General features: G+C 34.9%; 1 protein-coding gene and 1 pseudogene across 2 annotated transcripts in view; both read left to right on the top strand.

Moving 5' to 3' along the window:
• The first annotated feature begins 30,370 nt into the window (after positions 1–30,370).
• On the top strand, positions 30,371–48,482 carry LOC131144115 (disease resistance protein RPV1-like; annotated as a pseudogene).
• Positions 48,483–65,409: 16,927 nt separating this feature from the next.
• The window catches only part of LOC131144113 (disease resistance protein RPV1-like), a 21,498-nt gene continuing 14,818 nt past the window's right edge, over positions 65,410–72,089 (top strand). The window contains exon 1 of one of the 2 annotated variants that reach the window (XM_058092509.1): positions 65,410–66,072. In XM_058092509.1, the coding sequence (XP_057948492.1) occupies positions 65,600–66,072 (473 nt within the window). In that variant the 5' untranslated portion in view covers positions 65,410–65,599. The remainder of the gene's footprint in view (positions 66,073–72,089) is intronic. The other variant, XM_058092508.1, reaches the window with a different exon arrangement.

Below are 72,089 nucleotides of genomic sequence, written 5' to 3'. Positions count from 1 at the left end.
TTTATTAACTATTTATCATTTACCTGAGTTCCTGAAGACACCCACTAAATTCCTTAGTCTGCCTGCGACATATACACCAACCCAGAATTTTACAAAATCCCAATTTCTCAATTTAACCTCAGAAATACATTCACATCTACCCTTATTTCTTTAATAAATTAATAATCTAACTATAAACACCTAATTAACACTCTTACATCAGTTTTGGGATGGTGCCCCAAAACCCCAAACTAAAATTCTGCTCCACCTACGTTGTAGAGAATCTTCCCAAGAGCCCTGTGGTGGTTTTTGATCCTTGAAATGAGACTTAACGGAGCGTAATTTGTAAAGAGAAGGGAGAGGGGTCGTGGGTTTCTAATGTGTGTGTGTGTGTGTGAAAGAGAGAGAGAGAGAGAGAGAGAGAGAGAGAGAGAGTAATTTAACTTGGTTTTAACAAAATGAAGCTCTTGAATCTTTATAACTTTCAGCACTGGCCAAAAAATTGTTGCCGGTTTTCTATGCTTCCCAGAAAACCATCACTAATTTTCTATTAACTAGCTCCAAAATTACCGTCTTACCTTTACACGACCGCAGTTAAAACCCAAAATCGTCATTGGTTTTATGATTCCTTCAGAAAACCATCACCAGTTTTCTCTTGCCTTAACCCAAAAATCCTTTTTTCCAATTTCTTTCATCATTTTATTTTCCGGGTCTGTACACTGGTCTGTAGGACTAACGTCGTCATGCCATCACATACACATGCGATATGCTTCCCCCCATGATGGGTTGTGCGGTCCGAAGGTTGGATCTAGCAAATAGTCGGACAACTAATGCTAAGTCAAACATAAAGTAGTATGATGGTGCCTGCTCAATATGTACCCGAAGGCCGCTCGAAGGCTAAGTCATCCAAGATTACTGCATCGGATGGAGCCCTAGAAAACCTTTGGGGTGTACTTTACCTAGGTCACCAATCGCCTTTCCCATCCATACTCTCGGTATGTGGATTGCACCTCTACATACATTTAGCTACGGTACCGTGCTTTAACATGAGAACATAATATTAGGGATCTACTATCATATATGACAATTTACATCGTATAAAACTGTATTCATAATTCATTTCATATAACTGTACATATCTTTGCTACATATCTGCTGGATAATGACTTGGTAAAAACCGACATATCATATTATATCGTATCATTTCTCATATCTCATATATCGTATCTCGGCATATAGCCGGTACATTTCAGAATTTCACAAAACCTGCTCATTTAATGCCAATTAAAAACTATACTCATGCCACACAATATTTTTTATCAGTTAATTCATAAATAAATCATCTACTTGGTAAAGTAAATTTTGCTACTAAAACTGGGGTATAAATATCTCCAAGTTGTTATTTTATTAAATATAGATATATAGCTAAATACAGGAAAAATGGAGAAAATCAACCCTACCACTTTGGTTAATTTTAAAATAAGCTTATGGCTTAAAATAACGATTTTCGAACTAATGACAACGTTCATAAAGACCCATACTATACTTTTTTAAAATATCATACTTAAATTTAAATGGTTGGTTTTGAAAAAAAAAGTCGATTAACCGAACCCTAGGCCCGAAAACCCTCGAAAAGCTATAACTAAATATATAGAAATCATTTTAACATTTCATTTAGTTAAAACTCTTAAACATAATTGACATAATATAATCCCCTTACTTGATTCCTAGAAACGACCCGAGACGCCCAAAAATCGCACCCGAACTTTTTCCCGAGTTCTACAATCTACTCCGTTACACTCGTAGAGATTTACCCCCTGATCCTCGTGGTAACTTCTGATCGTCAAAACGGGCGACAAACAACGAACGATCAAAGAAAGAGAGAGAGTGGGCGTGGGTTCTAGAGAGAGAGAGAGAGAGAGATTTAGATTTCTTAATGAAGAAGCAAACAAAAATTCTATTTATAGCCCCTTGACCCAGTCAAATTTGTCGACGAAATGACACCTTCGTCAACAAACCACAAAAGGCTGTTCGTCGATGAAAGAAGGGCTTCGTCAACGAACCCTAAACTTGATATTTTATGACGTTCTAGATCTCTTCATCGACGAGCCTCTGAATTTTGATGACGAAACACAAAAGGACCTTCGTCGACGAGAACATTGACTTCGTTGATGAAGCCTAGTGTTCCATGTTGAAATTTTCCTTTCTTTCTTTCTTATTTTATTTCTGGGTTCGGGTCTCTACAGGGTGTGGAAGCCATGGTGGTGGAAATTAACAGGAGAGAGAGCATGAGATGAGTAAGGGAGAGGTGAGAGAGAGAGGGAGCAGAGAAAGAGAGGGAGGGGTCCAAAGAGTTTGGGATAATAGAAAGGAAAGAAAAGAGAAAAATAAAAAAGAGAAAATATATATAATATATTTATCTTTCAAAAATAAAAATTCAAAGTGGGACATGTGTTACCGTCCTATGGTGACACATAACACCATCGTGTTTGCGGAATCTAGGTGACATGGCATAATCTGTTTCCGATTTCCATTTCCCTTTCTTTTATTATTTAAATACCATTATTCTTCGGGTTGTTACAAGAGTAGAAATTTAGCTTATCCCAAGAGATACGCTTACACCGCTCCTACAACCAATCTGCTCCTATAGAAATGACAGCGGCGAAAAATGGAGTCCTACAGTATTTCCTGATTTTCAATTGGGCGAAAATCAACCAAGAAATTGAAGAGAGAGAGAGAGAGAGAGAGAGAGAGAGAGAGAGAGAGAGAGAGAGAGAGAGAGAGGAGACGAGAGAGATTCAAAGAGGGGGGGCACTGCCTTCAGCTTCACTGAAATTCTCCAAAAGCAGAAGCTTCAGGAGATGATATATATATATATATATATATATATATATATTATAATAATATATATTTTATTAATAAAAATAAAAATAAATATTAGTTATTATTTTTTTCTTTTTTAATTTTATTATTATTATTATTATTATTATTATTATTATTTTTGGAATCACCCCACTAATCTTGTATAACCATTTTTGGGGTTATTACAGTCAAATCTGATAGAAAAATTATAGAAAAATTTTGGAACCATTTTTACTTGGTTGTCATCACTTTTAGTTATTTCCATTGCATACTTTATCTATGGTGTGCCTTGCTTGTTGTATGATTGCATGTGTTGCCTTTACGATTATGTGTAAGTGTGTCTGCATGATTGCATGTGTCTATATACCCCATAAGGAGGAATATGATGAATTGGGGTTATGTAATCCCTAGTTATTGTCTAAGGGGCGAGGATTTTAACAGAATCACTTTAGGTTCGCATGACAATGATTCTATTAGACCCTTTGATTTATGTGCATTGTTTTGCATACCTTATGACTTACATGCTTTTGAATAAATGTTTCCTTTTATGGAGTGCATGTGTCATTGAAATGAATTTCCCTAATAAAGTTTCTTCTAAACTTAGGGGCTGTGTCTTTGCATGCCCTTGAAGAATCGGAGGCATGCTGGGTGGTTCTTGTCTTTCGCAAGGACGCTCGATATTTAAAGGTCAGGTAAACGAAACGCCTAACTAGGAATGAACTAAATAAGTGATTAATCCTCATTGGAATTGTTGGTGGTTGTGTCTTTGCACACCTTCGAGGATCCTAGGGTGAGAGTAGTCTCTGTCTTTCTTAGGACTGCCCAATACATTATGGACTGGTAGTTGAAATAAAAAAGAAGAATGTAAACTTTGAACGGTTAATTTTGAAGGTGATGCTAGGCTACTCAGGTACCGTCCTTTAGACGGGTGTAAACGGGTGCTAATACCTTCCCTTTATATAACTGTACTGTTGAATTTAACCCGGTAACGTAGACTATAGACTATCGATTCCCTTGGACCTATGAACAATCTAGAGGATCAATGAACTAGTAGCATATTAAATAGGTGTTCAAATCTTACTTGGAGTTAAATAGGTTAGTGGCCACTCCCTTAGACCATATCTTGACCTATTTCTCACCACCTGCATTGCCCCTTTATATAAATCTCAAGCTCACCATTCGGTCGAGGTGACACGGAGATTCGACCCTCATGCTTTGGGAGTGTTGACCCCCCTGGGACGTCGCAACAACAACAATATGTAGTGGTGATAGATTTAGGATCTTTTGAGTGGACACTACAAGAAAAATGAGATTTTGCAACAAAGAATTTCTTTGCAAAAGTCAATTCTTTGTCAGTAAGGATCTTTTTATGATAAAAAAATATCATTGCACATCACGTTGCTAAAAACCCCATTGTTAATTAGTTTGTGATAGCACCTCACAAACATTTCGGGGACAGTAATGTTGTTGCCAAATCTATCATTGATTTTGTCACTAATGTAGTTGTCTTTTCAGTCACTAAATTATATTTAACAACTTAAATATTTTAATTTGCGACAGCACTACAGTAAACATTTTAATGACAGTAATATTGTCACTGAATCTGTCATTGAATACATTATTAAAGTAATTGTCTTTTTAGCCACTAAATTATATTTAATGATGAAATTTTTTTTGTTGATTCATTATAACCTCGTCGTATATACAATAAATTATCATCACCAGGAAATACATTTTGCAATTAGTAACAACATTATTCTTTCACTGTTTGATGAATATCCATCGCTAAACATATTATATTTTTTTTTCCTAAAATCACGATTATTTGTGATAATATGTTATTTGTTTGCAATGGATTGGACCATCGCTAATTTGAATACATACCCTACATGATTTCTTGGAAATTGTTGTAGGCAATTATTCTCTTGTACTTTTCACTAATTTATATCTATAATCATCATAACAATATCAATCATTGAATGTAATAAAATTTTAAAATTGATATTTATAATAGAATATATAAATAAAAAGTATCACATCATAGTTAAACAACTACATAAGCTCGAGGTCTTATAAGTCTAATAATTCACTGTCATACATCCTAAGTAATGTCATAAACCACTAAAGTTGATTTGAGGTTGTTGGTCATCTCATTCTCGTGAGAAGCATTCTCATCATCATTCGTATCTGCATAGGTAGATCCTTGATTAGTAGTTGGTAAATCTTCTCTTGAACAAAGGTGATGAATGTATCCCATTTCTAAATAACAACTTCAATATCATCTTGACATCTAAAATTGCCCATGTGCACATGGTTAAGTAAAGTTGCAAGAGTTGTACTAGTACCAATAGACTTGGGTTTCACGTCGCAACTACAACTACTGGGTTGATACATTTCTACTTTTTTGAAAAAAATATTCTTAATTTTCCCTTTAATTTAAACACCAATATTCATAATTAAAATTTCTTTTTCTTTATTCATCATATTTTAAATAACCCCTTTAATCCACCTTTAAAAAAAGAAACAATTTTTTTAAATAAAAATAAAAAGGGTTTTGGCAATTGGGAGCAAACAACATTTATGCACACTTATGTTTTGAAATATAAAAGAGAAGGATGATAAAGAGAAGGAAAGATAAAGTTTCCTAGGAGCTAGCTAACCCCCTACATACCTTAAAAAACACAAAACATAAAAAGATGTTGGGGGATGGGGGGAAGTTTAATTTGAAAAACTATATTTTAAAAAGAATGAGCCTAAATATTTTTTGAAAAAACAATTCCCAATAATTTGATCCTAAGATATTTGTGTTAAAAAAGTTCTACATTTAAATTTTAAAAATAAAAAATAATGGTCTTTGAATTAGAAAGTTGAAAAAGGAAGACAAGAAAAATAAGATAATTTGATAGAAGACGAAGCCGGAGACAATTCTGCTAATTAAGATTTTGAAAATTTATTTATATAATTTGTTCCTAATTTAGTAATTGAAGTTAAATGAAATTTGAAATTGTCTATTAATGATGAACTTATTTCTTTTTTTTCTTTTTTTTTTATTACATAGGAACTCCAGCCACCAACGAGCCCTTCAGACGAATCATATCTAAAATATGTAGAGTGCATTTGGTCAATTTAGGGCTAAAAGATTTTCTAATAATTGAATCTCTTTAAAATATTCTACAAATCAAATCAAAGTATAAACAAAAAAAAATGAAACAATTCAAATAGTTTAATTAGTCCACAAGTTTTATGTTTCTAAATATATACTGATGCTGCATTTGGGAGAATGGACAAACCTTGGATTTGGATTTAGACAATTTTCAATATAATTTTATATTACATCTTATTCAAATCCAATACAAATCCAAATTAAAAATCTTTCCAAACATAAGCAAGTATAATTATTTTAATTTAAAAATTCTACTAAATTGCGTTTTACTCTCTAAAATTTAAATCATGATAGTTTGATACTTGAAATTTCATATTCAAATAATAAATCCCTAAAATTCTACAGAATTGCATTCCACTCCATAAAATTTAAATAACAATAGTTTGATACTTGAAATTTCATATTCAAATGATAAATCCCTAAAATTTTACTAAATTGCATTTCAAATCATAATAATTTGATACTTGAATTTTCATATTCGAATGATTAATACAAGTTGCTATTATCATATCTAAAATTAAAACTTTAAGAATCAATTTGCTACAATTAAAACTTTAGGAACAAAATACAGTTCAATGAAATTTTAGAAACTTGTAATGTCCAATTTTTTACTCATTAGTTTAAAATCATTATTTAAAAAAAAAAAATTATAATCTAGCTAACTAGCTCGATTGTAAATTTTCATAAGTGAACACGACAAAACTAAGCAAAAATTTTCAAATTGAATTATGAAATTATGGATGTGATTAATTAATTTAACTTTAATGGAATAAAGCACATTCTTTTTTTTTTTGGATTACGCACCGGGTTTCCACGTGTCCGTTTTACGGTATACGTGACTAATCCCGCGCCCCTTGAAGCCAACCCCATAACTTCAAAGGGAGGTAAATTTCAGAAATTCAGGGGCGAAAACGAATCGGGAAGGGTTTGAATACCTGACCTCGTGAGAGGCATTCCCGCAGCCCGTACTATCACCTGAGCCACACCCTGGGGGTGAATAAAGCACATTCTGAAGCACATTCTTAAGCTTAGGTGAAATTGATGGAATTGATTACAAATACGGTTCTATATATTCCTTTATACTCATCATGCACATGTCGCAGCTAGCTAGTACGTTTATTTTATATATATAGCTAACTACAAAAAGGCATTGCATTCATAATTAATTAGATTTCATTCTCCCATATCTTTGAGGATCTCTGCCCTTTTCTTTCAAGAGAAAAGGAAAAGAAAGAAAGAAGCTTCCCATATAGGAGTTTGCTAGCTGTTGGACCCAATGCCATGATCTTGTTCAAAAATGATTAGACAATTCATCAAATGACACAAATATTGGGAAAAGAGCTCTCAAATTATGCCTTCAATATACAAATATATATTTATTTGTAGAGGATTATTCCTCAACTTTTCCACCATCAAGGTCTTGGCATGATAGTGTGCTTATGACATGCCCTAGGATTTCGATCCGAGCTTGGATTTTGGAACTTTCAATGTAAGTAAAAAGAAATTTTAATTTCAATATTTTTTTTATAATAATTATTATTTAGCGATACTCGATGACAGAAATCCATTAATAAATAGACTGTCTCAATTTATTTTTTTTTATAAAGAATGTGTTCAATTAGATATAAGTTAAATTAAAAGTTTCGCCTTACGTAATTTGAACGTTGTAAGGAATTCATATGCACACGTGCGTATAGATGGAAGGCGTAACTATGTGGGACCAACAAACGGACAAGGCAAGCTCTAAATCTAGCTTATAGCATATAGGTTGGTCCGTCCTAAAGAGATCAAATAATTATGTGTATGTGCATGCATACAGACACGTACATTGTACAAGAGTAATTTTGGGGAATGGGCTTGGAATACTATATTAAAATTTTACTTTTATTTTTAAAGAAAAATAAAAAATTTTGCCATTGAGGTCTTAGCTAGTTTCAAACTCATGGGGTCAAAGATTAAAATCATATTTGCACTTTCCAAGGATAGAGGCAAGGGTTGCATAAATCTTGTCCCTCCTAAGTCTATGGCGGATGACAATAACCTTGTGCACTGACTGTGATTTTAGCGTAAAATTTATGACTTGTTGGATCAAAACTTCATCCTAAAGTCAATAAGCTTACCAAATTAAATAATGATTGTCATATATATATATATATATATATATATATATATATATTTAAAAAAGGGTAAATTAATTAAAGGAGTGACAAGCAACCAACTTGAATCCACTAAAGTAGAAAAAAAAAAAAAACAGAGAGAGGAGAAGTGAATGAGATCACCCTCCCAAATTAATCAGAGCAAATACAGTAAAACTCTTCCCAGTCCAAATAAAAGAAAGAGGAATTAGACCTAATCCAAAGGTACAACTTTGATAAACAATTATTATACATATTTACAGCTGTGGAATAATTCTCCCCGAAGATTCTTTCGTTTCTCTTCTTCCAAATTTCCCAGTAGATGACTACTGGGATAGTTGCTTTCATCCTTTTAAGAAACCCTTTAAGTTTCGAGAAGTTCCATGCCAAAAACATTGATTTCAAAGAATTTGGCATGACTATGTGATTACACATCCTCTAGAATTCGAGTGCCCAAATCTGCATACTGTAATGACAGTGGAAGAAAAAGCGATCGATTCCTTCACTTTCCTTCTTGCACAAGACACATATAGAAGCCAACCTCCATCCTCTTTTTTCAGTTTATTTGTGGCTAGAATTCTATTGTAAATTGCTAGCCAACAAAAAACACTCACCTTTGAGGGAATGAAAGTGTTCCACAACTGGTTGTATGGAATGCTGAGGTTATTATGAATATTCCTGTGAGCGAGCTAATTGTAAAGGCTAGTCATCATGAAGATCTAAGTTGTGGTGAGAACCCATGATCAGGAGTCTTTTTTCCCCTTTAATAGTAGCATTGTATAACAAATTGAACAACTCTATAACTTTGTTAACCTCCTTGCCTTAGACATGTCTGTTAAAGGATATATATATATCCTAAAAAGGTATGTTGTTGGGGAAGCTCAATAATACTACCACTTTAGCATCCTTTCGTCTGGCCACCATGAAAAGGTTCGGAAAAAGATCTTGAAAGGTGGCTTTTGTGACCCATTTATCCAACCAAAAATTTGTTTTGCTCCGTCTCCAAATTTAATTTTCATCTGTTCCCAACTGGTTGACCTGAGTTTGTTAATATTTTTCCAAAGGCTCCAAAATGTGCATCTCTAATTTGAAGATGGGTACCAGTCTGCAATGTTGTATCTATGCTTTATGCAAATCACTGATTTCCAGAAACCTTCATCTTCCTTGTTGAACCTCCATAATATATTTCCCCATATATAAGAGCCTTGTTCGTAGTCTCTAAGTGTTTGATTTCCAATCTGCCTTGTTTTTTTTTGTTTGAGTGACTGATTGAGCTCCATTTGTCAGGGGAGTATTTGAATTTTTCCTCTGTTCCCCTCCAGAGGAAATTTATTTTTAGTCTTTCAAGAGTTTGCGCCATTTTATTAGGTATGGGAAACATAGATATATAATATATGGGTTGATAGGAAAGCACGGAGTTTACAAGGGTTAATCTATTAAGAAAATTTTTCAAGAATCCTAACAGTTGAAGATTTGCGAATGTTTGATTATATGTGGCGATCTGGGATTCTTCAGATTGTATTACTTGAATATCTATTTATATTTGATAGTCTAGATTCTAGAAACACCTTGATTTAGTATTTAAATACTTTTGAATTTGTATTTGAATTTGTAACAAACTATACCTTATAGAAGTCCTATGTGTAGGACATCTCTACATCAATGAAAGTGTAAGAACCCGACCCGTGAGATATGGAATAAATAAATAAGAAAAAGGTAAAACAGTAATTTGAGTAAGCTTCGTCAACGAAGCCAATGTTTTCATCGACAAAGGCCCGTTTATTGTTTAGCGACGAAATGCAAAGATTCATCGACGAGGAGAAGTCGAGAGATTTTGGGAAATTCAGAAATCTTAGGCTCGTCGACGAGGCCACCGCGACGCCGATGAGGTTAGCCGGGTCAAAGGCTCTATAAATATCCATTTCCTTTGCTTCTTGGCTAAGTTATCCAAAATTCTCTCTCTCTCTCTCTCTCTCTCTCTCTCTCTCTCTCTAGAACTTGAAGCTCCACTCTCTCTCTCTCTAGATTTCTTCGCCGTTCATTGTTAGAATCAATGATCCAACATTACTGTAAGGATTAGGGAAGGAATCTCTATGTGTTTTGTGGAATAGATCTTCATTTTGAGCTCTTCAGGTTTTGATCCAAAAATTGAGGTAAGACTTGATATTCATTTCCGTTTCGATAGATCTGTAGAGAGTAAGATTGTAAGTAATTATCGTATTATGATTTATAGGTTTTGGGAACTCGGTTCGCTGTTTAGGAGCCATAGAGTTTGTGTTTGGATTTTTGGGGAAAGGTAAGAGGATTCTATTTATATCGGTTATTTTTGAAATCGGATTCGGTAGAACTGTGGTTCATGATCCTGTGTGTGTGTTTGGCTACTTATTTGGGGAAATCTAATGGGTAAAATTACAAGGTTTTCACGTTACAGTTTTAGGGAAAAAGGGGGTGTCAGGTTGCATCTCTGGTTTTGTTAGAAAATCGTGGATATATTGTTGAGTATATTGTGTTATGGAGATGGACATGCCTTGACTTGTTTTAAACTGTATTCTGAAAATCATGATTTTGTGATTACCAAATAAGTGTGGAATGAATTATTATATGAATATGCATTGAGTTGTGATATACTGAAATGGGACATAGGAACGTGTGTTCCAAATTGTTCCAGATTGTGAAAGATCGTCCGGCTTTATATCCGAGGGTGTGAAATACCACCTGCCAGTGGCAAGAGTGTCCAACTCTATATTCGAGGGCGTGAAATATCGCCTCGTACCGGCTAATCACTGAAGAGTGTAGATCCACTAGATATACCGATATGATGCCATAGGAGCTTGGGGCTACGCCGTATGCCGGGGATGCCGTGTAATGCGGGTCGGCTTCGTACCGAAGAGTGTGATAACACTGGGTTGATTGATCATGTGTGCGTTGAGAACTATATTGGAACTGTATTGTGGAAATACTGGAACTGAACTATGTATGTTTTATGTCATGATAACACTCATATGTCACATACCAATATAACCTGAATCTGCCTTACTGAGATGTGTCTCACCCCTATCGTACATACATGTTTTCAGGTCCTTTGAGTAACCGGAACTAGAGTCCTAATGTTGGGAGCGTGGTGGTTGGTTTACTGTGTAGAGTACTTGTGTAAGTACTTGGACTATAACAGGGTTGTTGTTTTGGGTATTGCTGGCACCTTGGGTTATGTTTTGTAATATGGAGCTTAGACTCTATTTGTATAGACTCTGGTATGGTACAATATGTGTATGGAATGAACTTTTTCGCTGTGTATATGTCGTGTAAGTGAATGTGTATATAGGGTGTACGGAAACCCCATAGGGTCGGACCCTCATTCATTATAGTGTCATGTGTGTGTTGTATTATACAGGAACAGGTTAGGTTACTACATCACACCCTGGGTCCCATTGCCGGGATCAGGGCGTGATAGAAAGTGTCATGTATTTTCTATATGGTATTAGAGCTTTTTTCTTCTTCTTTTTTCCTTCTCTTCCCTAATGGCCGTTTCTTCTAAAACCGTTGTTGTCACCACCCTAGACACTCCTAGCAATGGCAACTCTTCTCTTATTGCCATCAATGCGAAACTTGCCCCTTCCAATTTCCTTTCTTGGCGTGCCCAATTGACATCCTTGCTAATTGGTTATGACCTTCAGGGCTATCTTGACAATACAACCATTTGTCCATTATGAACCATTTCTCCCAACACCTCCTTTGTCAGTTCATCTTCTGCAGGTGTCTTTAATCCAATTTTCTATCATTGGCTTCGACAAGATAAGCTGATCCTCAACGCCATCCTTGCATTTGTCTTTGAGTCGGCTATGCTGCTCATTGCCACTTACATCAATGAAAGTGACTTGCATTTTCTATATATTAAGGAAATTTGCTGAGAATCCTAGCTAGTAGTTGAAGATTTGTGAATATCTGATTGTATTCAGCGATCTGGGATTCTTCAGATTGTATTACTTAAATATTTGTTTGTATTTGATAGTCTAGAATCTCCTTGATTTAGTGTTTAAATACTTGAATTTGTATTTGAATTTGTTGGTCTAAAATCTCTTTGATTTAGTATATATATACATATGTATATAGCTATGAGTCATATGACGAAACTATGGGAAAGGGTAGTTGAACAAAGATTAAGGTTAGAAACGAAGGTCTCAGAAAATAAATTTGGTTTATGCCTGAGAGATCTACCACATAAGTTATTTATATTTTAAGAAGATTAATGGAAAAGTTTAGGGAAAAGAAAAGGGACTTGCATATGATATTTATTGACCTTAAGAAAGCATATGATAGGATACTTAGGGAAATTTTATAGTGGGTTTTAGAAAAAAAAGGGTGTATGTAGTAGGTATACCAATGTCATTAAGGATATATACGATGGAGTAATAAGTAGTGTAAGGACTATAGATGGAAAAACTAGAGAATTTCCAATCATCATAAGTGTACATCAAGGATCTGCTTTGAATCCTTATCTTTTTACTTTAGTGATGGACCAATTGACTAAAAGTATTCAAAAGGAGGTTCCATGGTATATGTTGTTTGTAGATATTGTATTAATTGACAAAATTAGGGACGGAGTAGAGACTGAGTTAGAATTATGGAGAGAAGCTTTGGAATTTAAAGACTTTAGGATAAGTAGAAATAAGGCAAAATATATGAAATGTAATTTTAGTAATGATAGGAGGAATATTGGAGATAAAGTTAAACTTGAAGATGAAGAAATAAATAGCACTTGTAGATTTTAATACCTTAGATCTATTATACAAGTTGAAGGAGAAATTGAAAATGATGTAATGCATAGAGTTAAAGCAGGTTGGGTAAAATAGAGAAGTGCTTCGAGCGTGCTCTATGATTGTAGAATACCCTTAACATTGCAAGGAAAGTTTTATAGGACAGCTATAAGACCAGCTATGTTATATGGAACGGAATGTTGGGGGATGAAGAAACATAATATCCAAAAAGTAAAAGTTGTCGAGATAAGAATGCTTAGATGGATGAGTAATATAACATTGAAAGATAAATTAAGGAATGAATACATTCGTGGTAAGTTAGGTATAGTTCCTATAGAAGATAAGATAAGGGAGGGACGACTCAGATGGTATGGACACCTGCTACAACGTAGGTCACCTAATGCGCCTGTGAGGAAAAGTGAGTTACTGTGAAGGGCAGTAGAAGGGGTAGGGGTAGACCTAAAATAACTTGGGAGGAGATAGTGAGTAAAGATTTAATATCCTTGAATCTATCAAAAGAAATGGTCCATGATCGCATAAATTGGCGAAAAATGATTTATATAACCGACCCCCACCTAGTGGGATTAAGACTTGGTTTTGTTGTTATTATTGTTGTTGTTGTTGTTGTTGTTGTATACATATGTATATAACATGGAATACTGCAGTTGTGCTAGTGTGTGGTTTTTTCATATTAAATTTAATATATATAAATAATTTCAAAATACAAATCATGATCTTAATTAAACAAAGCATATTTTAGGTCGGCTGCTGAAGTGTCTCCTACCATTGACTCTCCTAATGCAAATATATTTTTAATATTATAAGTAAAGATATACGAAATAAAAAAGTAAAGGGACTTTCTAATTGTTGCGACTTTCACATGCAAAATGCTACATCTATGACTCCTACAGTATAATATAACGACTCATTTTTTAGGGTTTTATTTATTTTTTGCCCTTTTAATAACTACAATGACTATATGTTCATTATTTTGAGAACCAAGTTTTCTTACATTTAATGCAAATGTACAACATAATGATGGACCCAAAAGGCATATGGGCTAGTTACAGCCTATTAATTAAGTTGAACTGGTTTCTCTTTAGTTAACACAGAATCCAGTTGCCCATGATAGGCATATATACACATGCTTAGCCTCCAAATTAAAGAATCAAATTGTGCTTTTGGAGTTTTGGGGTGGTGGCCCTCTACTTTGCCCCCCTCCAACAAAAAAAAAAAACCCTAAAAAATGTCATCATCTTTAGGGATATCGTACACAACAAGTTTGGGCGTATGAATGATTTGATATGATGATAATTAATTTAAGGGCAGGGGCATTTCTTTCAGAGAAAACTCAAAAAGCTCCCTTAGCTACTTATTCGAAAGTCATGCATATATGTTCATTCGTGATTCGATGGCATAGAAGGCAATGGATTTTTTTTAAGGGCAAAGCAAAAAGGGTGTACGTGCGTGAGCAGCCGCAATTAATGCTTTTATGCTTCTTGGTCACTCTCGTTGGCCCTCATTGAGTTAGAAGCAGAATCCTAAGCTGCCCCTGTCTGCCTGTGGGGTCATTAATTATTTTTCTCGACAATTTTTCTCATACAAGCTTCCATTGTCTGCTCTTGTCCAGAGAGAGGGAGAGAGGATGGCTTGGGGGCTTTTAACACGAGCAGTTAGCCATGCATGTGTTGGGAATTGGATATATGAGCAACAATTACACACGAGCAAAATATTAACAACCCAAAAATAGAGCATCAAATTTACATGATTCGATCGATTCGACTTACGTCTGCGGAGCACACACAATTTCACTATAACTGAAAAAATAATACAAGGAGTAGGAACCATACCGCTTAACTTAACTCTCTCTCTCTCTCTCTCTCTCTTATCACAACTCTCTATTCCTCACTCTTTTCACACTTTGTGCGCAACACACCACACAACACTCTCTGCACACAAGAACTCTCTGTTCTTGCCACCCACACACACAACCACACAAAATTCTACATCTTACCGCACTCACAGTACAATTCCTGCAGACACTCTATTCTACACACACACATAACTCTCTGCTGCACACACACACATAACCACGCCCAATTCTACATCTTGCCCCACTCTACACTTACACACACACATCTCCTTTATATAGCCTTTAAAGGGGGGTTTAATTCAAACGAGGTGGACAGGGTTGGTGGCTGCATTTCAACCATGATAGGCAAGGTTGGTGGAGGGCTGCTAGTCTCCTCTACAAAATCAACATAAGCTGCTGGGGTTGGTGGCTTCCGTCTCCTTCTATGGCGCATAGCCCAACAGCATGCGACTTGAAATATATGCCAATCAAGTAACTTTTGAAAAAATATATGCCAATTGAGTTATTAATGTAGAATTATGCATGCTTAGCTAGCCTAAGAGATCACCCCATGTGCATGCATGGCAGAGGGAAAATAGTGCGTCGTGCAGTTGCTCAGGATCATCAATTAGGGGTGGAAGTAAGTCAAGTGTATTCATGAGATACTTTGAGCTAGTTTCTTCTTTTAATTCAATTCGTATCATTTCCTAACTCAATTCAAATCGATTCTATTCGAGTTCAAGCTAGCTACTCAAGTATTCTAATTAATGAGCTAACTTCCAGCTTAGTAATAGTACTTGAGTCGAGTTTGGAGTCTAATTGAGTTTTTTATTTAATTATTTTAAGATTATATATATCATATAATATATATTTTAGAAATATATTTAATATTATATATATATTATTTATATATATTTAATATTAATTTATAATTGAGTTGAGCTCTATTTTTAAGAACTAGCTTGTAGCCCAGTGAGTTCAAGTTTAACAATTATTAAGTCGATCAAGTTTGAGTTGAATTTTGAGTTTAATATTTTTAAGCCTACTCAAGTCGAATATTTTATTGTGTCGACTAGATTAGACTCAAATACACCCCTAGGATTAATTATACATGCACTTCATTAGTGAAGACCACGTGCTATGCATGATGTATATTTGAAAAATAGGTCATATAAATTATTAAATTCTAAGTCCAGATAAAATATAAAATTCTAATTTTATGTATTAAAATTATAAAATTTAACCATGTAAATAAATATACATCTCAAAATTTTGGCAATATTTTTATATATTTTCAACATTTTCCTTGAATCCATCTTTAGTAAAAACCTTAAGGTTCCATAATCATTGCTAATAAATTAATTAACTTGTAAAACAATATATAAAAATTATCTTTATATAAAATGATTAGTATTTTGAAACCTCTCAATAAATTTATAATTTAATTTTTGTAACCTCTAATAAAAATTAGATTAATAGTTTTCTCACTACTAATAATAATGAATTTATTGATTTATTTTTTATTTACTAATGTTATTTATATATTATTAGATTTTTTTAGTTTTTAATTTCTTAAGAATTGTTTTTAGGAAGTAATCTAGTGACAAGAGTTTTTATGAAGTTATATGCATAAAAATGGTCTCTATTAATAAATGAATTAATAATTTCACAACCACTAATAATTGAATTAAATATTTTAATTGCTATTGGTAATTAACATACGAATAACATTTGAATTAATGATTTTTATAATCATTGTTAATAAATAAATTAATTTATGAAATAATAAGTTAATGTTTTGAAACCTCCAATGAATTAATAATTTAATTTTTATAACATCTAATAATAATTAAATTAATATTTTTTGTAATCACTAATAATATTTAAATTTATTAATTTATACATCGATGCTATTTAATGTCATTAAATATTACTATTATTGTTAGTAATTTCCTATTTAAATAGTATACCCAATGTTAAGAAGTGCGTTTTCTATGTAGTTTATGTTTCACATTCATTTTATGACTTTTTTTTTTATTAGGAAATGAAATATTAATCAAAATATGAAATATGAATGAGATGATCCATTTCATATAGAGTCCAAAATGTAATGCCTCAACCTAAGTCTGTCAGGGAACACTGCATTTCTCCTCCTCCCCCTGGACCAGACAATAGTGGGCGGGCCTTAGCGGACTAATGACTGACTCCACAGACCATCACGTGTCTTTTTTAATGTATTTTGTTCTCACTCACACACTTCCTTAGAAAACTTCTTAGAAGGTCACCCATCCCAAGATTACTCCAAGTCAAGCATGCTTAACCGTGGAGTTTTTATGGGAAGACTCTTGAAAAGAAATGTGCACTTTGTTGATATGGGTAGTAACATCTAATCCTTTTAAGTCTTTCTTCCACGTGGTATCACATTCTCCCCCACTTATAGAACACAACGTCCTCGTTGCGAACCCACATTTCCAAACTCAGGCGATGTGAATCTCATCACACTTCCAGCTGGGTAATTGCTCTGATACCATTTTGTAATGCCCCAACCTGGGACTGTCAGGGAGCACTGTGTCTCTCCTCCTCCACTTATACCAAACAACAGGGGGCGGATTTTATCGAACTAATAACTAGCCCCACAGACCAACATGTGTATTTTTTAGTGTATTTTATCCTCACTCACACACTTCTTGAGAAAACTTCTCAGAAGGTCACCCATCTCAAGATTACTCCAAGTCAAGCACGCTTAACCGTGGAGTTCTTATGGGAAGACTCCCAAAAAGAAATGTGCACCTTATTGATATGAGTAGTAACATCTAATCCTTTTAAACCTTTCTTCCACGAAATATCACACAAAATATGAATGTCAGTTGGGCATGCGCCATGAAGGAAAGTTGGAAGGGGTCAACTTTAGAGGAAGCTGGGAGCCGACATTGATGGCAACAATATGAGTGTTACCACTGCCAGTAAGCTCGAAATTATTGACAATCATAGACTCAAAGGATGCAGCCATGAGGGGGAAAAAATAACTCTTAAGAAAAATAAGCTCTAATACCATATAGAAATTGTAGAAGTTACTTTCATTGATATGAAGATGTCCTATATATAGGGATTGTACGGAGTATGATAGTTACAAATTCAAAAATATTCAAATTACATAACAAGAAGATCCTATGCTATCGGATATCAACAAATATTCAAATAATGTAACAAGAAGATCTTAGGCTAAAGCAATGGACAAAACTGTTGATGGTTTCATCAAACCATTGGCGGTTTCCTTCTACATTAGTTTTTGTCTGAAATTGTTGATGTAACCGTCTATGGTCTATGCTAAACCTTAGACGATTTTTAAATAATCTAGTACCACTATATGATTTCCTTTGTAATTTATTCATCGATGCTATTTAGTGTCATTAATTATTACTTTTTTTTTTTTAAATTTCCTATTTTGAAGATTGTATCCAATGTTAAGAAGTGCGTTTTCTATGTAGTTTATGTTTCAAAATAATTTTGAATTTTTTATTAGTAAAATGAAAAATTAATCCAAATATGAAATATGAAAGAGATGATCCATTTTACATAGGCTCCAAAGTAAAACTAATTTGCATAAGTTAATGCAAAACAAGTAAAACAAGTGAAAGTATGCACATATCATAGTTGACATTGAGCTAATGGAGAGCGGGGAGAAAGATTAAAGATTAACAGATCGAGAATTTGACAAAAAATAAGAAAGCAATGCATGCCTATGATAAGATTGGAGGCATAAAGGAAGGATAATTTTAATGTAGGAGTTAAATGGAATATAAACATAAATAAAATTTTATTAGCAGAAAAAATTGGACATACATCTATAAAATATATATATATATATATATAAAAATCAAAATTATAAAAAAATCAAGAAAGAAAGGTTAGCTTATTGTTAAGAATTTCACTTGTGAGTTTGTCCCACATTAGAAAAAAGTAAGTAGATGATGAGTGCTTAATGCTTATACACATGGTTGGGACCAAGACAAAATAGGCTTACACTTTTGGGTCAAGTTGGTGTTCACTCATATGTATCAAGCAAATCTATAGACTCCTCTGATACTAACAAATGGTATTAGAGCCAACGATTCATAACTCTGGGTGTGGGAGTATGTGACCGAGGCTAATAAGGATCATCTAAGCTGTCAAGATGGATCCAAATAGGGTCAAGACGAGAGAGGTAGGATTGGTTTAGAGGCCCACTTGGAATACAATCTGAGACACGTAAGACGTAGTGGTAAGACCCACTTGAGCAAATTGTTGGAGAATTAGTCCCATAAAGGAGAAGCTGCTACAAAAGTTTTTTGGGTGCAAAGTATACTTGAAAATTTGGGAGTTGTTCAAAAGCACATTGTTGTGTTCTATGATAGCCAAATTGCTATTCATTTGGCAAAGAACCAAGTCTACCATGCACGAATGAAGCACATCGACGCTCGGTGTCACTTTATATGAGATATAATTAATACAGGCAAAATACTTTTTCAGAAGATTGCTACAACTGAAAATCCTGCAGATATGTTAACCAAGATTATGACAACAATCAAGTTCAAACATTAATTGGACTTGATCAATATCCTACAAGTCTGAATATTTTTTAGAATTCCACTTGTGAGTTTGTCCCGCATTAGAAGAAAAGTGAGTAGATGATGTGTGCTTATATACATGGTTGAGCCCAAGACCCAATAAGTTTAAGCTTTTAGGTCAAGTTGGTACTCACCTGTAGTAGCCTGAAATTTTATCAGATGTGTTCTTATAGCTCTAATACCAACTGTAGTAACCCGAACCTGCAATTAATTTTATACAGCGGAAGACCTCAAATTCATTATACCAGAGTGCTAAATAACCTTATTATAACAAAATCTCCAATATCAAATTTAATACATCCTTAAAAATTCTAAAATATACCAAAAATAACAAATTTAAAATTAAATCTAAATCGCTCTTTCTAATCCCACCTACGCTTCTGCTACGTTACTCTGATTTACAGTGATGCTCCTCAGATGAAATGTATAATAATAATTGGGTGAGACACCTCTTAGTAAGGACCACATTTTTATCAATATGTGGCCGACATGAGCTTCACAATATAAAAATATATTTAATAATTTTGCTTTAATAAAAATTGCATTTGTAAACTATAAGTCACATATATAAATAAATATCCGTACTTTTATCCAAAGCACCATTTAGGCTTATTAAATGGCCATAATCACTTAAATATATGAACATGTACAAAGGAACTCCTTTTTGGCCGATGCATGTCATGATTAACCCCTATGACCGGATTGTGCAGTTCGAAAAATGAACTTAACTTGATTGGTCGACTAAAGCTAAATCAAAATATTATATCTGTAAGATCAATTTGCTTATCACGTCCTGATCCAGAACAGGTGTGTACACCCCTACTCAGGCCAAATCGACTATCTACCGCCAACACTTCCACAATAGTGTAACTGCACTAATATTCCTCTATAGCTATGGTACCGAACATTCACCACATCCGGTGCATCAGGGTTCTTAAAACATATAATTGCAATTTATGTAATTAAAATAATATAATAATTTCATCAATATTTGTAAAAAAATCACATATAAAACATGCACCGCAAAAATCCCCAAACTTACTCAGTTATGCGATAAAATAAAATAAACTCATGTCACACGATTTGTTTAATAATTATACTTATATAAATTTCCTGAGAACTCCTTATAAATATATATTCGGCAGATTTAAATAAAAGTGCAAGTATGATCAATTTCACATATTTAATTTAACTTCAATATATTTAAATAAAATCGATATAATTAAATCTCCACGATTTAATTTAACTCAACTATATTTAAATAAAAACGGACATGATCAAACCTACGTATTTTAATTTGCTCAAGCATAAATTTAAATAAAATAAATATCTCCATATTCACATACTCAATTTAATCAGGTAATTTATAAAATAAAATCTAACATGATATCACCATATTTATATACTCAAATTTAATTGATTAAATTTTAAAATAAAAACTAACATAATGTAGTCCACTTACCCTAACTCTAGAGTGGTGCCTACAGCGTGCAAAAGAAGAAATTTCTCCAGTTAAATCTTTGAAAAGTAGAGTTGGGACCCGAAAATGATTTTCGTTCTTCAATTTTTGCAAATTTTGCAGAGAAAATTGTGAGAGAGAGAGAGAGAGAGAGAGAGAGAGAGAGAGAGAGAGAGAGAGAACGTGTAACGACCCTCAATAAAATATAACATAATAAATCAAAAGTCAACCCGAACCCGTGGGTAACGGGGACACCTGTCAAACACAGCGAAAATCTACGCAGCAGTAAACATAAAATCCAAACATTCATCCATAAAGCATAATACCAGAGCTTTCTATAACATTATAAACTGTACTTCTATACATCCTTTTATACATTAAAATATCTCTAGGGTCAAACACAAAATGACACTGACCCTATTACAAAATCTTACCCTCCTCATAGGGTAATCTCACTAGCTCAACGATGGCCTTGACCTGCCGATCTCTCAGGGGCTCCTGAAAAATTAATTAAGTTTGGGGGTGAGACACTTCTCATTAAAGGAAAATAAACTAAATACAGTTGTGTGGCAACATAAACATTTAAGGCATTTATACATATGCTGTGCATTTCATATTTTCATAAAAAAAAATTCACCATATCATACTGAATATTCACATGCTTTCATATCTTCTAATAAGTCATATCATACATAAAACATATGTTATAGCTGAATAGTACTGAAAATATACTCAGGATGAATAGCTAACTGGTGTCATGTATTACCCCCCATGACAAGTTGTGCAGCTCGAAGGCAGGACACGACAATGGCTAGCCGACCACTACCGAGTCAAATATGTTTGTAAGTACGATGGGCCCGCCACACCCTGGTCCGGACTGCTAGGTGGACGTCCACACTCTACTGAAAGCCATATCGACTATCCATCTCCCATTCCCTCGTGGGATGGTTAGCACTAATCTGACGTAGATATCTGATTTACACATATAGTTACGATACCGAGCTCCTGAACTGAACTAAACTAACATCCGGGTTCTGATAACATATAGTAAATAATTTCGTAAATATGGTCTCGTACCGAAATCATAGTAAATACGGCCTCGCGCCGAAAACATAATAAATACGGCCTCGTGCCGAAATCGTAAATACGGCCTCTCGCCAAAAACATAATAAATACGGTCTCGTGCCGAAATCATAAATACGGCCTCGCACCGATAACATAAGTATGGCCTCGCGCCAGAATCGTTTCAGGTATTTACATTGTGAAAATAACTCATTTATCATATATTCATCAAACTCAATATAGCATAACTCGTCTTTTCAAAATACCTGAAAATATGCTTTACTCGTAAAATCATTCATATCATGATTCACTTCACATAAAAATAATGTTCATGCCACACATGTGCCGTTTAAAGTCATACCTCATATTCTAAAATCATCATTTCTAGCATCTTATACATACATATACTTTTAAATCATAATAGCAGTATTTTCTAAACATACATTTTATATGTGATAAACAAACATAGCATATGCTTTTCTGAAAATAAATGTACTCATAATTAATAATAACTTGCATGGAAAATAACTGCTTTAGTTTATTCCTTTACCTGGCTACTGAGAAAGCCCCCAAAATATCCTAGGCTAACACCTGTGTGATTTCCTGATCGATACCCTGAAACTCAAAACTCTCAGTATTAAACATCAGTATTTTCATGCGTACATCAATTTCTATAACTACCATAAAGTCTAATTGGACTTAAAAAGCCTTACCTCAACCCAGGAGTGATTTCCAACTTCGTTTTCCCAACGATCCGCTCTAGCAAACTTGTAGAAAACTTTACCAGGAACATCGTGGTAGCCTCAAATCTTCGATCCGGCGACTGGCGGGGCCAAAATCGAAGAGAGAGAGTGAGAGGGCCGAAGAGGAGAGAGAGAGAGTGGAGAGGAAGCTTGGAAATGAAATAAAAATTGGATTTTTACATATATATATATATATGGTCAGATTCGTCGACGAGACACGTCACCTCGTCAACGAGTCCTTCATTAAATTCGTTGACGAGACCCTGTATTTGTCAACGAAATTCAGGCTGCCTCAAAATCCCTCTCGGTATTTTCTCGTTGACGAGGCCTTGTATTTGTCGACGAATTTTCTTCTGCACTTGTCGACGAACCCCTGTATTTGTCGACGAACGTAGGCAATCTCTTGGAATCATTTTTATCCCCCAAATTCAATGCCGTCGACGAACGCTGACGAAGTTTACGGCCTCCTTCTGTTTCTGTTTCTATTTCTCTCCCTTTTAATTATTCAAATTCAATTTTATTCGGGTTGTCACATAACGTGAGGAAGGGGGTCCTTCTTGCAGCCTTAGGAAGTCTCTTGAGGCTTTCTTATATATATATATATATTATTTAATTAATAATTAATGAATTTTTTTTTTTTAGGATTATTACACTAATCCTGTATAAATATTTTTGGGGTCGTCATATCACCCATGTGTACCAAGCACACCTATGGATTCCTCCGATGCTAACAAGTGGAATTCCATTGCTAATAAAATTATGAAATAGAACATGAAAAACTCAAAACTTTGTTTAAATTATCACAAACGAAATTCATTAATATGCCTAAAATGGTTTAAAAATCAATTACACTACAAAAAAAAAAAAATTGAACCTTTTAAATGAAAATTATAAAATTAATTTAATTTCTCAAAATTAACTCCAAAAATTAGATAACCATCCTCATTTGAGAAGAAGTTTATCGATATCTTCACATTGCTCGTCTCGACACCCTTCTACAATTGGGTGGCCTGACTAAGTTTCAAAGGTGATGAATTGAAGCATCAAATAGTATCAAGATTTGCTTGCCTTGTTAGGTTTGACTATGATTCTGACAAGCGACAAGTTACTTTGAGGCTACCATTATCTTTACCTTTGCCTCGTCTTCCTCCTCCTCCACTTCTATTGTTATCTATAAAAAATCAACAATTAATTTACATAAATCAATCTTAATATCATAAGAACAAGTAAAAAAATGATATTTTTAGCTTACTTCTATTAACAATGACTGAAATAGGGAAATTATGAGTTGAATTATTATTAAGACCAAAAAACTAATATAAATCAAAATCCTTATTTCTAGTAATAAATCAATGATAGATTATGAATATTAGAAAGAAGATTTTGAATTTATTTGTAGAGACTCGAAAAATTTATTTATGGAAAACAATAAAGGAATGAAGAAAGGGAAAATTTTAAAAAAGAAAATAGTAGGTTTCGTCGACGAAGGTTCTTCAGTGATTCATCGACGAAGTTCACACATCGTCGACGAAGAGATCCCGAACGAGAGAAATTTCAGGATTAGGGTTCGTCGACGAAGATTTCATTTTGTCGACAAGGTTGACTGAGTCAACGGCCTATAAATAGAATTTCTCATTCTTCTTCATTAAGAAACCTAAGATTTCTTTCTTTCTCTCTCTAAAAATGACACTTCTCACTATCTTTCTACGATTTCTCGTTGCTCGTCGCCTGATTCGATGATCAGAAGCCACTACGAGGATATAGGAGAAATTCTCTACAAGTCTAATAGAGTGGATTCTTGAACGGGGTCTTTCCAGGCATTATCCCAAAGTTGAGGTAATGGTAGAAATGGGTTGTTTGTCTAGTATATGATTATTTAAAAGGGGTGTATGGGTTTGAGGATATTGTTTAATAGTTATTGATTTGGAGTTTGAGTTAATAAACTAGAGTTTTGAATCAGGGTTCGAGTGAGCGCCGTAGGCATTGTTTTGAGGTCCCTGCTAGCGTAGTTCAAGAAACTAGTTAAAGGGAATAGATTAAGCCACTAGATTTGTAAATTTCACTAGTTAAAATGAAAATTATTTGTGTATTTATATGATTATCCTACGAGTATTGAAAACCAACCGTTTAAACTGAGATTTTTGAGCCTAGGGTTGTGTTATTAGTTATTATTTGCAAAAAATGGAATGATTGAAGTAACGATGGGTATTTCAGTTAAACAGAGGATGAACATGGGCTGGCTTATTATTTTTGATGATATAATTATGTATATTATTTAAAATGTGTGGCATGAGTAAAATGAATATACTGAGTTGAGCTGTGATATAGGTATTGGGTTTATACTGCATGTGAATTATTTAATCAGAGCAAAATGTGAATGTTAAATTGCAATGTATGATTTGAGAATTCCGGTAGACCATAGTAGGCATAGTATTATTGCGTGTGATTTCTGAAGAGGTTAGTGCACTCACACGTCTTAGAGAGAATGTGGAGATGAGATGGTCGATTGAGCTGAGAAGGGTAGAGTCCCCTTGGAGTCTAGATCAGTATGGGAACAACCAATCTGACTTACAGACTGAAGAGGTTGTTACTAATTTAACTCTGGTGGGCTGACTAGGGTTAAGTCTAATCTATGAGTCGCATAACCCGTCATGGGGGGAAGCATGACAATGACTATCCATTTGGTAGTGAGTTCTAAATGCATAATTGCTAATTTAACTAATGTATAACATGAGAACAGCGTAGGTAAAAATATCTATGAATACTGTGTATGTGAAGACAAGAGATGTGAAATGTGAAATGTGAAATGAATTTATGTAATGTGAAATACTGAGAAATGTGGGAACTGAGATAATGAAGAGATGAGTATTATAGAGATATTAGATTCAGAGTAAAGTATAAATGTATTATATATTGTAGTATTATATTTATTTGGGGTGAGGTAAACTCTCCGCCTGAGGGCTTGTTGAGAAAGATGAGTATCTTGATAAGTATCAGATGTAGCCATACTAGGTTGCATAACGTATTAGGGCAGAGGGAAACTACTTGTATAGCGGGGTAATCTTCCCTATTCTTGGGAACCTTCACTGATAAATAATTGTGTGAATGTGTGTGAATACGAGACAAACTATCCATCTGAGGGATTACTGAGTAAGGTAAGTGGTCTGATGAGCATCAGTTGTAGTCATAATCGGTTGCATAAGGTATCAGTGCAATTGGGTGCTACTTGTATGAGCGGCTAATCACCCCAATCCTTCGGAAACTCTCGTTAATAAAATATGCTGCATGTGTGTGAGTAGGGATAGAGAATAATTTCATAATTGTGGATTAATTTATAAATGATGATTATATTTTGTACACAAACCTCATGATAGTCACACACTGGTATTAATCTATTTTGTCTTACTGAGATGTGTCTCACCCGATATGAATTTTATCTTTTTCAAGACCTCCGCGTGATCGAGCTCAGTGAGCTCGGGGCTGGCCTAGCAGTTTAGAGAGAGAGAGAGAGAGAGAGAGAGAGAGAGAGAGAGAGAGAGAGAGAGAGAGAGAGAGAGAAAGGGTATAACTTTGGATATATTTTTGGACTGTGTTATATTTATGATTTATGAGTTGTATATTTGTGAATACTGGATGTTGGAGAATACTTTTTGGGATATATAGATAGAACTCTGGTATGTTCTAAAGGATGTTAGTTTATTTTTCCACTACGCAATTGATGTTAAAGTATCAGATACAGGTAAATGGAACATGTGGCACCTGGGGCCTACTTGGCGGGTTCGGGGCGTCACATTATTATCAAAATCTAGAAATTGTTTTTTAGAAAAACACAGAAAGCATCTAACGAAATCATGGTAAGAACTCTTCTTTATGGAGTTTGCTTCATGATAGTTACACCATAAGAACAAAAAATTATGAAAAAGATTGATAAAATGAAGGAAGAAAATTCACTTTCATGAATACATTCACGAGGTTTCATAGATTAGAGTGAGAGATCATTGTGAACCATGTGCATTTTATGCTTTTGATGGCTTATATTTATAATGAAACAATTGAAAGAGAGAGTCAGCCATTAGATGGAAGAAATTAATTAATTGTATAATGAGTTATTAATGGGAGTCTAGGAGTTAAAAAAGGATTTGGATATTTGAAGCATACGAGGGCACACCGATCTTTTTTAATATTATAGTATATATATATATATATATATATATATATATATAGAGAGAGAGAGAGAGAGAGAGAGAGAGAGAGAGAGAGAGAGAGAGAGAGAGAGAGAGAGAGAGGAAGATAAGTAGAAGACTTGATGAAGATATATATAATTAATCTGTGGGCAGATTTTTTCAGAGCTAAATATTACAGAAACGATCATCTACTAATAAGGAAGGGGAGACCAAATGACTCTCGATTTTGGAAATCAATTATGGCCACCATTCCAGAAGTTATGGATAATGTTAAAATTTTGGTGAGAGGTGGGAACTCTTCTTTTTGGTTCGACAGGTGGCTGTCATCAGGCCTGTTATCTGTGAGCACTGAGAATATTTTTTACAAGAAACTGTGTATTAAGGATTGCTGGCTAAATAATAATTGGAACTCTGATTTAGTATGGGAATTGGTTGGTGCTAATAAAACAAGGGAAATTTTGCATCAGGTGCTGGTGGGTAAAAGTGGGCAGGATATTTTTGTCTGGAAGCCTACCCCGGATGGTAATTTTTTTACGAAAAAGGCTTGGGAGGTAGTGAGGAGCAGAAGTGATATTTTTTTTATGGAATGACTGGTTTTTGCATTCTTTATTACCCAGAAGAATCTCAATGTGTTTATGGAGAGTCTGGTTTATATGCTTGACTATAGATGATAGAATTCAGACCAAAGGAATATTGATGGCTTCGGCTGGTGATTGCTGCGTTTAGAGAAGCCAAGAAAACATTGATCATATTCTTTCTTTAGGAGAGGTGGCTTTAGAGGTTTGGCGTTGGGCTAGTGTGGCTTTGGGGATTCCTTTCCAACGATCTCTTCCTTGGAAAAATAAAATGGAAAATTGGTTCAATGCCACTATGCAAAAAAATTTGTCTATTAAAGGTATTTTAATCGGGCTGATTCCATGTTTGATTACATGGTGCCTCTGGAATCGAAGATGTAAAGCGAGAATGGAAGGAGTTTATCAAAGTGTAGATCAGATGTGGAGAAGTGTTTGATTCTGGGTTAGTTTTATTGCTGAGAGCACCATTTCTTTTCAAAAATTGAAGAAGTCGGACATTAAGATTTTGAATGAGTTTCAAACTAAGCATCAGGGGGTTTGCGATAGGCCTGAAAAAATTATTTCATGGGTTAAACCTCCAATAGGGTGGATAAAACTTAATTGTGATGGGAGTTGTAGGGGCAATCCGAGTACTTCAGGAGGTGGAATTATTCGGGATTGTCATGACATAGTAAAAGCGATTTTTTAAAGTTATTTTGGCAATGACACGAATAATAGTGTGGAATTAAAAACAATTAGGGAGGAAATTCGTTTGTGTAAATGTTTGCATTATGTTAATGTGATTATTGAAAGTAACACGCGAATTGTAGTTGATTGGCTTTGGAAAGGTAGATGTACTTTGTGGTATCTTTGGGAATTTTGGGAAGAGCTCGTGGCAGAATTAGAAGGAGTGAATGTCATGGTGATGCATCAATATAGGGAAGGCAACAGTGCTGCTGATTTTCTTACTAAAGAAGGAGAAAGAGGAAACAATGTAATCTACGAAGAACAACACCTTCTACCACGTTATCTGAAAGGTATCTTTCGGATGAATATGTGGGGTCTTGTTTCCGTTCGTCGTTAGGTCATCTCTAGAGTTTCATTTGGTATATTTTGTTTTGTTTTTTGGTTGTTTTTATGTTTTTTTTTTCTCCTTTATTAGTTATGATTAATTTTGTTTGTCTTAATTTGGTTGGTTGGTGTTAATTGTAACCACGGTATTCCTCCACCAAAAGTGAGGGTTTATTAATAAATAATTGGAGGTACCGCCCTCTTTTACCAATATATATATATATATATATATATATATATATATATATATATATAAGCTTGAATTGATGATAAAAAAATGTTCTAACGATAAAGAGGAGAAAGTAATAGTCAAAGAAAATAAGGTAAAACAAAAAAATTAAGTACTTTGAGCATGTCATATATGTCATGTTAAAATTCTCTTAAAATTAAAAGAAAAGTTTTAGGATTGTTACAAGATCATTTATTTTATAGATTAAGATAATTAATAAAGGTTAGGCAAATTAAAAAAAATGATATATATTCAAAAAGTAAGGATTGTAACAATAAAAATGACCGATGCATGTATGCTTTAAAAAATAACATGTAGAAAGAATGAATCCATCGATAATAACTTAATCATAACATTAGTTGGTACAAAGATAAGGTAAATAGAGAAGTAAAGATGATTTATAAGGTTATGATACAAACTAAACAATTATTGATGGAGGCTGTAGGCAGTGGAGAACATAATTCAGTTAAAATTAAATTAATCGAGTAAATTCGGTTGATTCGGTTTGGTTCGGTTAAAATTTATTCCGTTCAGTTTGACTTTCATTTTTCGTTGAATTTTGATTTTTTTGATTTTCGGTTCGATTAATAATAAATAATTATATACATATTATATTAAAATATTTTATATATTATATATATGCTAAAAATTTATTTATTTTTATATGTTATATATTTTTAAATTTTATATATATATATTAAAATATTAAATTAGTTAAAATTGGTTAACTGATTTAATCGAAATTCAATTCTATCGGTTTTGAGTTTGGTTAAATTTGGAATTTCGGTCAGTTCGGTTAATAAGGTTTTTTAACAGAATTTTTTTCAGTTAATTCGACTATTTAACCGAATTTACCGAACCAACCGAATGCTCACCCCTAACTGTAGGAGAAGAATAATTAGATGTAGAATAATAGTTTCAAATATTATCATAATTCATACAACTGATATCTGAGGAGGGGCACGGATTAGATGAGGGAGTATCATAAGCACAATATGATCCTTCCTCTTTAAGCTTTTTCTTTATTTATAATCTACTTTTAATTGCATTAGTTTTTATCACTCTTGTTGATCTTTTATTCGTAATTAATATCAAAGTTTATAGTTTTTACATCATCGAGTATGCACACAATTAAATATTTAAAGTAAAAAATATGCTTTGATAGGCTTTAGCACTAAAGGTGTGCCTCTTCCAATAGGTGAAAATATTTATAAAAAGAAAAAAAAACAAATTACTTTTATGTTTTTTAATTGTTAAACTAACTACTTTTTTTAAAAACTATTATACCCTCTTTCAAATAGTTATATGAAAAATGAAAAGCTTACATAACTATTAATTATTTATGAATTAAATTGGTTTGAAAACTATTCATAATTACATAACTATTAATTATTTATGAATTAAATTGGTTTGAAAACTATTCATAATTTTGAATTGAATATAGTCTTATTTTTAAAATCCTTTCACTCTCATGTACAATTTTTAAATGCTATTTTTTTCGTACACAGTAAATTATAAAAATGGTTATATTTTTGTTCAAATTTATATCATATAAATTTATATTAATTTATTTTCAAAAAATTAAATCTTAAAAACTAAATTTGAGCGCAAAATGTTTTACCCACAAACTCATGCTATTTAAAAATTTATTTAAAGTTGCTGATTATCTGTAAGAAATTCCAAATTAAAAAGAATAAAAATTCAATGCGAGTTCCTAAAAAAGAGAGGAAAAAAAAAAGAAAAGAAAAGAAGATAATGTTTCTTCCCAGCAGATTGAGAGCGTGCAGGCTAATAGTCAAGGGGCAGCGGTACCCAAATGCGCACAATAGCATCATCCATGGCCAAAATAAGCAAGGACGACGACGACCCTCGTTAGCTTGATGCCAAAAACAGTGTCTCCGATCCAAAATACGCAAAGAGCTCAAGAAAATGAGCCATGCCCAGAGATATGAAGAAAGTATCTTTGCTAGATTAGGTATTTTCTGGGCCATCTATTTTCTTCATTATGTGATAGCGATACTCTCTTTATGGTAGTAAGTGGGTTCGTACTTATCAAATGCATCTAGTTGTGGAGCATAAATTTCCGGCCTTGGATTTGAGATTAGGTGGATTTGAACAAGATTTAATAAAATTTCTGTATTGAATTTTATCCAAATCTACGTAAACTTTCTCAATATAGGATTAATTAATTTAAGGTAGTGTTTGGGAATATGGATTTTATGACTTGAATTTGAATTTGTGTGAATTTGAAAGGAATTCAATTCAATTTTTTACTATCTTCTCACCCAAATCCACGAAATTTTAAGTTGAAAATCTAAATTTCATCCTCCCAAACGCAGGGTTAGCGTTAGGTTCTGAATTGGTTTCAGAATGCATACATGTGGCAAATTACAGACATTTGAACTTGATATCTTGATGGGTAATGACAGATTTAAGTGAGTCAATTTGAAATGATATTATGCAAATTTAATTTTTAATACCGTCTGAATGCTCGGTGTGATTATTCATAGAATGAATTTATCACCACAATTGGTAACAAAAGAACTAAGATCTTCAGACAACCTTGGTGTTTTAAGAAAAAGTGATTGATTTTTTTTAATTGCTGCTATTGAAATCGAATAGGTTGATCTCACATTTAGTGTGAACTAGACAGAATGGTCTCATTCCTAAGGTTTCAAATGTTGCTATATTTAGTTTTTAGTGGCTAAATGGCATTTACCACTTTGCCGCACAATCTTTTAGTAGGAATTTGGTTTTATTAGGAATTTGGGTCAAGCAATCCTGGGTACCCCCAGGAATGTGAGTTGGAAATCCTTCATGCCTATGTTTGGTTCATTCTAGAAATCCTATGTGCTGTTCTGGATTCCTGCAAATCTATTATGCTCTTAAAACATTCCCATCTTATTTTTCAGTAGTTTTGATTGCAATAGAAAAGCATCCTATTCCCGGGCATAGGATTCTCAGGTATCTGATTCCCTGAACCAAACACCTAATTAGGGTTTCTTTAGTTGTGGAAAATAGTTTTCATTTTTCCATTTTTAGCTTGTCATTTTTTTTTTTTTAAAATGCAACCTTGTTTTCTAATTTTCTAAAGTTTATATGGAAAATCTAGAAAACATTAAGAAAGAAGAAAAAAAAAGCATTTCAAGTTTTCTATGCAAATGTTGTAAAATGAAATAATTTCATGATATTTTCATAGTTCTCTAGAAAATTGGAAATGGAAAATGAACACTATTTTCTAGAACTAAACAAGCCCTCAGAGCTGCTGTAATATCTTGAGAGAATTTACATAATCAAGATAGTATATTTACGTATGTAATTTGAGAACCACAGTTGATTGGTGGGTGCATGAGAATGAAGCACTATTATGCAGTAGTGATAGTGAAGCTAAGTGCAAGTTGTTCGTAATAATTGATGGCAATGTTGAGCATTTTGTACAAAAGACAGTCTTAAGTGAATCTAGGTGGTTGTAGCTGGGGAAATGCTGTGGAATGGCTTCTGGCTTCTTCTAAATTTTTTGAAAAAGAGTCCCCTTCTGGACCTAGATGTTGATTTATGATGAGAAGGAAATTTCTGTTCCACAACTTGTCTGGGCACACTGCTATCACTGTCAATGATAGAGAAAAGGATGTGCTGTATACAGCCCTTAAGTTGAAACAAAGCAGTGTGCGTCATAAATATACAGTCTATCCAAGATTTTTCATGAATAATAATGAGCGAACTGCTTGAAAATTTCATAATAAGATTGAATATTCATTTGCTCAATAGGATCATCTTTAGTTTTGAGCTTGTATGTACAAATTATATTGTTTAGATCCATGTTACATTTGTCTCACATGATGTGAAGGCTGTGGGAGTGTAGGGTGCAATAATGGGGTCTCCTTACTGTTACCAAGGAACTTTCTTCTAGGCACTAAGGTCACGTTACATTTTTCTTGCTGTTATCCCATTTCTGATTTGGAGACTTTTTCTAATGACTTGTCCTTTTAGTTATTCCTCTTTGTGGGATCACATTTTGTTGACCTACAAATTGAAATAATTCGAGGACGTATAGAAAGGAAGGAAACTTGACAAAACAGAGATGATCAAAGTTCAGACTCTTTGCTCTCAGGCTTGTGTCATCATTTTATGTAGTATTTGGACTATCATTATTGCCTATGCTTCACATTTTAAGGTTTGATTTAGGTAACACTAATTCCTTGAGATAAACATGCTTAGAAAAATAAGGATGCAAAACTAATTCCTTGAGACAAACATGCTTATAAAAATAAGGATATATGTATATATATTTAAAATCTAAACATAATAGTGTACTTAGATGCCCATATACAGATATTTTGTATAATCTAACTTTAAAAGTATGATTTTTTTAGGGGTACTGAAGTAGGTCCACATAAAGGTACTTTTGTAACGATTAACAAACTCAAAAGTTATTGATATTTTTGTCAAATATAATCTTGTACTTCAAATATAAGTGTAATTTTTTGTAAAAGTGAGGATGTTGTTGTTAAACATAATATTTTATGCATTTATGTATTCATATTTATAGACAAACACACACACACACACACACACACACTCTTAAAGAGTAATATTTGCATAAGAACTCAGGTTGTTGATGGCAATGACAGACAGGGGCCTTTTTCACAGTGTGGATGCTGAAATGTTTTTTGGTTTATTATGTTATGTTGGTTTATATTTCCTTTCTTGTGGATTGTATGTTCTTTGTTTATTTCTATGCTTTAGAAGTGTACAACAACAACAAGCCTTAAGTCCCACTAGGTGGGGTTGGTTACATGAATCCTTTTTCGCCAATTCACTTGATCTAGAGCATTTTACTCTATTAGATGAAGGTCTATTAAATCCTTCCTCACAACCTCATTCAAAGTTATTTTAGGCCTACCCCTACCCCTTTTCATGCGAGAAACTATAACTAACTCACTCCTCCTCATAGGTGCTTTACTAGGCCTATGTTTCAAATGCCCAAACCATCTAAGTCGCCCCTCACTTATCTTGTTTTCAATCGGTTCTATGCCTAAATTGTTGCGTATATGTTCATTTCTTACCCTATCTTTTAATGTTAAACCACTCATCCACCTTAACATACGCATCTCAACAATTTTCATTTTTTGTACATGTTGTTTCTTAGTTGCCCAACATTCTAAACCATAAAGCATTGCTAGCCTTATAGCCTTATTATAAAACTTTCCTTTTAATTTTAAGGGTAATACTCTAGAAGTGTGTTAATGGTTTTATACGATCAATTCAATGAGCAACTCTCAAATATTATTGTGTTGTAATTTTGCACCTAGGATATGTTATTTTCCTTTAATGGGACATAAAGGCTAGCATTTACATTGCATTATGTTCTTTTAGATAATACAATTCAGAGTATTGTTTTAGAAGCTTCATGATTCAAATCTAGCAAGAGCATATGTGCTTACATAAGCTGTCTTGCTTTACGAGAAGTTGGTACATCAAGAATATTGTCAGATATTTTAGGAAACCCCACTAAAGGTGTGTTTATGTTACGCTTTTTTGCCATTGGCTTTCGTTATATGATCTTGCAACTGATGTTCCAAGAATTAATTTGTTCAAGGATTGCTGTAATCCTCACAGCGGTCAGATCTCTAAACTAAAATTAATAATGAACTTATGTTGTTGTAATCACCTTCATTAGCCAGCTGTATTTAACCATTTTTTGTTTCTTCTTTCCCCTCTCTTTCCCCTACACTCTTCTAGACAATAGATTTATCTCTACTAATATACTTGTCAAGTCACTATGTTAGCTAAAAGGAACCATTTATAATTTGTGTTAAGTCTTGTGCAATTCAGAAAATGAATGAATTTATGCCTAAATAATGAAATGATCGCTACATGCAAATAGGCAGAGGTGGAAAATAGTTGCCATCAATGTTTTAAAAGCATTTGATGCTGACCTTGAGACTTGCCTCAAGATGATGTGTGTTTAAAATGCCCTTAGGCATAGTTTATGATACAAACTCTTAAAAGTCGAACACAAAATACAGTATGTCTCACATTTTTTTGCAAAATATATGCCTTTTGCATTTTTTTGGTGGGCTTACCATTTGGGTTTGTGAATTTCAGTCAGATTTGGTTAGTAAACTATGGTTAGAAAAATATAGTTAGTTGCATTTATGAAATGATGTTTAAGAAGGGCCCAAATTTGAGTGATTCTTTAAAACTTTTGAACCTAGGGGTTTGTTTGGTGTCGTCGTTGTTTCTTATTTTCTGTTTCTGTTTCTCCATAGTGAAAAAATAGATTATAAAAATGCGTTTATTGCTCTTATTAGTTGTTAATTTCTATTGCTGGTTTTCAACTATTTGCCAAAAAATTGAAAACCAGATTTTATTGTTTTCATTTGTTTTGGCGATCTGCTGCTAGAAAATTTAATATCGAGAAATAGTTTTTTTGAATTAAATTATTCATTTTATATACTTATGAATTAAAATAAATATTAAATAATCATATAAATTTAAATATAATTAAAATAAAAATATGCATAAATTTTAAAAAATAATAATAAAGTCAATTACAAAATACTTTTACTATTTTTCAATTGTGATGTCTAATAAAATTTCATTGTAAAGTAAATTTTGAAAGTAGAACAATTAAGTAAAATAATCATAATAAATTTTATTTTTATTATAGTAATTTTTTTAATGTGTATTATTTGTAATTTTATTGTTTTAATCATATTTTGATAATATTTTAATTTAAAGATGAAAATGAGCATTTTTTAAATTAAGTTCTTAGTTTGTATTAGTTTTATGAATGTTAACCAAACAGGTTGTTGGTTTCTAGTTTCTAGTTTCTATTTTTCTGGTTTTTGGTTTTTGCTTCTCTAATTTTTGATAGTGATTCCAAACAGTCGTGATATTTCTTCCCACCAATTTCACGTTGTGTGATGGCATCGGTAACCCAAAAAATCTTTACGTAATAGCATTACGTAACCGTCGCGACCGTTTTTTAAAACCATGTTAGCAGGGTCTAAACTGTAACTATATTTCTATTTCAAGGATTGAGCATTTTTTTTATTACTTTTCTCAGGTTGTTGCGCCAAAACATTATGGCGAGTTCATTCTTTGAAATGAAAATTGGATAAAAGTTTTGTCTCTAAAAGGAAACAAGATAGAAGTTAATAGCCCTGACTAATATATGGGCTTTAGCAGAAAATCTTAAGAGAATTTTGGGAAGATATGGACGGTGTTATACAAGGGATATTAGGGACAGAGAAAATACTTATAGGGGCTGATTTGAATGACACATTGGAAAGGATGGTAAAGGTTACGAGAGGATACGTGGAGGCAATGGATATGAAGATAAAAATGAGTTTGGGGATATGATCTTAGACTTTGCCATGTGATATGAACTTATTACAATGAATAGTTGCTTTAAGAGATAAGAACACTTGATAACCTTCAAGAATGGAAAAAATAAAAGTCAAATAGATATTTTCTTAGTTTTTTAGTGTTAGATATATGTATTAAAAAATGAAAGAGAAAGGGTAATATAAATTAGTGCAAGAGAATTAGGTGATGGAATCTAAAGGAAGAAAATATAATAAAATTTAAAGATAAAATGATCAAAGATGGTGATTGGGGTGCTAGACACAAAAACCCTTTGGAGTAGGATAGTTAGTTCTATTAAAAAGATAGCAAGAGAGATTTAGATGAATCAGGAGGAGGATTCTTGGATAGTAAAGAAAGTTGGTGGTGAGATCAGATGTCACATAGGCAGTAAAGACAAAATAAATTTGGTAGAAAACATGCAAAATGTAGAAATATAGACAACATTGAATGTATAAAGGGGTGAGAAAAGATGCAAAAAAGGTCATTAGTGAAGCTAAACACAAATTATATAATAATTATAGGTTAGATTAGATACAAACGAAGGGAGGAAAAAATGTATTTAAACTTACTAGAGTTAGAGAAAGAAAGAACAAGGACTTAGGTAATGTAAAATGTATAAAAAAAATGAGGATGTCATTGTCTTGGTTAAGACATGACAGAAGGATGGTGAAGTTACTTATTTATTGGAACCTAACTAGATAGCTTAAACTTAGAATTGAAAAATGACGAAATGACTAAAAATATGAGATTTACCTGTAAAATTAGAGTTAATGAAGTTAAGCTTGCATCAAAAAAATGAAAAATGGAAAAAACTACTTGAATGGATAAGATTCCATATTGGAATGCCTATGTTAATGAAATTATAAGGTTAACTAATTTATTTAGCATAATTATAAAAACTAAGAAAATTTTGGATGAATGGAAGAAAAACACTTTAATACTTGTATACAAAAATAAAGGTGATACTGAAAATCATAATAACTATTATGGAATTAAACTTAAGAGTCATATAATGGAACTATGAGAAAGGGTAGTTGAACAAAGATTATGGTTGGAAATGAGGGTCTCCGAAAATCAATTTGGTCATGTACCTGGAGATCTACTATAGAAGTTGTATCTTTTAAGAAGATTAAAGGAAAAGCTTAGGGAAAAGAAGAGTTGCACATGGTTTTTATTAAGTTAGAGAAAGTTTATGATAGGGTACGTAGGGAAGTTTTGTGGTGGATTTTAGGAAAAAAACAAAAAAAGGCATTTGTAGTAGGTATGCTAGCGTGAGGAGTACAAGTGAAGAAGCTAGGAAATTTTTGATCACAATAGGACGTACATCAAGGATCTTATTTGAGCCCTTATCTTTTTGCTCTAACAATGAATGAACTTATTAGGAGTATCCAAAATGAGGTTCCATGGTGTACGTTGTTTGTAGATGATACTGTCTTGATTGGTGAAACTAGGGATGAAGTAGAATATAAGTTTAAATTAAGAAGCTTAGAATCTATAGGTTTTAGGATTAGTAGAAATAGGCAAAATATAAGAAATGTAATTTCAATCATATAGGAGGAATATTGGAGAAATTATTAAACTTGATGGTCAAGAAATCAATAGAACTAGTAGATTTCAATACCTTGGATTTATTATGTAATCTGAAGGAGAAATTGAAGAAGATGTAATACATAAGAGTTAAAGTAGGTTGAGTAAAATGGAGAAGTGCTTTGAGCGCACTTTGTGATTGTAGAATACCCTTAAATTAATGGGGAGTTCTATAGGATGGGTATAAGACTAGTTATCCTATATGAATCTGAATATTGGGCAACTAAGAAACAACATGTCCATAAAGAAAAAGTTGCTGATATGAGAATGATAAGATGGATGAGTGGTATAACATTAAAAGATAAATTAAGGAATGAAGGCATAGCTCTCGTAGAAGATAAAGGAGGGGCGACTCAGACGGTTGGGACATGTGCAAAGTAGGTAAAACAGTGGGCTAGTGAGGAGGAGTGAGTTAATTATTGTGAGGGGCAATAGAAGAGGTAGGGGATAGATTTAAAACAACTTGGGATGATTTAGTGATAAGGATCTAATAGCTGTAAATTTGTCAGAGTAAGTTAAAAGAAATCATGTAGCCATTCCTGCGTAGTAGGACTTCTTGGTTTGTTGTTGTTCTTTGCTTTCATGTCATCCACATCGGATAGCTTCTTGCTAATGTGTCATCCACATCATTTTTAGGTATTTTTTACTAGGCGGAGGGCGTTCCTAAAATTGTAGTAGTTTTGGAGTTTTATTCCTTTAAAAGGAGGGTAGAAAAAGAGCAGTCCCCAAAAATAAATAAAAGGGTAAAAGTTTAGTCCCTGCTAGTGTAATATACCTATAAAATTTTGCTTTGGCCCAAAAATATTGTGTTTTTTTGTTATTATTATTAGTATTTGTTAAAATCCCAAGTATCATTGTAAATAATAAACAAATTAGGAAAGTGGGTAAATGTGAGGGATTTGATATTATTTAGTAAGGGGATTGTTTCCTTGTTTAGAATAGGTGATTGTATTATATAAGATTGAGATGTACATATGAAAAAATTAATTTAATGTAATTCAAGGCTTCTGCTTACATGGTATCAGAGCTAGGGTTTCTTAACCTTAGCTAACAATGGCTAGCAGCACCAGCAAAGGGGCAACCTCATCTGGAAAATCTGACAAGGATTCCGAGGTTACGTCCATTGGGGGTTTGAATGGCCAGGACAATACAACCTTTCCACTCTTAGTGGAGAAATTGAACGAGAAAAACTTTCGAGAATGGGCTCAATCCATAAAGTTGGTGATTGAAGGAAAAGGAAAACTAGGTTACCTTACTGGAGAAAGGAGGAAACCCGACCCTATTGATGTTGTAACCTTGCAAACATGGAGATCCGAAAACTCCATGGTCACGGCTTGGCTTGTTAACTCGATGAAGCCAGCGATTGGTAAAATATACTTGTTCTTACCCACGACGAAGGATGTCTGGGACGCCGTTCGCGAAACCTACTTCGATGTTGAGAGCTATTCACAAATCTTTGACATCAAATCTCGGTTGTGGCAAATGAGGCAAGGTGATAGATTCACGGAGTATTTCATGGAGATGACCCATCTCTAGCAGGAGCTCGATCTGAGCATCGACGAGGAGTGGGAGTGCTCCAGCGACAACACACGATACCGAAAGAGGCTCGAAAACAAAAGGGTCTTTGAGTTTCTTGCCGGCCTCAAACCAAGATCTGGACGACGTGAGGGGACACATCCTTGGCTGGCGACCTCTTCCTTCAACCCGAGAGGCCTTCGCAGAAGTTAGGAGGGAGGAGAGTAGGAGGTGTGTGATGTTGAGGCCCTAAGGTGACCGGGTCGGGTTGGACCTATCCGTATTCGCCCCAAATTCAAATGGGAACACTAATGGGCTTGATGTTTCGGCCCTTGTATCAAAAGGCCCAGGAGGATCCAGTCAACAACCACAAAAAGGTAAATTATGATGTGAACATTCCCACAAAACAGGCCATTCAAAAGATACCTGCTGGCAGATTCATGGAAAACCGGCAGATTGGAAGCCGAGACAATACCAAAAAATCATGGGTACTAGGCAAGCACTGACGAGTCAACTGAAAAATTACAAGGAGAAAAAACCAATAATAGCTCCCCAAGTAGTGCATTCAATCCTAAGCAGTTAGATCAGCTGTATGAAATGATTTCGTCAATTCAAACATCGGGTCAGTCTTCCTCTGGTTCCTTGGCTCACCGAGGTAATTATTTATCAGCCTTAAATACTACATCCTGTTACAAATCTCCATGGATAATTGACTCGGGTGCATCTGATCATATGACTGGTTCTTATTAGTTGTTTTCATCCTACTCACCATATGTTGGGAATTTGAGAGTAAAAATTGCAGATGGCTCCCTCTCACCAGTTGCCGGTAAAGGACGTATTTGCATATCTGACTCTGTAGCTTTAAAATCTGTCCTACACGTTCCCAAGTTATCTTGCAACCTGTTATCCATCAGCCAGTTAACAAAAATTCAAATTGTTCTGCTAAATTTGTTTCATCTCATTGTATTTTTCAGGACCTATCATTGGGGAAGACGATTGGCACTACTAAGGCATATGTCGGACTCTACTACTTTGAGGAGGCAAGCTTGAGCGAACTATGTAATACTGCAATTTGTGATTCTGCATCTATTTCTAGAGATAGTGAACTTTTATTATGGTATTCAAGGATGGGTCATCCCAATTTCCAATATTTAAAACATTTGTTTCTTTCTATTTGTTTAAATAAAATGTCTTATGAGTTTCAATGTAAAGTGTGTGAGCTTCCAAAACACCGTCGTACTTCTTTCCCATCATCGATATACAAACCATTTCGCCCATTTACTATGATTCACAGTGATTTGTGGGGTCCCTCACGTTCCTTCAATCACACCAATACAAAATGGTTCGTTATTTTTATTGATGACCATACTCGTCTTTGTTGGGTTTACTTGCTGAAAGACAAAACTAAAGTCTGCTCCATTTTCATTAGTTTTCATTCCATGATTCATACACAGTTCCAGACTCATATTCAAATTTTACGTACTAATAATAGTAGGGAATATTTTAATACTATTCTGGGAACTTATCTTCAAGAAAATGGGATTGTTCATCAGAGTTCTTATGTGGATACCCCTTAACAAAGTGCGGTTGTTGAAAGAAAAAATTGACATATACTTGAAGTAGCCCGAGCATTAATGTTCACTACCAACATGTAAAACTATTTTTGGGGAGATGCCATCTTAACAGCTACACATCTCATTAATCGAATGCTGAGTTGAGTACTTTCCTTTGCCACCCCTCTTCATGTTCACGCACACCATTGGTATAAATTGGATCTCCGTGCCGTTAAATGTGTCTTCCTTGTTTATTCCTTTACCTAGAAAGGCTACAAATGCTATGATCCTGTCTAAAAAAGGCTGTTTGTTAGTCTTGATGTTACTTTCTTTGAAACCACTCCTTATTTCCCAAAGCCCTCTCTTCAAGGGGAGAAATGGAGTGAAGATCGGTTTTTTGACTTCTTTACTACTGAATCCGCGTCATCTGAACCCGTACCACCTATTGAGCCTCCCATTGCTTCATTCCTTGATCCATCTATTGAGCCTTCCATTGCATCACTTCCTGACCTGCCAAATACAACAGAACACTTAACCTCAAGGGGAGATACAGGAAAGTAAAACAACGCAGACATAATTGTTTACTCAAGAAAGCCGAACACAGAGAATGGGAAGAATCTCATACTTGAGGCACCAAGATCGTTGGAACCGGTGATGGCTTCGAATAACCAAGAGTCCACGCCCAATCCCGATCTAGTAATTGAGCTTCCTGCTGATAATCCTGTACCTGATGATATCAATTTACCTATTGCAATCAGAAAACAAACCAGGTCATGTACTCAATACCTCTAGTCTAAATACATGTCTTATAAAAGCTTGTCTACAGGATATCGTACTTTTGTCTCTAACCTTGAGAGGATGAGAATTCCAAAGAACATTCAGGAAGCTCTAGAAATACCTAAATGGAGAGAGGCGGTCATGGAGGAAATGCGGGCCCTAGAAAAAAATGGAACTTGGGAGTTGATAAATTTGCCGAGAGGGAAGAAGCCAGTGGGTTGTAAATTGGTTTTCAGAGTGAAATATAAATCTGATGGGACATTTGAAAGATATAAAGTTAGACTTGTTACAAAAGGATTTACACAGGCTTACGACATTGACTATACAGAGACATTTACACCAGTGGCAAACTTAAATACAGTTCGGGTCCTTTTGTCCTTGGCAGCCAATCTAGATTGGCCACTACAACAACTTGATATTAAAAATGCATTTTTAAATGGCGAGTTAGAAGAAGAAGTTTACATGACTATACCACTAGGATTAAGTGGGAAAGGTGAAGAAAACAGAGTGTGTAAACTCAAGAAGTCCTTGTATGGACTAAAACAATCTCCCAAAGCATGGTTCAACAGATTTGTAAAAGTAATAAAGAATCAAGGTTATTGACAAGGGCAATCAGATCACACCTTGTTCTTCCAACAGTCTAAAAGAGGTAAGAAAACAATTCTAATAGTATACGTTGATGATATAATCCTTACTGGTGATGATACAGTAGAGATGGAGAGATTGAAGAAAATTCTGGCTGCTGAATTTGAAGTTAAAGACTTGGGACAAATGCGGTATTTTTTGGGCATGGAAGTTGCGAGAACGAGAAAGGGAATTAGTGTTTCTCAGCGAAATTATGTTATTGATCTCCTAATTGAAAATGGCATGCTTGGATGCAAACCCAGCTAAACCCCGATTGAACAGTAAAGAGGGTTGAAGACTGTGGAATACCAGTTGAAAAGGAAAGATATCAGAGATTAATTGGCAAGCTAATCTACCTATCACATACTAGAGATATTGCATTTGTAGTCAGTGTAGTAAGCCAACACATGCATTCACCAAAAGAAGCCCACTTAGATGTTGTGTACAAGATCCTTCAATATCTCAAGGAATCCCCAGGAAGAGGACTCTTCTTCAAGAAATGTGAAAGCAAGGAAGTTGAGATCTTTACAGATGCAAATTGGGCAGGATCAGTGGAGGATAGAAGGTCCATCACAGATTATTGCACATTCGTCTGGGGAAATCTGGGAACTTGGAGAAGCAAAAAACAGAATGTAGTGATTCGTAGTAGTGCTGAAACTGAATTCAGGGCAGTTGCTCAAGGGATATGTGAAGGACCGTGGTTACGGAAACTCTTGGAATAATTATAGGTCTGGGTGAAATTTCCTATCAAACTCTATTGTGACAATAAAGTAGCTATCAGCATCTCTCTCAATCCAGTTCAACATGATAGGACTAAGCATGTGAAAGTGGACAGATACTTTATCAAAGAAAAAATTGAAGAAGGAATTATCTGTATGACTTATGTACCTACCAAGGAACAAACTGTAGATATCTTTACTAAAGGGTTGGGATGACAGAACTTTGATGATCTCATTAGCAAGTTGGAGATGATTAATACTTATGATCCAACTTGAGGGGGAGTGTTAAAATCCTAAGTATCATTGTAAATAATAAACAAATTAGAAAAGTGGGTAAATGTCGGGGATTTGATATTATTCGGTAAGAGGATTGTTTCCTTGTTTAGAATAGGTGATTGTATTATATAAGATTGGGATGTACATATGAAAAAATTTATTTAATGTAATTCAAGGCTTCCGCTTACATTATTGGATGATGGAGAAACCATAGAAGCAAGCATATAAAACCCCCATAATGGCACGCCCCTTAACCCTTCTCCGTTCATGTCTTGTTGGGGCTGAAACATTGGGCCTTGTGTTTATTTTCATAAAGTGTTTCTAACAACCCATCTCGAGTTATTTTATTTCTTTTATTTAATATATTGTTTTTCCTTTATCAAGATATGGCAGCACTCAAAACACTTCTAATGGCTTTGCATATGACTGACCTTGATTCTGTCGTTCATTCAATCCCATTTCAATACTAGAAAGACCAATGCTTTTACTTAAAGTTATTGGCCTAGTCATTTTTGCTTGTCATGGTCTTATGTGCTTAATATTTCTTTATTAAAAAATCTTGAGGCAGAGACCAAGGCAGAATAGAGTAAGAGAAATGTTGACTAATAATATGGTATCTCTTGGATGGTGCCAAGGTAGCAAAAGATAGGATAGTTTTCCAAGTTCGTTAATTGATAAGGAATTAATTTGCAGCCCACTTAACAACTATTGAACTGTTATGAGAATTATGAACCAACACAAAGAAATAAACGGTTTTATCCACATGGAATTATGGTCACTTCTCCATCTTATGGCAATTACTCATTTCCATCTTGCTACCTACTTTTTTCGTGCATTAATTAATGCTTACTGTGATTCAATGAGGACAGTTGACTTTGAAGAAAGAAATACAACTGTTTACTTTTTTTGGACATATCATACATCTTTTCTCATTCCTCTTTCTTCCATTTAACCGTAACAGCTGTTTATTCACACGTTTGTGGTCCTTTTTTTTTTTTAATTTCCTTATTGATCATGTTTATTAGCAGTGAAGAAGAAGAATTGATTCGTTGTCTAGTAAAAAGGGTTTTAACTGAATTAAGCAATACACCGTTGGCTGTGGCTACGTATATCGTTGGACTTGATTCTCATGTAGAAAAACTGATGGGTCGATTAACTGTTAAATCTGGTGGCATCCAAGTTTGGGGCTTCATGGAATTGGTGGAGTTGGTGAGACAACCCTTGCTAAAGCTCTTTATAATAAGCTTGTCACTCACTTTGAGTTCTGCAGTTTCATTTCAAATGTTAGAGAAACTTCAGCACAGGAGAACGGTTTAGTGGCTCTTCAAAACAAAGTTATCAATGATCTTTCTATGGGTAAGATGTTACCTGTATATGGATATAATGCTGGTATAATTGCAATCAAACAGACTGTTCACGAGAAGCAAGTTCTTGTTGTTTTAGACAATGTTGATGATGTGAGCCAACCGAATGCACTAGCTGCCAGCAGAGAATGGTTTTGTGAACAAAGCTGAATCATCATTACCACGAGAATTCAAGAAGTTTTACTTAAGTATCAAGTGGACATGCTCTATGAGGTGAAAGAGTTGGATTCCTCTGACTCATTGAAACTTTTTAGTTGCCATGCACTTAGAAGAGAGAAACGTACAGAGAACTTCTACAATCTGTCCAAGTAAATTGTCTCTCTTACAGGAGGATTGCCATTGGCTCTTGAAGTTTTTGATTCCTTTTTGTTTGATAAGAGGAGAGTGGAGGAATGGAAAGATGCTCTGCAAAAGTTGCAACAAATTCGTCCACCTCAGCTTCAAGATATTCTAAAGATAAGTTTTGATGGTCTCGATGAACAAGAGAAGTGTATGTTCCTCAACATTGCATGTTTACTTGTTAAAATGGGGATGAAGAGAGATTATGCAATTGACGTGTGGAAGGGCTGTGGTTTCAGTGCTGAGATGGCTGTCAATGTTCTTACAGCAAAATCTCTCATTAAGATCACTGATGACGGTGACTTTTGGATGCATGATCAAGTTAGAGACATGGGGAGACAAATTGTTCGGTATGAAAACCTTGTAGATCCTGGTATGCGCAGTAGACTCTGGAATCATGATGAAATTTTGCGGGTCTTGGAGGCTGAGATGGTATGATTGATTGTATGATTCCTCCTCTAGTAGTCTCTGTTTCTTTTCTTATGTCAGTTTAAGATTTTAAATTTACAAAAAACATTTAAACCATGCTGCAGTAATACAAGTCTGTAAAACCTGTTTGACTAATTTTCTTTTAACCTATATGTCTAGCATGTTTTGGCAAGGATGCGTATATTGTGACGACCCTCCCCCTACCCTGGCAAAGCAGGGAGCCTTAGGGTCCGGAGATGACCTTTGAGTAGCAAGTTTTGGTCCAATAGTTCTTTCCATGTGGCACAAAATAATTAAATGCTCACACATGCCAGAAAAAGGCAAATTCATCCTTCGATTAAATTGGGAGCATGTGTAACCAGAGACAGTGCTTTCTTACTTGAGGGGGCAAATTATAGAACTCTGTAGTTTTCTATTTGCATTTAAGATCACTATTGTAAAACACTATAGGCTGATCCTAAAATACAACACTTACATTCATGATTGCTAGCCCCCATGTGCATACATTGTGCATGCTTTGGGGGCCCTTTGTCTTTATTTAACAGATATTATGTTATAAATATGGAGGCAAGGGGTATGCTTGAAAAACAAAGATGTAGGGTAGGTACATTTTTTCAAAAAACATAGTGGTCAAAATAATGGTGGAACTGGAAAGTGAGTTAGAGGAGAAATGGTGCTTTTTGTTTATTTAGAACTTTCTTTCAATGTCATTTTCATAATTGTTTAATGCGTAGTAGATGAGATATCGATAAAATGTAATGAGGTCAAAAAATTTCTTGAATATTAAAATTGCAGACTAAGCAGCTGGGCCTTTGCTTAATAATAGCATTGATAAATACATTTTAATTTTCATTCCCACTCTTCTATTTAGAGTTTTTCAATAAGGAGAGAAGAAATTTGGTTCAATGCAAAGAAAATTTTGTTGCTTCTTCTTTTAACCCTATCCTGTTTTCCTCCCTCCATCTGGATAAGAAAAAAATAGTCATGTTGTTTGATTGTTTATGCCTTCCCTTATTGTGTTTTTGGCTGTGGCAGATGTCATCTGTCTCACATATTAAATACTACATTTTAGTACTCAATTTCTGATTATTTATTCCCTTTATTACTTGGCTCTTTCTGAGCTTTAAAAATTTTTTCCCATACAATTTGTTAGGGCTCGAGGCATATTGAAGGGATCATTCTGGACTTTAAAAATAAGAACTTTGTAAACCATCTTACTGCCAAAAAAATTGCTTGGAATGAATTTTGGAGAGCTTCTAATTTTGCCTCTGCAGTTATATACTCTAGAGAAACTCTGAAGAAATATTTTCACCATGACATGGAGGCAGGGGAAGAGATGCTTTACACGAAACCATTTGAATCTATGGTTAATCTAAGATTGCTTCAAATCAATCATGTGAAAATGGAAGGGAGTTTCAAGCATATGCCTGCTGGACTGAAGTGGTTGCAATGGAAAGGTTGTCCTTTAGAAATTCTTCCGGATGACTTTTTTCCTCAAGAACTTGCTGTTCTTGATCTCTCAAAAAGCAAGATTAAACATTTGTGGAACTGGAGATGGTGGAGTTGGCATAGGAACCAGGTTTGTCACACTTCTCAAGCACAGTAATTTGGTTGTCTTATTAATGATTTGACTCGGTATAATTTGGAATTCATTGATGATCTAATATGTAAGAATTTCTACAACAATTACGATCCCCATATCACAACAATCATATTGCAATTTTTGAAATCTAAATTTTAATTTATTTTATTTTATATAGTGGCTACATGACTCATAATAACCTGTTTTATGTGTATTGTCAGGAAATGACTGTAGGACTTGACCACAGTCTACCTGTATAAATGCTTTAGGATTCTGATGCTGCATGTTTCCTTTGTTTTCTTCACAATTTTTGAATGCTGTCATGAAGTTAGTGTTCAGTTACAAAATGATTTGTATGTTCCAAGGCTTTTTTGTATGTCACTCCATTCTTTTCATTATCTTTTTCCTTGCCCTAGTTTTCCTTATATTTCAATCATATTTCCTGTGATTTTGTTCTTGTTTTTCACTGAATGAAAACTTCTTATTTGACAGGTAGCTAGGAAGTTGATGGTTTTGAATCTCCACAGTTGTTATAATTTAACTTCCATTCCTGATTTATCGGGACATCGGTCCCTGGAGAAGCTAATTCTAGCGGGTTGCATTGCACTGAATAAGATTCATAAATCAGTTGGGGATCTGAATACTTTACTTCACTTGAACCTGAGAGACTGTCCAAACTTGGTTGAATTCCCAAATGATGTCTCTGGGCTGAAACAGCTTGAAACCCTTATCCTTTCTGGTTGCTCAAAACTGAAAGAATTACCAGAGAACTTGAGCAGCATGAAATCATTGAGAACTTCTTCTTGATGGAACTGCTATAGCAAAGCTTCCAGAATCTATATTCCATCTTACAAAACTTGAAAGACTCAGTGTAAAGGATTGCCAATCATTGAAACAACTGCCCATTTGCATAGGAAATCTGACTTCTTTAAGAGAACTCTCTCTTTATCACTTTGCGTTGGAAGAAATACCTGCTTCTATTGGATCTTTGAAAAATCTAGAAAAACTAGATTTGATGTGGTGTATATCACTCACTGCAATTCCTGTTTCTGTTGGCAATCTCAAATTGATGAAAGAATTTCTGCTTAATCGAAGCTCAATTAAAGAATTGCCTGCTTCTATTGCTTCGCTATCCTATTTGAAGAACTTACTGGTTGGAGAATGTTGTTCTCTGGATACATTGCCTCTTTCCATAGATGGATTAGCCTCCATGGTGGAGCTTTGGTTAGATGGGACTAACATCACATATTTACCAGGTCAAATTGGCGCCTTGAAAATGCTTGAGAAGCTTGAGATGAGGAACTGCAGATCTCTTAGGTCATTGCCAGAATCAATTGGAAGCATTTTGACTCTTACCACATTGAACATGGTGGGTGCAGCAATATCTGAGCTGCCAGAGTCCATTGGGATGCTGGAAAATCTCATCTTCTTAAGATTGAACAAATGCATAAAGCTTTGCAGGCTGCCAGCTTCAAGAAGAAAACATCGGACAAGAGGTCAAAATTCTCAGTGGGCAGGAAACACCGGAGCTTCTTGTAGTTCCGACATCTTTCACAAATCTCACCTCATTAATGGAATTCGATGCCCGTGGTTGGAAAATATCTGGAAAAATTCCTGATGATTTTGGGAAGTTGTCATCTTTAGAGATTTTGAATCTTGGACACAATAATTTTTTCAGCCTTCCATCTAGTTTGCGGGGTCTTACCATTCTTAAAAAGCTTTTTTTGCCCCATTATAATAAACTTAAATATCTCCCTCCCCTTCCCTCAAAAGTATTTTTTGATCTTTCATATAAGAAAATTTTTAAATGCTATTATTTTTTTTAGAAAAATTTTCATAAATATACTGCAGTCAAGGATTTTCAATTATCATGAACTTCACATCAATAACCTTTATGCGAAAAATAAATAAATCGAAAACTATAAACTTTACATATTAGAATCGGTCATATCGAACCTATCGAGAAGAACACCCGGAGAATTCAAAGAAATTGTTTTTCCCACTTTTCCTCTTTCTCTTTCCTTCCTTTACCAGATATATGAGATCTTCTGATGATTAGAGAAGTAGAGGCAGAGAGAGGACAATTACTTTCTTCCTATCTTTTCTTTACAGTTAACATCACCATGTAGCTAACCCTTAGGGCTTATGAGTTTAGCTTTTCATTTCTCTTCTTTAGCTCTCTTTTTGTGATGACCCAAAAATATATATATGATTAAAGTACAATAATAATAAAATAATAAAAATGGTCATTGAGTTAATATCAATACAGAAGTGTTTTTCTGTAGGATCCTTGATTCAATGTTTGATGCCTAAGAAAGACCTTGTCTAAGCGAGTGGTCAGAGACCATTGCGGTTCAGTCGCTCCCTGGAGGTCGGCCTGATCAAAATGGAATTTCATAAGATAAACAGGATAAACACTGTTTGTACACGTAAATAAGTATATATACATAAAATAGTATTTTGACAGACATAATTTGTAAAAATACATAATAAGATGATAATAATATAAATATCATATGTGGGGTCCACAAGACTATGTGGGGTCCACATGAGTCCCGAAACCGTATGAAGGTTTACTTGAGTTTCAAAGCTATGTAAGATGCATAAAATCGTATGAGAGGTATTCGAGTTACGTAAAATTCATTTGGGTCTTGAAGTTGTGTGGGGCCCATAAGACCATATGGGGCCCACACGACCATGTGGGGGCCACATGAGTTTTCAAAATTTAAATTTAATTCTTATTCAATAAAATAAAATAAATAAATACTAAAAATAGTTTAAAAGTAATAACAATGATAATAATGATTAAAAAAAATAATGAAATAATAAAATAATTAATTAACTAATTAATTAATTAGGTAAGTAATTAATTAAAAATTTATTTAATGGGAATGGTGGCAAGCACTCCCACATGGCCTCCATCCCCATCCCATACTCAACCCATACCTTGCCCATCCTTTGCCCATTTTTTAATTTAAAAAAAATTATAATTTCACCCATCTCCCTACACTTTTACAAATTCCATTTCTTTCCCAAAATTTTCCTATAAATAGGGAGCTCTCAATTTTCATTTTTCACAACAATTTTCTAAGGAAAAGAAGGATTAGTGAGTGAAAGAAATTGTGGTGGAGAGAGAATTTTTTAGTAAGTTCTCAATCGCCCACTTTTTCCGATCTCATTGCTTAAAGATAGTTTTTGTATTCGTAGCACACGGTAAAAGAAGAAGTAAGTAAATTTTGATTATGTTAGTTTTTTTTTATTTAAAATTCATACCCGAGTTTATTTTATAAGTAAATTTCAATAATGTTAATTAGTTCCACAAAATTTTCATGAGTTTATTTTTACGCGTATTTGATTATACTAGTTCTATTTTTAACATACTTGCATATATTTTTGGGTTAAGAAATGTTCTAATCCTCTCGGGTAAATTTTTAGCATTTCTTTCTATTCAAAAATAAAATTATATATATTTTTAACACAAAAAAATTGTGTGGCATGAGTTTATTTTTACGTTACATTTTTTATGTAAATATGAGTAAAGATGAGATTTTCACGATATTATTTTAAATTGCATAAATTATAATAAGATGATTTTAAAACCTTTTACGGCAACGAAAGTTCAAAGTTACAAATGCTCAGTACCGCAGCTTAAAGTTTATACGGATCAGAGTGCACCCACACTGTTTACAGAGTGGTAATTTATATTAGTGGATTTCTCCTGAGTGCACACCTGATTCCGGATCAGGACTTAATAAGGAAAATCTCACTTAAAGTTTACGTACGTTGATTTAGTTTGGTCGGCCAGCTAACTAAGTCCAGTCTTCGGACCGCACAACCCAGTCGTGGGGGTAAACATGACTTACGGCAAACAGGCCTAAGGGTGGTTTTTTTATAATATATGTTTATACATATTTAATTACGTGTACAAAGTTACTGATGATTTGAAGGAAAAGTATAAGTTTACATAAAAATGATCATTTTAGTGCTTAAATGACGATCTAAAGAAAACGTATAAGGAAAAGTATATGTATATTTATCATTAAATATTTATACAGTTTTAAAGTTAAAAGTTTAATTTAACAGTTATAGTATATGATTATAAAATTTTACTGTTATAGTTGATGGTAAAAGTTTTATGTAGAAATTTTTAAATTTATATTTATTCTATAGACAGTTTTGAAGTTATAACGTTAAATATTATTTTACGAAATTTTTAAAAAACTCATTTTTGTCACACACTAATAATAATCTTATTTACCTACTGAGCGTCGTCTCACTCCAATCATATTTTTATTTCAGATAACTCTGAAGAGCATGTTGGAAATCAGGCTTAGCAAGCATGCGGGTGGGGATAGAAAAATAAAGATTGTTTAAAAATATTAGTATAATGTCAGATATTTATGCTTATGTAATTTTTCTTCTTTTGAAATAAATGATTGTAATATGGATAATTAGTGCTCTGATTTAATAAAAATTGAGTTTATTTTGCTTCCGCTGTAAATTAGTAGTAAAAAAGTTAATATCTCAGGCCCCTCTGGATCGGGGTGTTACACTTTTCCTACCCTTAGAGCTTATCTACTCCCTAGAATAATAATAATAATTATATATATATATATATATATTTATATATTTATGTATAGAAATCTCTTCAAACTTCTACCATTAATTTCTCATATTAAATAGGCTAACCCTTTAGTTAACCCATACAACCATTCATTCATATCCTTATCATATAAGAGACATACCCTACATGTTGGACATATCCTTTGGGATATAAATCCTACATGTCAAACTTGAAGAGTTTATGGGATTTGCACATTGCAAATTGTGAGAAATTAGTGGATATTCCGGGACTTGAAAGCTTGAAGTCCTTGAGAAGGTTAAACATGTGTAGTTACAATGCTTGCTCTACTGTCGTTAAGAGAAGACTTTCTAAGGTCTCTCTCTCTCTCTCTCTCTCTCTCTATGCACATACACGCACTTGTATGTTGGCAAAATTACCCATTCTGACCCCATTTCTAACAAAATTTCAGAATTTTTTTCGTTTTGACATGATAGTTCTAACATGCAGGATGCTTTGAAAAAATTGTACTGTCTCAGTATTCTTGGCAGTGAAATCTCAAATTGGTTTTCAGAAAGAGTAGTCCATTTCTCAAACCGTAGAAACCTTGCCATTAGAAATGTGATTATAGTTGTAGTTGTCTCTCTAAACGAGCAAACATTAGATGATTCAAGATATCAACTCCCTATTGTAGCTGGCATTGAAGCGCAAATCCTCAGACTGAACAAAATTATATGCACTGTCACATTGAACTTGATGGGAGTTCCCAAGATGAATGAGGATCAATTTTACATGTGTCGGTATTTGGATCATCGATCAATTTTTTTTAACTTGTTAGATGGGGATGAGATACGTGTGGTGACACGAAACCCTCCCATCACTAAAGGGGTTGAGGTGAAGAAGTGTGGGATTTTCCTGGTTTATGAAAATGATGATGACTATTATCAAGATGAAAATTTATTGGATGCTAGCCAACAAGCTGTGTCGGGGAAACTAGCAAAATTTTTCCACCGTTCTGATTGAGTTAATGTGACCTCTACTTCTACTTGTAAAGTTTGAAGAAACATGCATTAGATGGATGTGAAAGAAGGAATATTATGAGGTTCTCTTTTTTGTGCCCTCCTGTCATTTGGGGTTTTCCCGGTTTAAAGTGAAAAAAAAGTCAGCTTAACTCACCATCTACATCCAATCAGTAAAAAATAGCATGGGGTTCAACTCAGTGATCTAATATCATAATTGTTGTTTTTTTTATCCCATATTGGTAGAATAGTTCCACATTGGTTTAAAAAGTTTTGTCTCATATTGGTAGAATAGTTTCACATTGGTATAAAAAATTGTTTTAAATTTTTTATATTATTTGTGTCGCATTGGAGAGAAATATTTTTTGTACTTGAAGTTGAAACTATATAAAGAGCTCAACTCTCCATTTGTAAAACACCTCAAAGTTGTACTCTGTCAAGAAGTAGTGGATTGATCGTCGGCGCATGAGGACGTAGGTAATTCTATACCAAACCTCGTTAATTTCTTGTTTTGTTTTTTTTTACTGTTTTATTAATAGTTTCTGCATTACTTTAGTTTCTTATATATTTAATAGCAATAGTTGTAGTATTGGTGTTTGACACAAGTGGGGTGCCTGACACAACAATTGGTATTAGAGTTAGGTTGAATAATGTTGATACAGAGGTGTTACTCTATTAGGATCCTTGATTCCACGTTTGATGCCTAAGAAAGATTTTGTCTAAGCAGGTGCTTAGAGACCATTGCGGCTCAGTCATTCCTTGGAGGTTAGCCTGGTCAAAGTGGAATTTCATAGGATAAAATAGAGTAGACAGATTTGGTACGTACTATTCATCCTAGACCTTTTGCTTTGTTGGTTGCTATTGAATATATAGAAGATGGTAGAAACTAGTGCAGCAGTAGAAGAAACTCTGTCCATATGAACTCCAACCCCTTCGACTTCAACATCATCATTGAAGACGATAGCTAATGCTCAGTTTGAGGTGGAAAAATTTGATAGTACCAATAATTTTGGTATATGACAATGTGAAGTGATGGACATCTTGTATCAGTAAGAACTAAATATTGCTTTGGATGATAAGCCAGTAGATATGAGTGACAGAGATTGGGAAAAGATCAATCGTCAGGCATGTGGTACGATTCATCTGTGCCTCACTAAAAATAAAAAATATTATGTTATAAGGGAGACATCTACAAAGAAATTGTGGAAAACATTGGAATATACATTTATAACCAAGAGTCTGGAAAATCGGCTCTATTTGAAAAAGAAATTGTTTCGCTTCCAGTATCAACCAAGTATTTCGATTAATGACCACATAAATGTTTTCAATAAAATTTTGGCTGATTTGTTAAATTTGGATGAAAAGGTGAAAGATGAGGATAAAGCCATATTGTTACTGAATTCTCTCCCTGATGAGTATAAACATTTGACCACCACTTTATTGTATGAGAAAGATAAAGTTACTTATGATGTTATTTGTACTGCATTGATTAGTACTGAATGCAGAAAGAAGGATCAGAGGGTCCATATGGAAACAATAAAAGTACTAACAATAAGGGGACGTTCTCATAGTCGTATGTCTGGAAGGAAGAGTAAATCTCATGGGAGGAGTAAGTCTCGTGGGAGACCTGCTAAAGATGAATGCGCCTTTTGTCGTGAGAGATGACAATGGAAGAAAGATTACCCTAAATTACAGTAAAAGAATAAGGGCAAAACACATTATAATGCCAATATAGCCAATGATGATAGAAGTAGTCAAATTTTTCTCTTGTTGGAACATCTTCATCACATTATTTTATTGAATGGATTTTGGATTTTGGTTGTTCCTATCATATGTGTCCCAATAGAGAATGATTTTTTAATTTTGAAGAATTAGATGGTGGGGTTGTTTTTATGGGAAATGATAATATTTGTAAAACAAATTTAATATGATCAATATAGTTGAAATGTCAAGATGGAACTATTAAGACCTTGACTAATGTTAGGTATGTTTCAAGCCTAAAAAAGAATCTAATTTCATTGGGTGCCTTAGAATCTAAAGGGTTCACTATCACTTTAAAAGATGGAACCTTAAAAATTAAATCAGGTGCGCTGGTGGTGATGAAAGGAATAAAGAAAAATAACTTGTATATTTGCAAGATAGTATAGTTATTGGCTCAGCAGTTGTTGTTTCTGAAAAAGATGCAGGTTCAGATACAACCAGGTTATGGTATATGCGATTAGCACATACAGGAGAAAAATCTTTGCAATAATCAGCTAAGCGAGATTTGTTAAAGGGTGCAAAGGTGTGCAAACTTGAATTTTGTGAGCATTACATTTTAGGAAAACAGACTAGAGTGAAATTTGACACTGCAATCCACCAGATTGAAGATATTTTAGACTACATCCATACAAATGTATGAGGGCCCACAAAAACGGCTTCGTTGGGTGGCAAGCATTATTTTGTCACTTTTGTTGATGATTTTTTCTAGAAGAGTTTGAGTGTATTCTATGAAGCATAAAAATGAAGTGTGTGATATTTTCCTTAAGTGGAAAAAATTAGTTGAAACTCAAACTGGCAAAAAGATTAAACGACTCAAATCAAATAATGGTGGTGAATACACGAGCGACCCTTTTATGATGGTATGTCAGGATGAAGGTATTGCTCGACACTTCACAGTTCGAGATACACCACAGCAAAATGGGATGACAGAGTGCATGAATCGAACTTTGCTGGAGAAAGTTCGATGTATGTTGTCTAATGTTGGGTTAGACAAAAGGTTTTGGGTTGAGGCTATTAGATATGCGTGTCATTTCATCAATCGTCTACCATCATCTGTAATAGGGGGAAAAACACCCTATGAGATATGGTCTGGAAGGTCTGCTAGTGATTATGATTCTTTACATGTATTTGATACTATGACTTATTATCATGTTAAAGAATTTAAGTTGGATCTAAGAGCCAAGAAAATAATATTCTTGGGGATAAGTGCAGGAGTTAAAGGATATCGTCTTTGGTGTCTAGAGGTAAAAAAAAATGATTTTAAGCAAGGATGTGACTTTTGATGAACTTGCAATGATGAAGAAAACAATACGCAAGAAGTCATGAGTTGAAGAGAAGACCAGTAGTACTCAACAATAGGTAGAAGTTGAGACAATTTTAGGAAACCCAGTGAGAAATGAGACTACACAAGGTAACTCTCTAGTTACGGTGGGGAATAGTGTACAAGAAAAGGATATTTCAATTCAAGAATTTTCACAGCAACAAGAATCAATTGTTTCTCAAAGGCCAAGACGAGAAATTTGAAAACTTGCTTGGTATACTGATATGGTGGCCTATGCACTTCCAATTGTGGATGATAATGTTCCTTACACTTTCAAGGAAGCAATGAGGAACTCTGAATCAGACAAGTGAAAAAGAGTGATGGATGAAGAAATGTAGTCTCTTCATCAGAATCAGACTTGGGAGCTAGCCCAACTGCCCAAAGGTAAGAAAACAATTGATTGCAAATAGGTTTATGTAATGAAGGAAGAATTTTCATATGCAAATAATGTTCGCTTCAAAGTTAGATTGGTAGCTAAGGGCTACGCACAGAAGGAAGACAGTCGTTAAACATTATTCCATTTGAATTTTGTTGGCTTTGGTAGCACAATTTGATCTTGAACTAGTTCAGTTCGATGTAAAAACTGCATTTTAATATGGTGATTTGGAAGAAGAAATCTATATAACTCAGTTAGATGAATTTCAAGTTGTTGGAAAAGAAAATTGGGTAAATCGTTGTATGATTTAAAACAGCCTCCAAGACAGTTGTACAAACGATTTCATCAGTTTATGATGGGTCAGAAGTACATCAAAAATAAACATGATCATTGTGTTTATTTTCGTAGACTAAAAAATGGATTTTTTATATATTTACTCTTGTATGTTGATGATATGTTGATAGTTTCAAAGAATAGGGAAGAAATCAACAAGTTGAAAAGTCAGTTAAATCAAGAGTTTGAGATAAAAGATCTTGGTGAAATAAAGAAGATACTTGGCATGGAGATTCGCAAAGACAAAATGAGAGGAAGAGTTAGTTTGTCTTAGAAACAGTATTTGAAGAAGGTAGTACTGAGTTTTAGCATGCCTAAGCAGTCAAAACCAGTAAGCACTCCTCTTGCTTCTCATTTCAAAGTTAGTATGGCTTTATCTCCTAAATCTGATTAGGAACGTAAGTATATGTCACAGGTTCCTTATGCAAGTGCTGTTGGTAGTCTGATGTATGCAATGATTTGTACTAGACTTGATATTTCATAAGCTGTTAGTATGGTGAGCACGTATATGCATGATCCGGGTAAAGGACATTGTCAAGCTGTGAAATAGATTTTGAGATATATTATGAAAATGATTGATGTTAGTATAGTATTTGAGAAAAATAATACTATTGATCAATGTGTTATTGGATATGTGGATTCTGATTTTGCAAGTGATTTGGATAAACGTTGATTAACTACTGGATATGTTTTTACATTTGCTAATGGTCCAGTGAGTTGAAGGTCTACCTTACAGTCTACCATTGCTTTGTCTACAACAGAAGCAGAGTACATTGCAACTTCAGAGGCTGTTAAGGAAGCTATTTCGTTGTAGGATTTACTTGAAAATTTGGGAGTTGTTCAGAAGCACATTGTTGTGTTCTGTGATGACCAGAGTGCTATTCTTTTGACAAAGAACCAAGTCTACCATGCACGAACGAAGCACATCGACGTTCGGTTTCATTTTATGTGGGATATTATTGATGAAGATAAGATACTTCTTCAGAAGATTGCTACAAATGAAAATCTCGTAGATACGCTGACCAAGATTGTGACAACAATCAAGTTCAAATATTGTTTGGACTTGATCAATATCCTGTAAGTCTGAATGTTTTTGGAAGACGTCGATGATGTGGAACTCCAGAAAATGTCAGTGACTGAAAAATTTGTTGAATTTATTGTCAAGGTGGAGATTGGTTGTTTTTTTGTCCCACATTAGTAGAATAGTTCCATATTGGTATAAAAAATTGTTTTGAATTTTTTATATTATTTGTCCCACATTAGAGAGAAGTGTTTTTTGGACTTGAGGTTGAAGTTATATAAAGAGCTCAACTCTCCATTTGTAAAACACATCTCAAAGTTGTACTTTGTCAAGAAGTAGTGGATTGATCGTCGACACCTAGGTAATTTTATATCGAATCTCGTTAATTTCTTGTTTTATTTCTTTTTACTATTTTATTAGTAGTTTTTGCATTACTCTAGTTTTTTATATATTCAATAGTAATAGTTGTAGTATTGGTGTTTGGTACAAGTGGGATGCCCAACACAACAATAATGTGATATTGGCAATCCAATTCAACCGGCCATGGTAAAGGCCACAATTGTAATATTACCGTAGGAAAAGAGAAGATGACACGACTACTTAACATGCACTCTGCTGATCAGAGGATAGGAAGCTTTTCAATTTGACTCTTCACCTAGAAGGCAAGAGCTGGGTGGGGAGAAGAAGAGAGAATAAATTCAATGTACAGTGAGTAAATATATGTCTAAATGTCGTATCTTAATCTTGGGCCAATTTTAGTGTTGACTGTGTTAGTATAACTTCCTAAGTTACCCTTGTATCCTTGTATATTTCCTAAGTTACCCTTGTACCCTTGTATAAAGTCTTGTATAGTGTTAATAAGATGATCTAGTGTTTCTCTTCTAACATGGTATCAGAGCCTACTAGGGTTCTTTATTTTTTCGCCACCGCCGTTTCGTGAGGCCAGCACCAGCAGCCTCCTGTGCAGTCCGCCACTGTCTCCAGCCACCCGCATTCCTCGGCCAGCCGTGACAGCCAGCACCCGAACCACCATCTCTCCTATAGCAATAGACCGTCGTGGTCTGTTCGTGGCTTCCTCTTGGTGTTCTCCCGGCCTCGTCTCCGTTCTCACCGTCTCGTGTGTTCTCCCGGCGTTGTCTCCGTTCTCACCATCTCGCGTCTCCTTCTCCGGCGTCGTCTCTGCACTCGTCGTGGTCGTGTTCTGTTCGTGGCATCTTGGTTCGTTGTCGTGGTCGTGTGGCATCTTGGTTCGTCGTCTCCTTCTCCGGCGTCGTCTTTGTTTCTCCGGCGTCGTCTCTATTTCTCCGACATCATCTCCATTCGTCGTCTCTACATTCGTGGTGGTCGTGGTCTTTCGTTCTCTGCCGTCTTGGTTGTGGTCCTTCTTGATTCTCCGGCGGCCTTGCTTCTCGGTGTCGTCTCATCGGCTCTGTGCTCCACTGCGAGTCACCAGAGAAGCACCCCTTCTCTCTTTACAGTGCTACTATTTTTTTTTCCCTACTCTCCAATAGCAGCCCATTACTAAACACAAAAAAAAGAAAAATCTGCTGAGTACTTACTCTCCTTCTTGTGCTTCAAATTTTCCACCATTGTCTTTGCATTTATTATTATTCTTTTTTAATGGCGTCTTTCACCGATGTTGCTCGCCCTATAGAGATTGTTTTGAATGACTCCAACTATAATGCGTGGGCTCAACATATGTCAGTTTTTTTGATTGGTCGACGATTATGGCGTTTTGTTACTAGAACAAAACCGAAACCTACCAAAACTGCCACGCAATCCACTGAAGAGTTTGATGAGGCTCTTGATGAATGGGAAAGTACTCACTGTAAGATTCTTTCTTGGTTTATTAATACCTCCGTTCCTACTATTCAGAGTCTCCTTCCTAAGTTTCGTAATGCCAAACTTGCTTGGGATTTTTTGGCCACACGATACAACTGTGGCAGTGATGGTGCTCTCGAGTTTCAGTTGGAAACTAGGCTTTCTCATATGCATCAGGCACCTGGACAGTCTATTGCTGAGTTTCATGCTCAGGTTAGTGGCATTTGGGATCAACTTTCTTATGCTGACCCTGTTTTTTCTGATGAGCAATCAATTAGGCTTTTTGCGGGATATCGGGATCGCCGTCAGTTCCTTTACTTTATGATGCATATCCAGGATGAATTTGAGACTACTCGAGCTTCTTTGTTGCATCGATCTCCTCTTCCTACACTTGAAGTTGCTCTTGCGGAGCTCATTTCTGAGGAGACACGACAACAGACTCGTCGGGTTCATTCTACCGATATGATCTTGGCTATTGCTTCATCTAGTTCATCTACCCCTGCTGCGGCTGTTGCTTCTTCTAGGCCGCGATGTTTTCATGGCCAGTGCCACTATTGTAAGGAGGAAGGTCATCGTATTTCTGATTGTCCTAAAAAGAAGGCCAAGGATGCTAGGGATGCTCTCAAGGCTAAGACATCTTCCTCTTCTAGGCCTCTTGCTGCTGTCTACACCAGCTCCTCAGTTTCTGCTCCATCTCCTGCACCTTCTTTGTCGTCTCTTTCTGCAGCTGACCTTGAGGCAATTGTCACCCAGGTTCTCTCCCGCACTTCTACTGCCGTATCAGTCTCCACAGGTATCTCTTCACCTTGGTTTATTGATTCTGCCTGTTGCAATCATATGACCTCTGATTCCTCTTTAGTGACGCATAAACAGTCTCTAACTCCTGTTCCCTTGATTTAGACTGCTGATGGTTCGCATATGTCTGTTAGTCATCTTGGTCATGTTTCTACTCCTGTTTTTTCTGTACCTAACACATATGTTATGCCTAACTTGTCTCTCAATCTCCTTTCTGTTGGTCAACTTGTTGAGAGTGGTTTGATTTTAACATTTTCTCACAAAGGTTGTGATGTGTAGGATCCAAAGACGAGCCAGCTTGTTGGGACTGGGCGTAAAGTTGGTCGCTTTTTCGAGCTCACATTTCTGCATTTGCCTCGTTCGTGTTCTCCCCCATCTATTTCTGTTGCAGTGTCTTCCCGTGTTTGGCATTCTCGTCTCGGTCATACCTCATTACCTCGTGTTCAGTCTTTAGCTTCTAGTGGTTGCTTGGGAAATGTTCAGTTTGAACCTTTTGATTGTATGTCTTGTCAACTTGGGAAACAGAAAGTTTTACCTTTTAATGAAAGTACTTCTCTGTCTTCTTCACCTTTTGATTTGGTTCATTCTGATATTTGGGGACCTGCTCCTGTCCCTACTCAGGGTGGGTCTCGTTACTTTGTTATTTTTATCGATGACTACTCTCGGTTTACATGGATTTATCTTTTGCATGATCGCACTGGGTTACTTACTGTTTTTCGTGACTTTAAGAAAATGATTAAAACTCAATTTCATCGCAACATTAAAGTCTTTCGGTCCGACAATGCCCTAGAATATACTTCTACTCCTTTCATTGCAAAACTTCATGAGGCTGGCACCTTATCCCATCGATCCTGTCCATTCACCTCCCAACAGAATGGTCGTGCTGAACGTAAGCATCGCCATATCCTTGACACTATTCGCTCTCAACTCTTCTCTGCCTCCCTCCCAGAATCCTTTTGGAGAGAAGCTGCTCTTACAGCTATTTACACTATTAATCGGGTTCCCACCCCTACTCTTTCTAATAAATCCCCATATGAGGCTCTCTATGGAAAGGTACCTGATTATTCTCTTCTCAGAGTATTTGGTTGTGCTTGCTTTGTTTTGCTTCCACCTCATGAACATACAAAACTTGAACCTCGTTCTCATCTCTGTTGCTTTCTTGGTTATGGCATTGAACACAAGGGTTATCGGTGCTACGACCCCATAGCCAAGCGTCTTCGAGTCTCTCGACAAGTTCAGTTTTGGGAACACAAAATGTTCACTAGTATCTCTCCATTTTCTTCTGGTTGTCCCTCATACTCTCCTATTTTTACTGACCCTGCCATCGATCTCTCTCCCGATTTTTCCTCTAGTGCAGGTCATGACAGCTCATCAGGTGATCACTCTGTGTCTGCCTCTCCCGAACTTGGCCCGTCTGATGATCATGCCATCGCATCCACTCCACCTGAGTCCTATGATTTGGATGTCCGTCGTTCTAGTTGGGTAAGGGCACCTCCTACCTATCTTAGTGATTATCACTGCTTTTCTACTCTTGGCTCCCTTCACGAGCCTCGCGATTATCGTGAAGCTTGTTCTGTTCCTGTTTGGCAGCAAGTTATGTCTGAAGAACTAGACGCCCTTCACAAAACTTATACTTGGGACCTGGTTGACCTGCCTCCTGGAAAGACTGTAGTTGGGAACAAATGGGTGTATAAACGGAAAACGAACTCCGACGGTTCTGAAGTAAGATATAAAGCTCGTTTGGTGGCAAAGGGCTTTACTCAGAAATATGGCATTGATTATGAGGAGACATTTGCTCTTGTTGCTCGTATTACCTCCGTTCGCTCATTGTTGGCTATTGCCTCTACTCGCCGATGGCCTTTATTTCAGATGGATGTTAAGAATGCCTTCTTACATGGTGATTTGGCTGAGGAGGTATATATGCAGCCCCCTCCGGGATATCCTCATCCTTCTAGTAAGGTCTGTCGTCTCCATTGTGCTTTATATGGGCTTAAGCAAGCTCCTCGTGCTTGGTTTGCCAAGTTCAGCTCCACTATTGCACAACTTGGGTTTGCCTCTAGCCCTTATGATTCAGCCCTTTTTACCCATCACATAGCTACTGGCATCACTATTTTACTACTTTATGTTGATGATATGATCATTACTGGTGATGATACTACTAGTATTCATGAGCTTAAGCAATTTCTGTGTCAGCAGTTTGAGATGAAAGACCTCAGTTCTCTTCGTTACTTCCTTGGCTTAGAAGTGTCTCCTACCTCTGATGGCTACTCTTTGACTCAAGCTAAATATGCTTATGATCTTTTGACACGTGCTGGTATCACAGATTGTAAGATCACTGATAGTCCGCTAGAGCCCAACATCAAACTCCATCCTACTGATGGAGAGCTTCTTCCTGATGCCACTCGTTACCGACAACTTGTTGGGAGCTTGATTTATCTCATTGTCACTAGACCTGACATTACCTATGCAGTGCACCATGTTAGCCAGTTTATGTCAGCTTCTCGTTCCGTTCACTATGCAGCTGTTCTTCGCATCTTACGATATGTGAAGGGAACCCTATTTCATGGGCTTTTCTTTTCCTCTCACTCATCCTTGACGTTGCAGGTTTATTCAGATGCTGATTGGGCAGGGGACCCTACTGATCGTCGATCTACTACTGGTTTTCTTTTTCTACTTGGTGACTCTCTTATCTCTTGGCGAAGCAAAAAGCAAACTGTTGTTGCTCGCTCTAGTACTGAGGCTGAGTATCGGGCTCTTGCTGATACAACTTCTGAGCTTCTTTGGCTTCATTGGCTTCTCCACGATATGGGTGTTCCTCAACCCTCAAGCACTCCGCTTTACTGTGACAATCACAGTGCTGTCCAGATCGCTCACAACGATGTTTTTCATGAACGCACCAAACACATCGAGATCGATTGTCATTTCGTGCGTCATCATCTTCAGGAAGGGACACTTCGCCTCTTGTCAGTTCCTTCGACTGATCAATTGGCTGATATCTTCACAAAGGCTCATCCACCTGGTCGCCATCGTGCTTTAGTATGCAAACTCCAGTTGACATCTTCAATACCACCTTGAGTTTGAGGGGGGATGTTAGTATAACTTCCTAAGTTATCCTTGTATCCTTGTATATTTCCTAAGTTACCCTTGTACCCTTGTATAAAGTCTTGTATAGTGTTAATAAGATGATTTAGTGTTTCTCTTCAAACAGACTAGATACCTGGCTCGAGATGCATATCTTGAAAAAAGAGTCATTACCTCGTCCAACATCCTTTCCTTTTCAATTGTCAGTTTGAGAGTCAAAATGAAAAAGCTTAAGAGGCAACTGACCTTGATCGAGTTCAGACCAAACCTCTTGATGAACAAATTGGCACAAGTGTGTTTGACTCCACCTTGGTCTGCAACCTGTTTGAGGTTCTTCTATCAAGTTCTTAAAATTCATCAGTACTGCCATCAATACAATCCTAAAATGCAATAAACATCCTTTTATTTGTAGTAGTTTTCATGATTGTGTATTCAGCCAAGCCAGAAAGACACAAATTAGTGAAATTTTATTTCATGGTATGTGTGAATGTGTCATGATTATGGATTAGTGAATTGATTTTGAAGAGCTTGCGAGTAATCCCCATTTTCAAAACAATCCCTTTTCAATGTGAGACTAATTGCCAAATTTTGATAATATATTTTTTAAAAACTTTAATAAACATGCAAAATTAATTTTTAGAATCCATATAACTCGACAAGACATCCATTCCAAACATTTCAATTCTCAAATGATCTTTCATTGAGCAAACTAATTCACAACTAACAACTTAAAAACACGAAAGACAAAAATATAAATCAGGTACACATCTGGCTTTGATATTGCAATTTAATAAAAAAAAAAATCAAAATTATGAGGTTGACGGTTCTTATTACATTGTCAAGCTTATCAAGGCATTATGCTTGCTTGTAAACACTTGCCTTGTGTGTGTGTGTGGCACGTAAATACTAGTGTAAAATGGGAGTACGGTTCATCGGACAGTTTGATGTCTCTTAGCACTATAGCTAATGACAAATGATAGAATCGCAACAGAAGGAGTGAACCTGCATTGTGTACTCTGTAACTGGGTATTACAAGATCTATAACTGCACTAAAAGCTTCTCTTAAATGACTACATAAGGAAGCCAAAGCCACGGGAATACAAGCTGTAGGAAAGAAAGCATGCTTGGCAACCACGGTCTACTTAATTTGGCACACCCGTAATAGCTATATGTTTAAAGGAAAAAGGACATCTCCCAGGGATCTACTTCAAATGATTCAAAGTTACACATTTAGAGTAGTTTATGATAAATTTAACATGTATAATGTTTAAATAAGCCTTCAGTATTATGTTGTTTATCTTGAAATTTTTGTTGCTTTGTAAAGAAGATTGTTTGATTGTGTCTTCACCATAGGCATTTGGATAGTGACTTGTATATATCTCTTCTGGGTATGCCCAAAGTACCCTGTACAAAATATTTTGATCAATATATTTACTTTTATCGATAAAAAAAAACATATAAAGCTCTTTAGGGGAAAGTGATTCATTAGTATTGTAAACTCACTAACTTTTGTAAAGGTGTTTAGCTTATAAATCATACAACTAATAAATCTTTAAAAAGATTAATGACTTTTTTTTCAAATAATAAATCCAAAAGACAATCAGACAACTAGTCATTCGTTATTTATTCTATATTATGAATTTATAATTTTTTGTGCATTTCCAAATTTTATAATAATAACATATCTTTTCCATAAATTATAAAACTTGATGTTATGACCATTGTCTTTTTACTAACTAAACCTAAATTTACTTTAATAAAAAAATATAAATTGAACAAATTGTCCCAGAAATTTCATATTGGTGGCAATTTCGAATATATTATATACATAGTTGTCTTCATACTTCAATTTATCCCACCATCGATCTCAAACTGTCAAAAGAGTTTCAATAATCAGACCGTTAGTGTCACTTGGGATCTCGGAAGGAACTCCAAAATATTGGTAGTTTCCAAACTATTGGTATTATATAAAACTTAATTGATAGTTTGGGGGATGAATATGGGATTTAATAAAAAATAATCCAACAACGAAATACAAAACTTAATTAATAGTTTGGGAACTATTAGTGCAGTCTAATTGATAGGATGACTAACGTTGTGGAGCTATGGCGTTTCGTCCAAATTTTTGTGTGCAGGAAATCGAAACCAATTTTTGAATTGCTCCATGTGTATATATACACACTAGCTGCGTGTGTTGTATATCTCTAAATTTATTATTTGTAGGGGTTAATGGAAAGTTGAGAAGGTAATAGGAAAGGATAATTTAAAAAAAAAAAAATTAAAACTAAAGTAAATTTATAAGAAATTACTAATATACCAATAGTTTATAAATATTTTAATTAAAAAATAACTTATAAGATGGTTAGTATTTCAAGAAAAAAAAAAACATGCTTGTTGAAAATCCTCTGCCTGTACCGTGCGATTGGAATCAAAATCAGAGTCGTGTTTGGCAATTGTCAATTTCATTTATTTATTTATTTTACCTTTTGTCTTTATTATTTATTTATTTTTAAAAGCATGGCAACGCGCAACAGTTGATTCCCACTGGAAAGCACGAAGACCTACGCAAGGAATGTTCGGCGACGTCAACAGTCTAAATATTAAATAAAGCAATGCTTCCAGCCATCTCCCGACGCGCGCTCAGTCTAATTATTAAATAAAACAATGCTTCCAGTCATCTCCCGGCGCGCGCTTTTTATCCGGTAAAAAACCACAACATGAGGAGCGAAACGACGTCGTCGATTCCGGCTTTCCGAGTCAGGTGGGACGTGTTCCTGAGCTTCAGAGGCGAAGATACTCGCGACGGCTTCACCGACCGCCTCTACTCCGCGCTCGAGAGGAGCGGCGTCCGAGTCTTCCGCGACAACGACGCTCTCAACCGCGGCGACGAAATCGCACCGGGCTTTCTCGACGCGATCGAGGACTCCGCCGCTGCCATCGCCGTCATCTCACCGGACTACGCCTCCTCGCGATGGTGCCTGGAGGAGCTGGCCAAGATCTGCGACTGCCGGCGGCTGATTCTCCCTGTCTTCTACTGCGTCGACCCTTCCGACGTGCGGCGTCAGAGGGGGCCCTTCGAGGATTCATTTCGGAGTCTGAGGGAAAGGTTTGGGGAGGAAGTTGTGGCGCGGTGGAGAAAAGCTATGGAAAAGGCTGGAGGAATCTCTGGTTGGGTTTTCTGCCGGAACAGGTATGGGATCAGGATAATTTCCCATGAAATTTAGATTACATACAGATGAGAAACATTTTCAAATTCAAAACCTTCAGTCGAGTTTCTGAATTTAGTTCGGAGACAAACCGTAGAAAAAACTTGCCATGTTTTCTAATTAGGAAAATGCTATTCGTGCTCAAAATTGTTTCTCTTGTGCTTGATTTTTTACATCTTTTTTAAAAGAAACTTTCTTATTTTAATTTTAAGGAATTGGGCACTGACCGGAAGTTGTCGGGCCAAGGATGATGAAAAGTTTGTGTGGCACCAGCATTCTATTAATTAATTTTTTGCATTACTAATGCAAACAGCATCAAGGTATTACAGGCAAGAGAGAATTTGGGAGGAATAGAGTAGCGAAGAGGAGACGAAGAAGAAGGAATAAGGAGATGCGATTGGAGGGAAAACTCACGTTAAGACTTCTCAATTCAAATCTAACTCTTACCTGCCTTTTCTGTCCTAGTTTGCGCAAGCTTAAATTACATGAAATTACACATAAATCACAAAAATACATAGAATTACAAAAAGAGATTAAAAAAAAAAAGGAAAAGGAAACACCCCTAGAGCACATGCTATTACAAGCAAACCCCCAAATACACATAATCACTAAATACAACAATCCCTAACCCAACAAGGGTCTACTCATAATTCGGCTTATTGTTCTACATCAGTTATAGAAAGTGTGGGATCGAGGGTTTTGTAAGAAATGACGTGACTGTGCTTTGTAAAAGATTTATAATGTTTGAAGTTCTATATATATATATATATATATATATGTGCGTGCGTGCGGGCGTGCGTGTGTGTGTGTGTGTTTGTATTTTTACATTTTTATTTGCAATTTGATGGGTTAACTTATTCTTTTGGGTTAAGGCATAAAATATCTGTATTAAAATTATAATTCCTAAATTTTATTAAAAACATAAATATGATTATAGATACAAAGTAGTTTAAGTATATTTATGACACTAATTTTTATGCTTGTGTACTAATTTTTATATATTTATTTGGAGACACTCTATCCTTGTGAAATTGCTTATTGAACACCAAAATTTTTTAATAATAACTGTAGTCATCGTACCCCAAGAAGAACGACATAAAAGTGTAAAACAAGCATATTATCAAAATATGCATTTAACAATATTAGCGCCAATTTCAAAAACCCAATATTTGTGGAGGAAAAAAAAAAGTAAATATTTTGTTAAACAGATTTATGAAGTGTTGATTTTCATCTGCCTTATTTTAATTTATTGCAATGTCATTGTAGTGTTTTTTTTTTTTTTTTTGAAAAAAACAAAATTTATTAAGGTAATAAGGGTTAAATAAATGAGAAGTTAAATCAAATCATATTTTTTGAAGTTTGGAGAAGGATCTGGGTTTTAGTATTTAGCATAAGAGAAAAGAGTAAAAGAATATTTGAAACGGTTTTTATAAGATATTTTAGTAATATTTGTACAACTCAATAGAAGACAGCTAAGTGGCACAACATACAAATTGATCATAAGAGACCTTAAATTCAAATTTTCAAATAGGATGTAGAGGGATTTTAGAAGAAGCATAAACTTCTCCTATTCTACTATGTAATCTCATTATAAATCTAAGATTCTAAATGATCTCAAAGGGGGGGGGGGGGGGGGAAAATATGGTATTAATGAAAAATATTGATGAATATAGAAATATTACAATAATTCGGAGCACCATGCCTTTGGGTCCACTAATTAAGATTTGATTTTAAACAAAGAAAGGGGAGATTTTGTTAATTTTGTGTTTAAATAATGGCCATAAGAGTTTGAATCCTCCTGAATATGGGTGTTAGGCGTCTATTTTGACCATACTTGAATGGGATTGTCTCAATTGATCCCTTTCCCCATTTTTTGATTTGTGTAGAGGGAGAGGAATGGAAGAGCGTTTTTAAAGGAGAAGATATTCCTCTCGTGCACTTCTTTGAGACGGATTAGTAGTTGAACTAGTTGGTTTAGTGGGCTGCATGGGCTGTAATGTTTGAATGTATGTACCATCTTAGATTTTTCCGAACCATGACATGTACTTGATATATGTTATTCTTTTTTCAATTTGGCTTCCTTTGATGTCCTTCAATGAATTCATTTTTGTACTCGAAGTGATAAATAAAAAAATCATCTTTGGAGCAAACATGAGCAAATTATGTGAAGCATGAAGTTGTTTTAGGTCATTTACCTTGAAAGAGTGAATGAAAATGGGGGTACAATGTAAATTATACTAATGGGAACTAAATTTTTTATCCCATTCGTATTTTGAAGATTTTTTTTCTTCTTCCTTACCCTATTGAATGGATTAAAATTCAAAATTTTTGCAATCCCTATTGTGAGACAAGTAACAGAGACCTAACAAAATCTATTGTGGATGACACATCAAAAAGAAGCAATTACATTAGCAGGGTCTAAACTTTTACTATATTTCTATTTGAAGGATTGAACATTTTTTTTTTCTTTTCTCAGGTTGTTGCACCAAATCATTATGGCAAGTTCATTCCTTGAACTGAAAATTGGATAAACGTTTTGTCCCTAAAATGAAAACAAGATAAAAGTTAATAGTCCTGACTAATATAATTGACTAATATATGGGCTTTAGCAGAAAATCTTAAAAGAATTTTGGGAAGATGCGGATAGTGTTATACAAGGGGGGGGGGGATATCAGGGATAGAGAAAATACTCATAGGAGCTTATTTGAATGACACATTGGAAAAGATGGTAAAGGTTATGAGAGGATACATGGAAGACATGGATATAAAGATAAAAATGAGTTTGGGGATATAATAATAAACTTTGCCATGTGATATGAACTTATTACAATGAATAGTTGCTTTAAGAGATAAGAACATTTAATAATCTTCAAGAATGGATAAAATAAAAGTCAAATAGATATTTTCTTAGTGTTTTAGAGTTAGATATGTGTATTAAAAAGTGCAATAGAAAGGATAATAAGAATTAGTGCAAGAGAATTAGGTGATAGAACCTAAAGGGAGAAAATATAATAAAATTTAAAAATAAAATGAACAAAGATGGCGATTAGGGTGTAGACACAAAAACCCTTTGGAGTAGGATAGTTAGTTCTATTAAAAAGATAGCAAGAGAGATTTAGATGAATCAAGAGGAGGATTCTCGGATAGTAAAGAAAGGTGGTGGTGAGATCAAGATGTAAAAAAAGCAGTAAAGACAAAATGAATTTTGTAGAAAACATGCAAAATGTAGAAATATAGACAACATTGAAAGTATAAAGGGGCTAGAAAAGATGCAAAAAAGGCTATTAGTGAAGCTAAACACAAATTATATAATAATTATATGTTAGATTAAATACAAACGAAGGGGGAAAAAACGTATTTAAACTTTTTAGAGTTTGAGAAAGAAAAAACAAGGAGTAAGGTAATGTAAAATATATAAAAAAATGAGGATGTCGTTGTCTTGGTTAAGACATGACAGAAAGATGGTGAAGTTACTTTAGTAATGTAACGACCCGAAAATTTAACTACTAAAAATATAAAAATGCTCTTTGATACCACACATATATATATAACTAGGGAATTCCGAGTGCACCTGTCATTACTGGAATAAAAACCATACAACGGAAGATGCTGAAACATCAAAACACTTTACCAGAGTTCTAACTGTTCCCAAATGCATACATAAACTATTTGTCTATATAATACAACCCAATAAAATAACAAAATGTAATAGCTGGTGGCTCACCAGCTTTGTCTATCACCCCCAAAAGTCTAATTCCTACTCCGTAGTAAGTTAGGCACGGTTCCCTGAAGGACCTGAAAAATGATTTGTATAATGGGATGAGACACTTCTCAGTAAGACGGATTATATTATTATTAGTGTGTGGCTAGCATGAGTTCCCGTGTGAATATAAAACTTCCATTATTTAACTGTATATAAAAATGACATTCAAACTGTACCGTCGACTCAATATAGCCTATAAATAGTAAATTTGCCCATATATGCATAAAAGATACAACCTGGACTGTTGAACTAGCGTCGTCATGCTTTCACATACTCATACGACATGCTTTCCCCCATGACGGGTTGTGCGGCCCGAAGGCTGGACTCAGCATATGGTCGGCCGACCATAGTTGAGTGAGAAAAGGTAATAAGTACAATTGTGTCTACCCTTAACCTGGAATTGTATCGGGAAGGGTCACCCGGAACTGCTTCAGATGGGGCCCCCGGAATGGCCTCGAGGTAGTACTGTACCCAGCTCTCTAATCGATTATCTCATCTCACACTTTCATCCCCATGTGATTGCACCACCTCCCAAATCTAGCTACAGTACCGTGCTTATAATATCACATCTCATATCCACAGGGTTCTTAAATCATATTTGACAATTTACATAATAAAACTAAAATCATAATTCATTTCTATAAATCTATATAAAACATAAGTTGTTCGTTATTCTATAACATATCTGTCATATCCTGCCTCAATATAAAAACTGGCATATCATAACCTGGCCTCTAGCCGTCATATCACATCGTGGCTTATAGCCGTTATATCACATATCGGCTTATAGCCGTCACATCATAGTAGTTTACATAGTCTGTTTATTTATGTCAATTAAACCATACTCATGCCACACCATTTTTTACCTGATAAATCATAAATAAAGTAAATTGTCTGAAAAAATATACAAGTTGCTGAAAACAGGGATATGAGCATCTCCAGGTTTTTATTTAGCTCAAATTACATATTTTATTGAAAATAAGAGATGTTCAAACCATTTATGTTAGTTTTCCCCAAAAACGTATAAAAGTCAAAGCAACCATTTCCATATACCTGATTCGTTCAGAAAATCATAGATACTATTTCTGTAAACATAAATTGCAATTTAATCGGTCCATATTTTAAAAATAACTAACATAATATAATCCCTTTACCTGTTCTTGAAGAAAATACCTAAAATCTTCAAAACCATGAAAACCTAACTGCATGAATCCGCCGAAGATTGACGGCCTACATGCTGGGAGGAGGGAGAGAGGACCGGAGAACACTTGCGGAGAGTTCCCGAGGCTAGAGAGAGGGAGTCAAAACCTAATTTTTTGAGAGAGAAAGAGAGACGGAGCAAAAGGGATTTATGAATAAAAATGAGTAACTTAGCCCTTGAGTAAGCAGGCTCGCAGGAAAACCGTCAACGGTTTTTCTGGGCTTGACAAAGTCGTTGACGGTTTGGCCTTTTAACAGCTCTCGGTAGTTTACCTATAGGAAAACCATTGACGATTTTTCTGATCCTCACAAAACCGGCGATGGTTTGGTCCTGGCCAAACCCTGTTTCCTATTTTTCCTTTCCTTTCTCTTTTCTTTTATTTATTTCTTTATTTTCTTAGTTTGGGTTACTACAATCTCCCCTCACAAAAATTTCGTCCTCGAAATTTGCTAACTGATTTCCATCACATCCACTGAATGATTACTGATTTGCTAATCTGACTCTAGGAAGAGCAGTCGGCCACCCACATAGCAATCTCGTGCCAAATTTATTAAATACCCTCACTTATGACGGAGGAATACTGTGGTTATGCGTAATGTCTCGAGAGATTACAATATCCATACAAAACTCTCCCAAAGACCAACCATGAACAAAAACAGCAACAGCTGATAAAGCTAACAAGCCTACTCTAAGTAACCTATGTACAAAACCAACACTTACCTACCATTTTACTTACTAGTCTACCGCTAAGCCCCTCTGAATAGCTGTGGATAATTCTGACGTATTTCTGTCTCTAATTCCCATGATGCTTCCGCCTGTGCATGATTACACCAAAGTACCTTTACTAGTGGAATCCTCTTAGTACGTAGCTCTTGCTCATTATGGTCTAGAATAGAACCGGTATTTCATCATATGCCAAAGTGTCCCTGAGCTCCAAAGACTCATGACTGATCACATGCGAAGCATCCGGAACGTACTTCCTTAGCATGGACACGTTGAACACGTCGTGAATCGTAGATAGTGCTTGGGGTAATGCT

This window comes from Malania oleifera, chromosome 12 (genome assembly GCF_029873635.1).
Source record: "Malania oleifera isolate guangnan ecotype guangnan chromosome 12, ASM2987363v1, whole genome shotgun sequence".
NCBI classification, from domain to species: domain Eukaryota; kingdom Viridiplantae; phylum Streptophyta; class Magnoliopsida; order Santalales; family Ximeniaceae; genus Malania; species Malania oleifera.
This window is presented reverse-complemented; position numbering and strand designations above follow the sequence as displayed.